Source organism: Triplophysa rosa, unplaced genomic scaffold, assembly GCF_024868665.1.
Source record: "Triplophysa rosa unplaced genomic scaffold, Trosa_1v2 scaffold218_ERROPOS846334, whole genome shotgun sequence".
NCBI lineage: Eukaryota > Metazoa > Chordata > Actinopteri > Cypriniformes > Nemacheilidae > Triplophysa > Triplophysa rosa.
This window is the reverse complement of record NW_026634232.1, coordinates 44,043-101,354: the sequence shown is the minus strand read 5'-3', so window position 1 is coordinate 101,354 and position 57,312 is coordinate 44,043. Positions and strand designations below refer to the sequence as shown.

The 57,312-nt window shown below is 41.4% G+C and overlaps 1 protein-coding gene and 1 pseudogene across 1 annotated transcript; both read right to left on the bottom strand.

Moving 5' to 3' along the window:
- Window positions 1–13,172: 13,172 nt before the first annotated feature.
- On the bottom strand, window positions 13,173–26,335 carry LOC130550012 (protein NLRC3-like; annotated as a pseudogene).
- A 429-nt stretch (window positions 26,336–26,764) lies between these two features.
- On the bottom strand, window positions 26,765–43,456 carry LOC130550014 (ribonuclease inhibitor-like). Its single transcript, XM_057327349.1, has 5 exons — window positions 42,546–43,456; window positions 41,560–41,733; window positions 37,132–37,305; window positions 29,695–29,750; window positions 26,765–28,675 (listed from the first exon to the last, which is right to left on the bottom strand). The coding sequence occupies exons 1-5, from the start codon at window positions 42,848–42,850 to the stop codon at window positions 28,605–28,607; spliced, it is 780 nt and encodes a 259-aa protein (XP_057183332.1). The 5' UTR covers window positions 42,851–43,456; the 3' UTR covers window positions 26,765–28,604.
- Between the last annotated feature and the right edge of the window lie 13,856 nt (window positions 43,457–57,312).

Sequence of the window (57,312 nt, the reverse complement as noted above, 5' to 3'; positions counted from 1 at the left end):
GTAACAACGCATCAACTCAACGCGGACCGCAAGCGCTGTGATTGGTCGGTTTGGCAGCATCGTACTTCCTTCTACGCATTTCTGGCGTCTATTTAGGCAAGTTCAGAGTCCACAAAAGAACAACATGGCGAGCATCGACATTGACCAAGTACTGAGCGTCTGATTGAAGAGGTTCGGAAATGCACGCATCTGTATGACTCCTCTTCGGCGGACTATAAAGACTGTCAGATGGCGGCGAATTCTTGTAGAGAGATTTCCTCTAACGTCGTTTTGGAAGAGTGTCAGCAAAAGACATGAAGAACTTCACACTTTATAAACACTGTGCACGACCTTTTGCACTTTATTGGCTTTATAGTTTTATTTTTTGTTTACCCTTTTATTGTTACTAGTTTTTTGAAAGTTTTATATTTGTGTTAATATTGCATTGTATACTCATCTATACATAGTTTGCACTTTTAAATATTCTGTCCTTTGTCTCTTTTGCAAATAAAGAACAAAATTGTGACACTTCCAGATCTTGGTTGCATTTCGTTTCATTTTTAACTAAACAATTAATAGGGTGAGTTGTCCATGACAAAATATGATATTATATCAGGGTATCATTTCAATACACAGTTTTGACATCTATGTATGTGCTCTGCGGAGTACACCCCTTTGAAAAGTATACTTTTTTTCAACAATATCTAAATGAACACACATAAAAATCCAAAATGTGGACAAGACTAAGTTTAATATAACATCTGTTTAACTTCTAACATGAAAGTAAGGTTAATAATATAACGGATTACACATTTTTCTGTTTCGATCAGCTCCAACTCCATTAAGATGCGATCAGCCTCCATTGACATTTGCATACACTAGCATACACACAAAACATCGGCGAAGAAGAGCAAACCCGTGAAAACACAAAGAGCCAACTAGCGTTTCGGCGGTGTAACTGCAGTACGACGCATAGTCTCAAGGCAGAACCATAAATGTTCACGACGGCGTCGTCTACGTACGTAGGCTACGCCATAGGTTACGGCGTAGGTCCTACGCAGAATCATAAATTGGCCTTAAGGTTTGTCACATGTGGTGACATCACAAGCCGCGACATTGGATCTCCATTTGCGGTATGCTGTACGTTCTACTCGTCTTTGTGTCTCTTTATCATTACAGTCCATTGCTTGATCATTTCTTTCACACATGCACATTTACAAACGCAAGTGCAAACACACACACTTGGATGCGTAACGTTATGACTGCACGGAAAAATAAGTATACGAGCGCGGAGGATTTGGAGCTACTACTCGCGTCCGACGAAGATGAACTTTCCGACTGCTCATCTGCTCCAGTTTCAATCAATTTCCATTCATGTGCGAGGCCTGCCAAGTGCCCCTCTGTGTAATTCTGTACAGGAACTGCCACAAGTCTCATCACAGCTAGGCTGTGTATATGTAGCGGTCTCTTTCAGTATGTTTAGGTTTGTTTTGGGTTATTTATTTTTTATTTTTTTATTTATCTTTTTGACCCCACAAATTCAAATCCTCTCCATTTACGTGTGAAACATGTCAAGAGCCCCTCTGCGTAATTCTGGTCAGGAACTGTCACAAGTGTCATCACAGCCTTTTTGCATCTATAGTTCTTATAAAGTACAGATATTAGGGTAATTTATTATTTTACATGGTCTGTTTTAGCCGTTCAATCAACATTGCTCTCAAAAGCAGTATTTTATCTGTTTTACTTCACAACGCACTGTTTACAAAAATTATTATATCTCACAAACTATTTTATGTAAACAGTCCAAATAAATTGTATGTGTTTTTGAAGTGTTTGAGGCAAGTTTTTTTACATTGACAAGTTTGAGGTTGATATTTGTGATAATTATGTATTTAGTCAAATATATTGTGGAAAAAAATCCTTTTTTGGGGGGGTTTATTGCACTTTTGACCTGTTTACCTAGTTACTATGGATCAATTACATACATAGCCTTCAAATTGTGGGTGTAAGGATTGTATTGATGTATGGAATGTGAAAATACTCAAAAGCATGACAGCACAGCATGTAAAAATACAAAAATGTACTCTAGCGGAATTGTTCAATGGCAGGTCATAAAGAGTTAAACTCTAAGAACCTACTTGTGTTGGTTTTGAAAGTCAGCAGTGCAAGTTTGAGACAAGCAGGGACTTTCTATCTCATGGAAAACAGGTGGAACAGTGTGTGACAGGAGAATTCTCAGCTGTGAGAGACAGTTCCCCTGCAATAGCTGGCAAATACAGTATACCCTTGATGAGCCTCACTTTCAGGTGGAGTATTACAGCAGTCCAACTGGTGTGGCGTTTAGTGCTTTGGGTTTGACATTGGCAGGATGGTGGTTTGATGCCCCGGTCCTCTTTGACTTTGTTTCTCATTGAACATACGGGAAACTCCCCTGACAGCAACATTCTTAGTTGTCACGGATGCACATATAGCCAGAAACAATTAGTTTGATCCCTGCTCACAAGCAACACTGTTTGTCTCATCGAGCATTTATTTATATTCACAGAGACATGCAAAAATGTCAAGGCCAAACACACTACATGTTGCACATGACAGGATACTATTTAAAGGGGGTTGGAGGTCATTTTGGGACAGGGTCTGTTTTTCCTACCTGTCACGTTTCTACCCGCGTAAACTTATGCATGGATGCATATATAGCCAGAAACAATAAGTTTGATTCCTGCTCACAAGCAACACTGTTTGTCTCATCGAGCATTTATTAATATATACAGAGACATGAAAAACAGACAAGGCCACACGCACTACATGTTACACATGACAGGATAATATTTAAAGGGGGTTGGAGGTCATTTTGGGACAGGATCTGTTTTTCCTACCTGTCACGTTTCTACCCTATTAAACTTATGCATGGATGCATACATAGCCAGAAACAATAAGTTTGATGCATGCTCACAAGCAACACTGTATGTCTCATAAAGCAATCATACATAATTACACAGACATGCTAAAGTTCCAAGCCCACACACACTACATGTTACACATGACAGGATTATATTTAAAAGGTGTTGGGGATTATTTTGGGGCTGGATCTGTTTTACTCAACTGCCAGGATTCTACTCCCTTTAAATTTATGCATGGATGTATACATAGTCAGCTACAATTAGTATGATGCATGCACACAAGCAGCACACAGGGCTTAATTTTTGCCGGAACAAGCGGATCGGGATCCGGCACTTCCGAACTCCGATCCGTTACCTCATTTGCCAGATCCCCCTACTCAAGCGCTAGTGGAAAACATTCGTGCTGACCTGTTGCGTGCATATATTCAATTAAAAAACACTCATAGTAATTATAATGGCAATAACTATTTTATATTGATTATCAACAGGCTGTCATGTTGCTGCAAGATGAAATATTGTTTGTGCACCAGCGCAATCGCTTGAGCTTTTACTTATAACGGCAGGAACAACAACAACAACAAAAAACTCCAGGAATATTTAATGTCAAACAGATAAGACTGTGTATGTATGTCATTCGATAGGAATGCTGCACACTTGGACTAAAAACAAAACTTTGCACGTTTGCAAAATAGAGAAAATGTGCAGCACGCGCTCTGTTATATCCTTTCCTTGATCCCATTTGTGGAGCGCTGCGCCTCACAACCTGAACCAATTTTAGCAGCACATTGTCACCATTTTTTCGGTAACACTTTACAATAACAGTACATGAATAATCATGTACTAATACCTAAATTAAAAATCACTTTAATATGAATTAATGATGAGTTAAGCCATGTACTAATCAAGAACCAAGCATGACTATGTCATGAGTCATATGAATTCCTGCATGAATAACAGCCGCCTTAATTACACGTTAGTACATGTTTGTTAATTAATGTAATAATTAACATTTTGGGATGAAATCAGACATGCTCTAAAGATAAAACGAATTAAAAGGGCACAGTGTTTTGTTTGTTTGTGATGTACTGTAAAACGGTTTATACATTTACAACCTGCAGCTTTGGCACAAACATCAGCCAATGGCACTGGATTTCTTGCCATTGTTTTTTAATCTATAATGATGCATTGGTAATTAGAAGCTATACATTTATCTCATTCTCTTTTGAGTGATTCCACTGCTATTGTTAAAAGTGAATTATCTACAACAAGGTGTTCATTAAACCAGTGGTTTTCAATCCTAATCATTTGAGACCCACCACTCTGCACTCACTCATTTTCTGTCTCACTTATCTAACATACTTCTCTCTGTTCTGGAGCTCTTATTTAATGAACTGATAATCTGAATCAGGTGTGGTAAACAAGGGAGACATACAACATGTGCAGAACAGCGGGTCCCAATGACCAGGACTAAAAACCACTGCATTTAACAGACAAAACTTTCCAAATTAAAACCAGTTTAAGCCTACAGATGATGATTATTGGCGTGGTTGTTTTGTGGACTGGTCTACTGTCTTTTTATCAGAATGCACAGACGGACGTTTCCGTCATGTGTTTTTGCTCTCCTTTTCGGCCATTACTGTCCCCTCAAAATGTCTGCTTATTTACCTCTGCAGTCTGCACCTCTTCTCTCACTCGTTCACTAACCACCAAAAAGCATCAAATAATATGATTAAGATGACCTGAATATTTACGTAACGTTTAACTGCATGTTTTAATGATGTCACCTAGTCATGACATAAATTCATATTAATCTACGAGTAGTTACTGATGAGTTAGTTATAATGTGCCCCTCCAAGTATAGTCATGACATAAATTCATATTAATCTATGAGTAGTTACTGATGAGTTAGTTATAATGTGCCCCTCCAAGTAAAGTCATGACATAAATTCATATTAATCTATGAGTAGTTACTGATGAGTTAGTTATAATGTGCCCCTTCAAGTAGTCGTGACATAAATTCATATTAATCTATGAGTAGTTACTTATGAGTTAGTTATAATGTGCCCCTTCCAGTAAAGTCATGACATAAATTCATATTAATCTATGAGTAGTTACTGATGAGTTAGTTATAATGTGCCCCTCCAAGTAAAGTCATGACTTACTGGTGAGTTAGTATTTGTGTCATTATGAAAAATGCACTTAATGCACTTAAATCTTTAAATCTAAAACACCAATTTAAATCCAACAGTGTTTTTTTTTTTGCAACAACAGAATACTTTTGATAATTATTACTTAATTATTAAGATTTATCAGCACAAAATTTAGAAGGTAAAATCACATTGTAAACAGCAAAATCGCCAGTGTTAAAAAAGGTCAAATGAACTCTCAAAGTGTGGATTATACTGTATATACACTGCGAGTGTTAATTAGACCTTTTTTAACACTGGCGATTTTACTGTGTATTTAAAGTAAGGCATCAGTACACCTTAAATCAAGATGCTGAATCTGTAATTTACTTAACATAAAACAAAATAGATTTTAATACATTACCGAACAATGCGGAAATAAAACCACTATTTAAAACTGTGCTGAAGAACACTGGAGTGATGCTTACAAACACTTAAAACATTCTTTAACCTTATAAGCTTTTTCAACAAACATTTTCAGACTTGTGACAATAATTTCTCACTTCTTTGATATATCAAGAAGGGCACTGCTCTCTTAAATATCATAACACCTTAAATCAATTGCTAAAGTAAATCTGTATTTTACTTAACATAAAACGCAACAGATTCAAATATAATACCATACAATGTGAAAATAAAATCAAGATGTAAAAATGTGTTCGTACAGTGCACAGTGAACACTGTAGTGATGTTAACAAACACTTAAACATTTATTAACCTTATAAACTTCTTAAAATGAATATTTCACCCATGAATGGTCCCCTTTGACTTTCCATGGTAGGAGTAATAATTACTATTTTCAAGTCAATGGGGACCATTTTGGGTGAACTATTCCTTTTACAAACATTTCAGACTTGTAACTAGAATATCTCACTTCTTTGATATATCCAGTAGGGCACTGCTTTCTTTTAAACTCTTAATTACACCCACATTTTGCTGAACCAGGCACCTTGCAAGACAAAGATCCGAAAACTTTTGAATGCTTTCTCCCTTTTTAAAGGTTGCTCTCAAACCTTTGTACTCCTCAGGATTAGCAGTTGCCAATTCTGCAATTGGAGCTTGGATGACAATTGTATTTCGGTCCACTTTCATTTTGTTGTAAGCTTCAGCTTTGCTGAAGCCTCCTTTTACGAGCTGTAAAACACTGTGGTACCGCTTGATGGAGTCTTCGGGGGTTCTTACTGGGAGGAAAGAAGAAAAGTGTGATACAGCATGAAAGTAAGTAAAATATATTAACAGAGGTGGACAATAACGAAGTAAATTTACCTGAGTACTGTACTTAAGTACACTTTTTGAGTATCTGTACTTTACTTGAGTATTATTTTTTCTGAGTACTTGTACTTTAACTTCACTACATTTGAAAGACAAATATCATACTTTTTACTCCACTACATTTATAAAAAGGCCAAAAGTAGAAAGTGTTTCTGCTAGCGGGTTTTCCTGTGTGCGCAATTTTATCTGGCTTGCGATCTACCGGACCTTTTACTGTTGCCAGTATTCAGTTTTTCTAAGTGCGTTTTCCGTCGCATTTTCTAGCTAATTGTTACTCGTTTATGCGGAGTTAGAGGGTGTTTGTCTTAAAAAGCCGTTCGCAACTAGCTTTAATGGCAGGCAAGCTTTGAATGCTATGCGTTTTTTCGAAATCTGCAACTGGATCTTCCCCGCTAAACTTTAATCGTGTAACAGAAGATCTAGGCTAACTGCTGGGTATCATCTCATCTCAGATCTGCACTTGAAACAAAACTATGAGGCTCCGAAACTTAAATAAGAACAATTAAAAGATAGGATAAAAGGCACATGTTATGTGTATTGACTGATGTAATCATTTAGAAATGTCATGAAAGTGATAACTTGCATAAATCTGTAAATAAATCAAGACATGTACTACACTGTTGATTATTTAATGCTATGATATTAGTGAGTAACTATAATCATTTGTATACTTAAAAAAAACGCCACAACAAAAGATATTTAAAAATTGTAATAATTCTTGTATTTTTGAGGATGATATTAATAAAACCCAACACATAAAGAAATTATCAATTTTCAAATAATGGATAGCATATTCAGTAAAACCACAGATCACAATTTACCATTTTCTATATATAGGAACCATATCCAAAATAATCTTTAGTAAAACACAGCAACTAAAAATACCTAGTTCATTATACTAGCTATAGTTTATGTTTGTAGTTAAATTATGGTAAACAAATGGTAATAAATCCAACAAACACATGGCTTCTACACTTACTATTTACAAGAACCTTACTACTTACTGGTAAATTGCTGCTAAAACTGGTAAAGGGAATATACAAAATAAAAGAACACTGCTCATAAATACATATAGGCCTAGGGGGCTAATGAGGATAATTAGGCTAAATGATCATACAGGATTATATCTAAACTAAACATATATGTGCTAAACATATAAAGCTCTTAAAGGAGTTGCTCACTGCAAAATTTCCCCCATTGACTTTCCATAGTAGGAATAAAAACTACTATGGAAAGTCAATGGGGGCAAATTTTGAAGTGAATACTCCTTTAATACAACTGATACTGTGAGCTACTCGTGTTTCAGTAGGTTGCTTCAGAGGCATAAGGTATACGACAATAAAACAATGCACAACTGACATAAAGGAAATTTACTTTTAATACTTGAGTACTTTTAAAAGCACGTACTTCTGTACTTTTACTTAAGTAAGAATCTGTCTTTACAACTTTTACTTGTAGTGGAGTAATATTTGACCAGTAGTATCTGTACTTTCACTCAAGTAAGGAAGTTGTGTACTTCGTCCACCTCTGAATATTACTAATGAGATTTTTGGTAGGTTGTTCTAAAGCTGATAATAGAGTGATCAGACAAACAATTTATGACTATATATATTTATATATATATATATATTATATATACACACTCACCTAAAGGATTATTAGGAACACCATACTAATACGGTGTTTGACCCCCTTTCGCCTTCAGAACTGCCTTAATTCTACGTGGCATTGATTCAACAAGGTGCTGAAAGCATTCTTTAGAAATGTTGGCCCATATTGATAGGATAGCATCTTGCAGTTGATGGAGATTTGTGGGATGCACATCCAGGGCACGAAGCTCCCGTTCCACCACATCCCAAAGATGTTCTATCGGGTTGAGATCTGGTGACTGTGGGGGCCATTCTAGTACAGTGAACTCATTGTCATGTTCAAGAAACCAATTTGAAATGATTCGAGCTTTGTGACATGGTGCATTATCCTGCTGGAAGTAGCCATTAGAGGATGGGTACATGGTGGTCATAAAGGGATGGACATGGTCAGAAACAATGCTCAGGTAGGCCGTGGCATTTAAACGATGCCCAATTGGCACTAAGGGGCCTAAAGTGTGCCAAGAAAACATCCCCCACACCATTACACCACCACCACCAGCCTGCACAGTGGTAACAAGGCATGATGGATCCATGTTCTCATTCTGTTTACGCCAAATTCTGACTCTACCATTTGAATGTCTCAACAGAAATCGAGACTCATCAGACCAGGCAACATTTTTCCAGTCTTCAACTGTCCAATTTTGGTGAGCTCGTGCAAATTGTAGCCTCTTTTTCCTATTTGTAGTGGAGATGAGTGGTACCCGGTGGGGTCTTCTGCTGTTGTAGCCCATCTGCCTCAAGGTTGTGCGTGTTGTGGCTTCACAAATGCTTTGCTGCATACCTCGGTTGTAACGAGTGGTTATTTCAGTCAAAGTTGCTCTTCTATCAGCTTGAATCAGTCGGCCCATTCTCCTCTGACCTCTAGCATCAACAAGGCATTTTCGCCCACAGGACTGCCGCATACTGGATGTTTTTCCCTTTTCACACCATTCTTTGTAAACCCTAGAAATGGTTGTGCGTGAAAATCCCAGTAACTGAGCAGATTGTGAAATACTCAGACCGGCCCGTCTGGCACCAACAACCATGCCACGCTCAAAATTGCTTAAATCACCTTTCTTTCCCATTCTGACATTCAGTTTGGAGTTCAGGAGATTGTCTTGACCAGGACCACACCCCTAAATGCATTGATGCAACTGCCATGTGATTGGTTGATTAGATAATTGCATTAATGAGAAATTGAACAGGTGTTCCTAATAATCCTTTAGGTGAGTGTATATACAGTATATACTGTATATAATATGAATACCAGAATTATGTGATATTTGGGTTATATGCAATGCAACAAACATAATTCTGTTAACATGTTAAACAGGTTGCATAGCTTCCAGTTTGTTACATAATTGTTTGGTTTTCAGATATTCTTCAATAGGGATGTAACAATATTATGGATATCGTGTTATAGCAATAGTAAAATTGTATAAATATTATCGTTGTCCCATGACTGTATGAAACAATAGGTCTTCCGGGCTTAACATAAAGAAAGTTAGAAAAAATAATAAATGTTAACTTTGTCAAGGTCCATCTGGTGCAGTTATTTTATTTTATAAAAATAATTTTTTTAGGTCATTTGACCCATCTATTATGTTGTCACGATACCAAATTTCGGTACCAGTCGGTACTATATGTGACGATACTTGCATTTCCCGCTATCATTTTGAGCGCTGTTGAACAGATTATGAAAACCTCTGATTGGCTATTGTGCTTCTAAGGTCATCGGATATGTCTTTGAATGGCTCCTTACCGAGCGCTTGCGCAATCAAACCCGGAAGCGCGTGAAATGATCATTGCATTGCACTCTCTACAGAGCGCTTACACAGATACACACGGAAGCGTTTGAAGTCTATCAAAGTAAAAATCTAACGCTTCTGTGTGTATCTGTGTAAGCGCTTTTGTCACGTAACCATTAAATTGAGATATAAAAGACGGACTAAAATATAATGGAAGCAAACAAGAAGGGGAAGGATTAACGCAAATAATGATATCATGTGGTTTCTGATTGGTGAATGATGTGACAAACGGCTTGGTATTACTGTACAAATGTTGGAGTCAGATGGAGAATTGTTAGACATCTTCAGATGAACTCTGTGTGTCTCACTTTGTTTGCTCGAGCAAATAAAGATTGAATTCTTGAAACCTGGATCCCTGTCTCCAAGATGTTTTTATGCATTGGAAGGTCGATTTGCCACAACAGTATTCCAATTAAGCGAAGAGAAAGTCTCATGAATTGACAATTGAATATAAAACATAGCAGCCTGTCACATGAGTCGCAGAAACCCTTCGTCTTCAAAATATACTGTATAGTGGCTGATGATCAAATGCAATTGTACTGTATTCCAGGTCCTGTTTACGGTGCACAACAAAAAAGGGTTTTGTGTGCACTGTTGCCGAATAACTTGACAGTTTATTGTGTATTTTTTCCATTAAAAAACGGACTTAGTAATAATTTGAATGAATTTATTAATAATAATACTTTGGAAGTGTGTGTGAATTGTGTGTGTCGTTCACAGCTCTATTTGATTACTTACCTACTGATGAGTTTGCTGCATTTTCAGTCTGAACCTTTTTCCGTGCAGATAGAACTATAGGGAGAAGAACGCAGGGTACATCATAACCTAGGCCTATATATAAAAAAACTGTTGCCAAAAATGATACATCTGGCTTTGTCTCTCTGCCGTGTTTACTTTGACACTTGCAGTTCCCACTAATCAGAATTTCCGGCAACTTGCAATATTTTTTGATTACTTTGTCTGCAGATTTTCCGCATAATTTGGCCGAAGACGCGGCACATCAACACATGGCGCATTCGGTCAAAACCTGCTCAAGTCACTTCACAGACGTGTGTTACGTTCTAAAACAATATGCCTGGAGACAACAAAGCTATCTAATCTATGAAGAAAGCTGCTATGCTTAATTTATATCGGTGACATGCTGCGAGGTGAAATTATTGTGCGTGCACCAGCGCAATCGCTTGAGCTGTTATTTATAATGGCAGGAACAACTCAAAAAAACTCCAGGGATATTCATGGTCAAACAGATATGACTGTGTATGTATGTCATCCGATAGGAATGCTGCACACTTGGACTAAAAACAAAACTTTTTTGCTTTTGCATAATAGAGAAAATTTACAGGATGCGCTCTGTCATCTCCTTGCCTTGATCTCATTTGTGGAGCGCTGCGCCTCACAAACTGAACCAATTTCAGCAGCTTATTGTCACCCTTTTTTCCCTTTCGTTTAGTTAATCTGTTAATTGTCAAATATTCGGAGTATTCAACGAATACATAGCCTATAAACGTTGATGTACTTCTGAAATGTGGGAAGTCTTCTGACGCATAGACATGCACATCGCATGCTTGCATCATATATTGAATGGGACTTGTCGTGATGGACACTTCAGAGAGATATATTTGTGTTGTTGGACAAGTTTTATTAAATGCTGCGAAGAGACGGAGAAGAACTGATGAAATACAGTTAACGGATGATTAGATGCCTAATATGCCTCATTTAATATACACATTAGCCTCCACCAACAAAATGCCTGTGTAATTTAAGTGTGACGTTAAACTTCTGAATTGTACACAAAAATTGAAGGCTGTGTTTTTGGTGTTTTACAAGCACAACATTTATTTATAATAAATTAAATATGACAATTAACTGTTTCCATCATCTTAACTGGCATTTGAACTAAGGTAAACTCGAGATCAAATCTGCGTCTAGCAAGTACGATTTCTTTGGTAATTCTGAGATTATTTTCGCATTTCCGTTTACATTTAGGCTTTCTTATGCGCATTTTCAAAACGTAAATAGTTGGATAGAAAGCCCCACAAAAATTGCCCATCCCGTTACTGCTCCACACCCCGCTAACTTGCCAGATCTGCAACGCCCCCTTGTTCCGGCACCTCAGAATTTACAAATTAAGCACAGGCAACACGGTGTGTCTCAAGAAGCATTTATTCATATTTACATAGACATTCTAAAATTTCATGGCCACACACACTAAATGTTAAATGTGACAGAATATTTTTTCAGGGAGGAGCGTAAATCGGCCAACTGCTGTAGTGATTAGTGCTTTGGGCTTGCGATAGGCAGGTTGGTGGTTTGAAGTCCCGGCCACCATCTTTTTCTTTTCTATTTGAGCACAGGGGATCCTCATCTGACAGCATCGCTCTTAGTCATCATAATACGTTTCCCTGCTTTGAAAGATTAAATGAAATGAGCCTTAAACTCTAAGAACCTACTTGTATTGGTTTTGAAAGTCAGCGGTGCAAGTGTAAGACAAGTAGGGACTTTCTATCTCATGGAACACAGCTGGAACAGTATGTGACAGGAAAATTCTCAGCTTTGAGATACCGTTCCCCCTTTAAAGCTGGCATATTTTAACCTTGACTGTTTTCCCTTTCAAGCGGGTCCGTACAATAGGCCAACTAGTGTAGTGGTCAGTGCTTTGGGTTAGACATGGGCAGGTTTGGGGACGGAAGCCCCGGTCCCCTTTCTTTTTTCCTCATTGTACACGGGAACCTCACTTGACAGCAACATTCATAGTTGTCACGAGTGCACATATCGTCAAAAAACATTTACTTTGATGACTGCACACAAGCAACACTGATTGTCTCATCAAGCATTTATTCATATTTACATAGACATGCTAAAATGTCAAGGCCACACAAACTACATGTTACACATGACAGGATAATATTTGAAAGGGTTTGGGAACATTTGGGGGCAGGATCTGCCACGTTTCTACCTTGCCTTCCTTCACTTTGCTATGGGTTTGGGATAGGCAGGTGGGTGGGTTGAAGCCCGGTCCCCCTTCTCATTTCTAATTGAACATAGGGGAACCCCTATGTGACAGCATAATTCTCAAACTGGTGTAGTAGTTAGTGCTGTGGGCTTGAGATGGGCAGGTTGATGGTTTGAAGCTCTGGTCCCCTTCGTTTTTTTCTCATTGAACAATGGGGAACCCTATCTGACAGCAACGTTGTTAGTTGTCATAATACGTTTTCGTGCTTTGAAAGATTAAATGATATGAACCTTAAACTCTAAGAACCTACTTGTGTTGGATTTGAAAGTCAGCAGAGCAAATTTGAGACAAGTAGGGACTTTCTATCTCATGGAACACAGGTGGAACAGTATGTGACAGTATAATTCTCAGCTGTGAGAGACAGTTCCCCTGCAATAGATGGCAAATATTACCCTTGATGAGCTTCACTTTCAGGCAAAATCTTACAGCAGTACAACTGGTGTAGTGGTTAGTGCTTTGTGTTTGACATTGGCAGATTGGTGGTGTGAAGCCCCGGTCCTCTTTGACTTCGTTTCTCATTGAACATAGAGAAACCTCCCGTGACAGCAACATTCTTAGTTGTCATGGATGCACATATAGTGAAAAACAATTAGTCTGATCCCTGCTCACAAGCAACGCTGTTTGTCTCATCGAGCACTTATTCCTATTTACAGAGACATGCAAAAATGTCAAGGCAACACACACTGCATGTTACACGTGACAGGATAATATTTAAAAGGGGATGGAGGTAATTTTGGGACAGGATCTGTTTTTACTACCCGTCACGTTTCTACCCCCGTACACTTATGCATGGATGCCTATATAGCCAGACACAATAAGGTTGATGCATGCTCACAAGCAACACTGTTTATCTCATCAAAAATTTATTCCTATTTACAGAGACATGCAAAAATGTCAAGGCCACACACACTACTTATTACACATGAAAGGATAATATTTAAAGGGGGTTGGAGGTCATTCTGGGACAGCATCTGTTTTTCTTACCTGTCACGTTTCTACCCTCGTAAACTTAGGCATGGATGCATATATAGCCAGAAACAATAAGTTTGATGCATGCTCACAAGCAAGACTGTATTTCTCATAAAGCAATAATTCATTTCTACACAGGCATGTTAAAATTCCAAGCCCACACACACTACATGTTACACATGACAGGATTATTTTTAAAAGGTGTTGGGGCTTGTTCTGTTTTACTCAACTGCCAGGATTCTATTCCCTTTAAACTTATGCATGGATGCATATATAGTCCAGTACAATTAGTAGGATGCGTGCACACAAACAACACTCAGGGCTTAATTTTTGCCGGAACAGGCGGATCCGGCACTTCCGAACTCCGATCCGGTACCTCATTTGGCAGATCCATCTCCTCAAGCGCTAGTGGAAAACGTTCGTGCTGACCTGTTGCGTGCATATATTCAATTAAAAAGCACTTATAATAATTATAATGGCAATAACTATTTTATTTTGATAATGAACAGGCTGTCAAGTTGCTGCGAGGTGAAATTATTGTGCGTGCACCAGCGCAATCGCTTGAGCTGTTATTTATAACGGCAGGAACAATTCAAAAAAACTCCAGGGATATTCATGGTCAAACAGATATGACTGTGTATGTAGGTCATTCGATAGGAATGCTGCACACTTGGACTAAAAACAAAACTTTGTGCTTTTGCAAAATAGAAAAAATTTACAGGATGCGCTCTGTCATCTCCTTTCCTTGATCTCATTTGTGGTTTCAACTATGAAGACAAAACAACAATATATGTTAAGAATGACATGTTAGTTTCTGCTTTTGTTTTCTTACCCAAGTTCTTGCAGTTTACAGTGGCGATTCTCAAGTAGAGAAGACAAATGTTTCATTCCAAGGTCACCTAATTTATTTTGAGAGACGTCCAGTGCTCTCAGATGCGAGGGGTTTGATCTCAGAGCTGAAGCCAAAACAGCACAACCTTCATCTGTTATATCACATCCCCTTAAACTGTAGAGAACAATGACATGCTCTTTACAATCTCATAGTCCTTATAGACATTTCTTGCTTGTGTCAGTGTGTATTTATAGATAACCCTCACATGTATTTTGACTTTTAAGTTAAAATAAAAAGTAAATCACGAGCACAGCATGATGATTCAGTTACATGGGTTCTGTACAATGACAGACACAGTATCATGGTGAACTGTCACTATGTAAGTATTACATATTTCTATATATGTATTTTTCACTGACCATATCCAGTTTTAATAATAGATTTTACTACAGAATGTTCAGGTTACAGTGAGGATCCTCCAGTCCAGCAGAGAGCAGCTTCACTCCTGAGTTTCCCACGTTATTTCTAGGAAGATTCAGTTTCTTCAGGTGTGAGGGGTTTGATTTTAGAGTTGAAGCCAAAGCAGCACAACTTTTACCAGTGACATGGCAATCCTCAAGTCTGCAGAGGAATGAAAAACATTTACATGTACGCATTCAGCAGACATTATTATGAAGGCCTTAATCGAATCAAATCAAATCAAATATGTAATTTTTTTGGTCATAAATCATTATTATCAGATTTCGAAAATCTAACCGATTAAAACGTAAACAGTGCTTGTAAACTTTGAAAACACAATACCTAATAATTTAAAAAGTAGCCTACAGTGTTTTTTTTCCATTTCCAATGCGTTTCCATTTTTCTTTAAATATAAAGGGTAAATTATACCTTGACTAGTTTTGTTTGTTTGTTACACATTCCAAGGTATGATATTCCCCCAAACTAAAACCGTTAACAGGTCCATCCAGGTACTGTGAGTCATCTTGACCGATGCAGTTTATTAGGTAAAATAAATCAAATATAAATATGCCTAAATATTAAAATATATGGCATTACATTTACAAATGATTAAACCAATTGGCATGTTCGTCTTCAGAATATATAAATCTAGTTTTTTTCTTTTATGTTAAAAGGGAGACGGTTTAAAACACATTTTTGAGAAGAAATGTGCTATATTACTTACAGAACTGATGTACATGTTTTAACCACGGGCATCAGCTTCAGAAGAACTTCATCCGAGCGATTTTTTCCATGAACAAATTCATGTAATTCAAACACATCCATTTTCTTCTCAGAGGTCAGCAGCACAAAAACTAAACCAGACCACTGAGATGAGGAAAGTTTGGTCTTTCTTACTGCTCCAGATTTCAGAAATTGTTGGATCTCCTCCAGTAGTGAATGGTCAGTTCATTCAGACAGTAGAACAGGTTGATGGATTTCTCAGAAGAATGATTCTTTCTGATCTTCTCTTTGATGTATTGAACTGTTTCTGTATTGCTGTGGCAGTATTTTCCTGTCTGTGTGATAAGGCATTGTAAGAGAGTCTGATTTGACTCCACCGACAGGCCAAGAAGAAAACGAAGGAAAAGGTCCAGATGTCCGCTCTTACTCTGTAAAGCCTGATCCACAGCTCTCTGATGCAGGTCACAAATGGAAACCTCTTTAGAGGAGTTATTTCTCATTATGTCCCAAAACATAGACAGCATACCTGGTTTTGTCATTTGGCCAAACACATTTATGCCTTCATGTATAAAGGAGAGATGCACATATAGTGCTGCGAGATGTTCCTGAATGCTCAGATGAAAGAAGCAGAAAACTTTCCCGTGATACAAGCCAAACTCCTCTCTGAAGATCTGAGTGCACAATCCTGAGTACACTGATGCTTCTGCTACATCAATGCCACACTCTCAGGTCTTCGTTATAGAAGATCACATTGCCTTTTACAAGCTGCTCAAAAGCCAGTTTGCCCAGTTTGAAGATCATGTCTTCATCATTCTTCTCATAGTCCTTCTCATGTTTGATGTTTGTCTGAATGATCAGGAAGTGTGTGTACATTTGAGTGAGAGTCTTGGGCATCTCCCCTTCACTCTCTGCTTCACTCAACATTCTCTCTAGAACAGTGGCTGAAATCCAGTAGAACACTGGGATGTGACACATGGTGTAGAGGCTCACGGATGACTTCAGGTGTGAGATGATTCTGTTGGCCAGACTCTCATCACTGATTCTCTTACTGAAGTATTCCTCCTTCTGTGGATCATTGAAGCCTCGCACCTCTGTGACTCGATCGATACATTTAGAGGGGATGAGATCGGCTGCTGCCGGTCTGGAGGTGATCCAGATGAGAGCAGAGGGAAGCAGATTCCCTGCGATGAGGTTTGTCAACATCACGTCCACCGATGCTGATTCATTTACATCACACAACTTTACACTGCTGTGAAAATCCAGAGAAACACGACACTCATCCAAACCATCAAAGATGAACAACACCTTATATTGATCACTGAATATTTCCATTTCTTTTGTTTCTGGGAAAAAAGCATGAAGAAGATCTGAAAGACGGAGTTGTTTGTCCTTCATCAAATTGATCTCTCTGAAAGGAAGTGGAAATATGAGGTCGACATCCTGATTTGCTGTTTCTTCAGCCCAGTCCAGAATGAACTTCTGCACAGAGACTGTTTTTCCAATACCAGCGACTCCTTTAGTCAGGACACTTCTGCTGGGTTTGTCTTGTTCGGGTAAAGCTTTAAAGATGTCATTGCACTTGATTGGTGTCTCCACTGTTACTGCCCTCCTGGACGCTGCTTCGATCTGTCTCACCTCATGCTCATTACTCATTTCTCCTTTTTCACCCTCTGTGATGTAAAGCTCAGTGTAGATCTTCTTCAGTAGTGTTGGATTTTCCTGCTTTGCTATGCCCTCAAACAAGCGCAGAAATGTCCTCATCATATTTGATCTAAATGCTTTTAGGACCAGTTGAGAATCATTGCTGTAAGAAAAACCAACAGCATGAAATTACACATTTCAGAAATAATTTCGCGATAACAGCCGGCTGCTTGTACATTATCCCGCTTATTACACGGCTACTTGCCACATGAGAAAAAAACTGGACATAAAATGTGAATTTGAAATATTTGATTAGCTAATTTTTACAGAATGCAGACCTTCCGCGAGGAAAAGCCGTTTAGTTTTGGTTTTAAAGTAAGAAACGACATTCAAACGTCACGTACAGGCAAATTGGTTTAATCATTTGTAAATATAATGTCATATATGTTATTAAAGGACATATTTATAATTAATTTTTGTGTAATATTAAACTGCCCCTCTCAAAATGATTTGCAGCATCCGGGTTACAGGGTGTTATTAGTTTTGAGCTGTTTTTATTTGAAAATAGCAACCCTTGGAATGTCGCGACTGGCCAATCAAAATCAAGCATTCAAATGAGCCGTGTAATAAATAACTTATAACGTAATATAACATTTTTGATAATCAGTTCTGTGCTGTGGTTTATCTTCAAGGGGTATGCTCAACAAACTGTATACAGACCAGCTGGTACTGGTTTGAGACCTCTCTCATAATGTCTGAAAATACAGGGTAATCCATAGCATGACAGATAGACAGATGGGAATTGTACATAAAAAATAGTACAATTCATGTTGCCAATTATTTAGCTAATCTAAATAATTAAATACATTTCTTGCATACAATAAATATAAAAACAACAGATTGTTCACCTGTGCTCAGAAGTGTCTTTTAAGTTGAATGGTTGTGCCATTGACCGGTTACTCCTCATGGACACACAGCTGGGCTCTGGTGAGCCTGATCTCTCTGGTTGGATTCCACTTCAACAGAGCATGAACACAACTTAGGCTATGTTCACATTTGACTTCTTTTTTGAGAAGACAATGGGGATTTTTTAGTAAAAAAGGCTTGCAGCATTGTTAGCAGCTGGAAAAGACGTCGGAGGCAGCGTTTGTGCACAAAGGCAGCTCGGAGAAACAGATTCAGACAGGCTTCATAGGCAGCGTAATGTAAGTCTTTTGAATTATAAACAGAGAGCGTCTTTGCAATAACTAATCACATTTAAAAACTGCAATACTAATTTCTCGCTAGAAATCAGAGTTATTATAGTTTTGATTCTAGTTTTATTTAGTTTTATTAATATTATAAATTGTTGTATGGATGTGAGACATGGACCCTCACAGAAGCTCTCTACGAAGACCTGGATATCTTTGCAAGAAAATGATATCGGATCATATAAACCAATCTGAGAGTCACATGACAAATGAGGAGCTATACAGGAGAACAGGGCAATAGACAATTAGAAGCACCATCAGGGAGCGGCAACTCAGATTTGCATGGACGTCGAAGAACCAGCAAGGATTTACATTCTCTACAAGTCGAGCGTAAGGGACAAAAATCGAAGAGGAGCACCACAGTCGATATATCTCGATCAGATAACAAAATATCTTAGGAAATGTGAGGACTACGAGGAGAATGATCTTTCTATCGATGGAATAACCGATCTTGCAGCTTCGAAAGACAAGTGGGAATTTCGAGTTGATCCGACCAAAGTTGCCTTGCCCGATGATGATGATGAATATTTTAAATTAGCTTTTATTTTTAGATTTTTAGATTTCATGTTAATTTTAGTTAAAGTTTTAGCCATTTTGGTATATGCTTTTGTCATTTTATTATTTATTTGTTTGTTTTTTATGTTGCTATATAATATTAATTCATTTCTATTTTAGTTTTATTTTAGTTTTGGTTTATTATTATAATTTGAGTGTTTTAAACTTATTTCAGTTTATGTTTGAGGCAACATTTAAATTTTTGTTTCAATTTCAAGTTTTTCCCATAATTTTTTTGGTCAATATTTGATTTGATTTCAATGAACAGAAACGTTTTCAAAGTTTTATTTTACCGTGCTATAAATGCAATCAAAAGTTATTGAAAGTGAAAATTAAACTTACATTTATACAAAACTATGCTCCAACCGGCATTTTGGCGGCCATTTTGTTTTTTCAACCTTGGTCCTGTTCGACCAATCACCTTCCTCGCATGTTGGTATGGAAACGACAGGTCTCGCTACCTGCTTGTCATTAGTTAGCTGTGAAAAAGGTGCTTGACATAGACCTAGGGCATTTTTTTTCATGAAAAGTTGAACTTTTTTCAACATCAAAAGACGCTGTGAGCTGCATGAAAAATGCCGGCATTTTTGAAAACACTGTTTACACCATAGGATTCTAATGTAAAACAGACGCTAGCAGCTTCAAAAAGAAGTCAAATGTGAACACAGCCTTAAAGTTGATTTATGAGATAATTGCTACATCTTTGTGTTTCTCGTCTCTTATTTGTTAATGCGCTTATTTAGAAATGATATTTTGCTTCAGTTGTTTCCCCTTTTCCTGGTGTACCCATGTCTTGATTAGTTTGTATCTGTATTTGCCATGTTCTTTGTTTAGTAATGAATGTATCTACACACACTAAAAAAGTGCTTCAAACGTTTCTTTACAGAATGTCATAGAAGACCCATTTTTGGTTCCCCCAAAAAATCATTCAGTCGAAGATTCTTATAAGAATAATTTATTTCGTCCTTTTCTGGTCCACACACCAAAAAAATGCTGAGTGTCAACCCATGGTTGGGTAAAAAAGGGACAAACCCAACCGTTTGGTTAAATTAACCTATGGCTGTTCATATTTGACCCAACCATGGGTTGAAAATAACCCATTTTTAGAGTGTGAAGAACCTTTTTTCCACCACATAGAACCTTTTGTAAAACAGATCACTCAGATAAAAAGGTCCTTTTATGGCATCGGGAAGCACCATTGATATTAAGGGTGTGGTGTTGGTGGGATTGGATCATGTCTGGACTATATTTAATGCAATTAATGCATTTGTATCCTTTTGTTGTCTTTTACTTTACCACCACACGTGATTACAAGTTTGTGCATTTACAATTATTTTCTCTGATAATTCATTTTTAATTTGTGATGTTTTTTTAAACCTGCTGTATTTGATGGATGTTGTATGGCTAGATGCAAACACGAAAAAAGTTTACCTGTGTTCAGTGTTGCCATCTTGCAGATTTACTGGTTGTACTATTGATTGGTTACTCCTCATAGAAACAGATAAGTCTGATCTAGAGATAAAAGTTTAAATGTTATTGAGTGAGTTTCAATTGAAAATTAATGTTTAATAATCAAATGTGTAATTGATGTCATATGAATACAACAAATAAATATAATATGAAACATGACTGACCCGGGTCTTCACCTGTAGTTACTGGTCTCTTTCAGGTTTACTGGTTGTTCTATTGACTGGTTACTCCACATTGACACAAAACTGGGCTTAGGTGAGTCTGATCTCTTCTGTTGCATCCTGTTGTAACAATTCAAAGAAATGTATTTTTTTATATGAATCTAACCCTAAGCCATATTAATAACATAATCGATAACATAATCCTCATTGCAAACCTGCATGACTTTCATCTGCAAAACACAAAAGAAGATATTTTGAAGAATGTTGGTAAACAATCAACATTGGCCCTATTGACTTACATTGTATAAACACAAAACCAGAGACATCTCAAAATATATTGTTTTGTGTTTAACAGTACAGGTTTTGAAAGACATGGTGACATAATTTTTGTTCAGTTCTTTATATGAATGAATTTTCAATTTGTGATTTACAGCAGGGGTCTTCAACCGGGGGTCCGCGGCCCATAGGGGAACTGCAAGGGGTCCGCTAAGTACTGTTTACTCACAGGCAACTTTTTGTTAAAAATGTAAAGCATGGGTACAGAAATATTACAACATGTTCTCCTTAAGCTGCGCACGTGCGCGGCCGCATTGAAGCTCCCGCACATTGCAATTGTAACCTGCGTGCGTGCAGACAAAAACATCCATTCAGGCAGCAGAAGCAAGCAATGGAAGAAACAGATGCGAAATCTGCATCATGCGTAGTTTTATCGGAAGGGAGACAGACAATCGAATCACCGGTAGGGTTAGAATCAGTGCATTGTCTGTCTCCCTTCCGATAAAACTACGCATGTTGATGAACTTCTGTTCAAACTTGTTAAAGCTGTAAAGCGCTATAATTTGACAGCCAAACGACACCACACCGCTTCTGCGTTGTAAACTCTGACAGAACTATCGTACGTGTTTAAAATCAATGAAACACGCACCGTGTAGTGCTGATGGTGCACGTCAAACAAGTCACCCCGAAAATAACGCGGAATTGTTGCATCATGTTGCTCTCCCTTAGTCTGATATGATGCTCTGCACTTGTGTTAATTTTCGTGTAACAGCCGCAACAATGCTGATCCACGAGAAAGACAATGGAGCTCAGAATGATAAAATAGCGGTGTGTTCTGCAACACACAGAGAAGCGGAAGAAGAAAAAAAGAATGACACTTAATAAAACGGCCTGATTTTACAACAGAATGCATAAAATCTGCACGAATTTCTTTCGCATCCAGAGACAACCCATACCTCCACGAGAATAGTCTTTGTGCCATTAATCAGGGTCAGTCATCTCATTGAATCCTTAATAAAAACTAAGGTTCAAATAAATGTTTAATTGTCCATTCTCACAGTAAAATGAAAATGTTTGATGCTGCAAATCCCTTAAAATAATCAAGCAATCTATAATAAAAACAAAAATAATACACAGAAAAGTATTTATATATGTGCAACTGTCATGAATTACGCTGGAAGAACCCAATTGCAGGCAGCCGTGGTGAGGTTTTAACAAAAAAGGGTTTATTTACAGATAACAAAACAAAAACCCACAATGGGGAGACAAAACACTATAACAAAAGAGAGATTTCAAAAGATAAACAAAAAACTTCCCACAAGGGGCAAAACTAGAACTACAAATCATAAACAAAACCAAACTTACAAAACAGGCAAGGTAGGGCAAGACAGGGCATGAAAACAAGAACTACACGAACGAACAGCATACAGGAAACAGGAAACAATGAACCGACACAGGACTAGGAATGCACAGGGTTTATAAAGGGGAAAACAAACGAGGGATGATAACACAGGGAGGGTGACGGGCAGGTGACAGGGATCAAACACTAAGGAGAAGCTAACGAGGTAACGAGAGGGCGGGGCTAGAAGACGAGACACCGGAGAGAACGCATATTATGTTGTGACAGACAATAATATGCTTCTCTCCACACATAACCAAAGGCTTTGTCATGACTCTGCTACAGGACCAAGAAAACATGACTAAATGAAGCAGAGCCATGACAGAAGCCCCCCCCCCCCCTTTAATGAGCACCTCCAGATGCTCACCAAGGGGTAGACGGACGAAACAAGACTGACTGAGACAGTGACAAAAACCAGACAAACATGGTGAACATGACAAGGGGCAGACAGGACAACAAGACTACAGGATTGGGGTGGGATAACAAAAATAACAAACATGGGAGGGGGGGAGGTGAAAAAGTTTACCCAGAAGGTCGTTACCCAGAAGTGGTCAAGCTGTATGTGATTCTAGACGTCCAGAGCAATACCCCACTCACTAGAACCAAATTCTTCGACTTGCAGCATGTCAAAGGAGAAAGCTCTACATACACCCTATGTACCTGCACAGGTGTGACAGAGACGGAAGGAAGGAGAGCCACAGGGTTTGTCATAGAATCTTTAGATGGAGCAACAAAGGTGAAATTGCAACTTTGATTGAGTGCAACAATATGCCGGAAGACAGAGCCGAAATACCGACTCCCGAAGCAGCGCGCTGGCACGCTCACTTAAAGCCCATCGCACATTGCATCCATTCTTTGGATCCAGAAGCCCAAATTCTTCTTCTTTTGGGTCGTGATGTTCTTCAGGTTCACAAAGTAGGACGCAGCTGCAACCGGACTGGACGCCGGCTGGACCACCGGGACTGGACGCCGGCTGGACGCACGGGGACCGGACGCCGCTACACCGGACTGGACGCCGGCTGGACCACCGGACTGGACGCCGGCTGCACCGGACTGGACAAGGACTGGACACAAGACTGGACCCGGACTGGACACCGGACTGGACGCCGGCTGCACTGGACTGGTTGTCAGCTGCACCGACTGGAGCCGGCATGGACCACCGGCTGGACCACCGGACTGGACGCCGGCTGCACCACCGGACTGGACACCGGCTGCACCGGACTGAACACAAGACTGGACACAAGACTGGACACAAGACTGGACACCGGACTGGACGCCGGCTGCACTGGACTGGACGTCGGCTGCACCGGACTGGACGCCGGCTGGATCACCAGCTGGGACGCCGGCTGCACCGGACTGGAAACCGGCTGCACCGGCGTGGATGCTCCTCCTCGACGCTTCTCCCTCCTTCTCCGCACCACTGGGTCCGTAGCCAACTTAGGCGGAACCATGGGGACCGGAGGGAGTTCTGCGTCGGTGAAGACCGCAGACGTCATCCCCGGGTCACTCCTCACCCACTCGCCACAGGCGCCGCCAGGAGAACCGGGGACCGTGGAGCTCAAGCCAGAGGGTACTAAGTCCCCCCGGGTAACGGCAGCCAGGACGAGTTCTTCCGGTACACTCAACCGCGGGGCGGAAGTTCCAACTGGGACCTTACCCCCGCGAGCGTCCCGGTTGACCACGTACCTGACCATATCCGCAAACCCTAGGGGACCCAGCAGCCTCTTCTCTGACGGCGTGAGGTGCCGAGTGAGGCAGCAGTCAAAAATCACTTTTAACTCTGCCTCACTAAACTCGGTTTCCTCTGCCATCTCCGAGAATGCTCTGGCGAACTCCCGGTTCCCGTAACTCCCCTGACAGAACCCAAGCAGCAAGTGGGCTTGGCGAGAACGTAGGGACGACGCTGCATAGTCCATGTTTGCTGCCTGCTGGGTTCGGCTTGGTCGGTTCATTCTGCTCTGCTACAGGACCAAGAAAAACATGACTAAATGAAGCAGAGCCATGACATGCAACAATAACATTATAGTGCTAATGTAATGTCTTAACATAATATTGCTGAGACAATAGGGTTGTTTCTATTTAAATAGCTCCGTTTACACATTTAGTATAAGGGGGTCCCTGCTCCATGCATCTCTAATTTAAGGGGTCCTTGCCCTGAAAAACGTTGAAGACCCCTGATTTACAGTATACAGTAAATGTTTAATATATCAGTTAATGACTATTTTAACATGTGTTGTATATTGTTAATACCGTATGAATACAACAAAAAAATGTTTGAAATGTGTCAGGGATTTACCTGTGATCACAAGTGCCTTCTTTTTTTAAGTTTACTGGTTGTTCTATTGACTGGTTACTCCTCATTGACACACAACTGGGCTCAGGTCTTTCCTGCACTGTTGGATAAAAATCGGTATCATTCAGTAAAAAGATGATGCATTAAATATAGAATGCAGATCCTTTATTTATTTATTTGCAATGTCATTTTAATGAAGCTTTAATTCAAACACCTACAAATGAGAAGTCTCACAAGTAAACATACAATCCTATTCAGTGCGACAGGTTGATTACTAACAATAAATCCCTTCAGGTGATCAGTGTTTCAATGACCTTCAGGGGTTTATTTTGCAATATAACCAGTTAACTGTACTGTACATGACTTAAACGTTATTTTTAAGTGCATTACCGTAACAAGTGGTAGGCTAAATATGTTACGTTGTTTCAAGCATGTAATTTCATAGTTAAACCAGGTAAATTACAAAAAAGTTCATTGATGGACCATAAAGAACAAATGGATTAGATATTTAAATGATATATTTACTGTAAATTAATGAAAATTGAAGCAAATGAAGATGAAAATGTGAATTATATTGTTAAATATACTATAAATGAAAGATATTTCTAGATGGAACACTACTTAAATGTTATTTGATCTTGTGATTTTTTGTCAATTGAAAATGTGCTTAAATTTTAAAATGTGCCACTCTCTATTTCTACTGTAATGTATATGCTGTGGTTTTTGAGAAATAGCAGACTGCTGGGTGGTGCAGTCAAATAACACAACAAAGTTATAGTCGTGTTTTGTTGGTTCTCATTCATCCTAGGTTTTCCACTTAGGCCTGGACGTGTTATGCTTTTTAATAAAATGAATATTTAACATTTTATTTAAATAATTCGGCTGGATGCATGTAAATTAAACCAAAATTGACAAACTTTGATGAAACTCTAGGCGCATATGAGTAGGCTGAAAAGAAACTAAAAGAACACATTTTAGTTTTGTCGAGAGAGCTGCAGCTGGTTGGACTTGCTGATCGAGTTCAGCCACTCCATAAACACAATCATGTACTGTAACACCATGACCAGAACATCTTGTCAATATTTTCACATTGACATATTTTTTAATCATTGCAAAATAAACAATTCAAACTTACATGTGAATTTATTCACTTGTGCATATGCGGTATTACTTTTCATCACAAGTAAAACAATTAGAGGCTGTTTAGCTAATCAAAATGATATTATGTTAACACCTACAGTAATGCCTGCCATGAAATAAACTTACAATGACAAGTAACTTGGTTTACATTTCACATAACACTATGAGATCCCAAATTTAAACTGCTCACACTGTGTTCATGTTTTACACCATGCAAATATCATTCTAATGCTGTGTTTTAAGAGACCTCAGTACAACTACTAGCTTATTTATACAAACACATTAATGCAAAATTTAATAATAGACTTACAGTACATCTTCAGTGGAAGTTGTATCTGCCATTGTTACTCAGTGGAACTGGAAAGAGTTATGCCTTTTTTCCCAAAGCAGGAAGTGTTTTCTATAATCAACTACTGCCCCCTTTCAAGAAATGTAGTTTTACTAACTAGAATAGTAGCATTATGATGGTTTCCAAGCAAAAGCTCAATGGACTTTAGAATAAATGAATCACAAAAACTAGGGCTGTCGAACGCTTCTAGAAAGCAAGTTTGTGTTTACATATAATATACGTCTGTGTACTGTATCTATTTTGTATGTATAAAAACATACACATAAATACGTATATTTAATATAAATATTAATAAACATTTATATGTAATTTAAATTATAGGTAAATGCATGTGAAAAAAATTGTACACATGTATGTGTGTGTTTATGGTACAAAATGAATATGCACAGTACACAGACATATATTATGTAAACACAAACTTTTATTCTGGATACGATTAATCATGATTAATCGTTCGACAGCCCTAACAAAAACAAAACTGATTATAAAGGCTACAATAAAAATAATAATTATATTAATAAAAAATGTGTCAGTCAATTTATTACAGTTACCCCATAAAACCCAAACGTTATTTTTTGTAAAACTTGTTGGGTACACTAAGCATAAACATGCACAGAGTAAAATGAATAGAAAACAAATCCTAGTCAACGCACATGTAGTAAGTAATTTTTGGCCCTAAAATAATAAATGGCACCTTGAACTTATTTTGCATAAAGTTTTAAAACTGGAATATTGTCTGTGACCGCTATGAAATCTGCTAAAAACATCTCTTCCTTCGAAAACATATTCATTCATGCTTGTAACTGTATGCTTATTTAGACGATGTATTTAACTGTTGTCCCCTTTGTGTCCAAAAAAATATGAAAAATCATTAAAAACAGACAAATCGTATTTGATCAATTTCCACAGTGAGTGCACATGTCAAATTTTAAACCATAGGATCCAATAGGAACATTATGTTGGGTGTGACGTAATTTCGGGAAGCGCATGAGAGCGGGTTGTTGCTAGAAAGGATACAGCTACGGCCGGAAGTGGTGCAAAATCTCGCCATATAATTACAATAAATTACATTAGCTAATGCCTACACTACCCCAACCCTAAACCGAACCTTATAATAATAAAAAAACAATTAATAAACTGTTTTCAGCATGACAAAAATGATGTGGTATTGAATAGCGCATGCCCAGTGGAGGTAACTGTATCCCTTCTAGTCAAAACAATGAGAGTGTGAATGTCAAATTGTTTGTGCTTTGTGGATGCGATTTAACATTTTCACAAATAACGCTATGTAAGATGCGAGCCGTACTGCTGAAAGCTAAAAAGCCATCTGTATCAGAACATTGAGTAAATCTCTTCATCCCGCATCTCACAGCTCAACTTTTTTCTCAGCTTTAATGATACTGGGCGGTTTTGTCGATTGGGTGAATCAGTGTTTCAGCAACAATGCGCTCATGATCTCCATGAAAACGAGGACATGTGACATACTCGAAAGCACAGATGTTAGCGTACAGGTGAGACATCTCAACACTTTCAAATCAAACATTTGTGATCTTTATTCAAGGTTCACATGCATGCTTCTCCTGCAGGGATGGGTCCGCGGATCCAGCCTCCTATAGAAAGACGACACCAGCCAATGCAAGACTTCAGAGGATGAATGCTCTTAATTAACTATTTAAAATTTATTTTTTGTTTCATGTATATTCTACATTGTGTCTTCTGTAAAGCTGCGTTGCAACAGTGTAAACTATGAAAAGCGCTAAACAAATAAACTTGTAATTGAACTGAATCATTACTTCATTATACACATTTACATTTATGCCGTTTATAAAGAAATGCCACAGACAAGACCTTGAGGATTACTTCTCAGCTATTTTGTTACATTGCCATCAAAGCTGTCTGTTGAGTCTGATACCTTTCTAGTATCAATGCCAGCTGCTACAGACAAGTATGGTATATCATCTAAAACTGTTGGTATTAACAGTTCAGAAAAAAATCACATTTTGCACGAATACAACTTAAAATCACAATAAAATATAAAAACATTACAAATGAAAATGAGATATTTCAGGGTTCCATTGGTGGTTGCTAAATTTCATAGTTCTTCACCACTATCAAAATGGCGAGATAGGGGACTATGCTCACTTATTCTGGGAATGTCCCAAAATACAGGTGTATTGGCACGGAATTAAAAGTGAGATAAGTAAAATGTTAGGAAGAGACATGACAATGCACGCAGTGTTCTTTTTACTTGATGGTTTCCCCTCCCCTCCCCTTAATTATACTACATATATTGTTAATGGTTTAGCCAGAAAGGCAATCCCAGTGAATTGATGAAGGTGCCCACGGTGGTATAATGGATGGAGAGACGAAACCTGAAACAGATAAATACATGTGAGTAAATGATAGCAGATTTGGCGTTGAAATACAGTTACAACACTGCCATAGACCCCCATAGTAAGACTGGAATGCGGAAGTAACTCGCGTCATGGAGCATCCAATAGTTCCAAAACTGCACTGAAGACCGTTTATTTCTGTGTCTCGCAAACTCATTTGTTGTACCGTGGGTAAAATAACGGCATGTTTATACATTTTAACAAGTTGGCAAACATATCTTACATTCATAGAACTTATATTCATATAACTACCCGGACAAATGCTGCTATAAATGTAGTCAATGTAGTAATCATTGTACACAATGTGCTAATATATTTAGCAAATATATAGGCAAATATAGTTGCTGTTGTCTGTTCCGCTAAAATCCATTCAAATAGGTTGACAGCACGGATTTGTTTGGAACTATTGAGCGCTCCATGGACCACGTGACCACACGGCGACGAGATCGAGTGTCGTAACTCTGTATTTCAATGGCTCTGGTTGAATCAGCCTTTTTTCAACAAAAACGAGCACTAATTGAAACACATCTGTCTAAAAGAAAATAACCTACGTAGATTCTACAAGGATTCTACATTCTGTCAAGTGCTACTGTTTAACTTTCTTTGGATAAGATTGTCAGGGATTGTTTATTTATTTTATTCATTTTGTTACATTTTTTATGTTTTATTACGTTTATTATTATTATTGTATTTTTGTTTTTACTGTAACAGTGTGTTGTTCACAAAAATGTTAAATAAAATAAAATGTTCCAAAAATATATGTAAAAACATTGAAACAATAAAATAATCAATCACAACCTAATGAAGATTGTTTGACATTTTGTAGTTTTCAAGTGTGGATATGGAAACAAATAGAAAATGTTATGTTACGTCTACATTTACGTTTTTTTTAAATGTTCCACTCACTATGTAAACTATGTTTTGGTACATCTGTGGGCTGATTTAACCTAAAACCGTTTAACAAAATAACAGATTCTTTATTAGTATTGTTTACTTACATGGGTTTGTCAGTGATCGGGAAACTATACGTCGTGACATCCGTTGACCAAGCATACTGCAAAAAAATTATGTTGTATAGTTTTACGTGTGGATAAAACTTACCATTAGTGTAATGTCTGTCATGTTATGCCAGATATAAGGGCAGTGCAGTGGTTCTCAAACTGTGTTACGCGACCCCTGGTGGTGCGTGACACGACAGAAAATTATAAACTCTATATATTAATTTACATTTCATGTTTTAAATACAATTTCAAATGTTTAATTCATGATAGATAAATATGAATACACCTCAGCCTATGTGCAATTTTAATATAGTTGTATGAATTGTCTTTTATTTATCATTGGTCGATGTAACTCAGCCAGCGCGTGACAGGCAGCTCAAACACAGAGCGGGAGCAGACAGACGCTTGTGAGTCTCTCACTCTCTCCGATGAGCTGCGTGTAAGTTTCTCATGTTAAAAGCTGTTGTTATTGCTGTAAAGCGTTAATTCAACACGCATCTGCATCTACTCGAGGTTTAAATCAATGAAGCGCGCCGATAGCTTTGACAAACGCCGCTGCAGTAAAGTGTGAGTCTATGTTTGTTATACAGCTGTTCTCTTGATGTTTAAGTATACTTATATTTATTTATCTTCCATGTTAAATATTCTTTCCACATTGTTTGTCTTTAATATAGCTTTGTAGATTTTCTGTAAGTCCCCACAAAGTTAATAAATCCCCCATATACGAGGCTAGACACACTAGTCCTAGGTCAGTCTGCACAGGCACTAAAACATGCAACGGTCAGACACACGACAAGAGAAACAGATGGGTAATAAAGGGAAATAAATGAGCGGGGAATGGGCTACAGGTGCGGTGGCAATAATAGGAATGAGAACGCTAAATGAGTAGACAATAAAACAGACGTGCGAGTGCTGAGTGGAAAATCACCCGTGCAGAGAGATCCTATCGAAGACACAAGGGCTGGGAAAGTGACGCAGACACTGAGCACGTGGCTAGCCGGCGACTCCCCAAGTGCTCAACAACAACACCACAACCCAAGAGCAAATCGAAACCCCGACCAGGACCATGACAGTAAGTGTCAGAACTGAAAATGCCCTTGTTACTGAGATTACATTGAACACCGCCTCCACAGAAAGAATATCAATGACTACTTCTCTAGCCCCGCCCACTGATTCGCGCATGACAATTCTGAAGTAACACAAGTGGCGCGGAACCAGATAGAGAGAGCAAGCAATAAACAAACATGCCGTTAAAGATAGCTAAATATTGTGCCATCCCTGGGTGTGGAAGAATACAGTCGCTGCATTCCTTCGGATTCCGATATTAGGAATGCTTGGTTAAAATTTATTTTTAAAGACGTTCCGGCTCATGTGGGAAAAACATGGAGCGTTTGTCCGATAGGAATGGCGCAGCAATCTTATGTGAGTAAAACATTTTTGTACTATGCGTCACTATTGCTTTGTTAGAGATCGCTTGATATGCCCTGAGCTCTATTCGCATGAGATTAGTGTTACCTGGGGACCTCTAGTCATTTGTATTAATTGCAGAGGTTGTCTGTGATCTTAAGCCCGTGCGAATCGGGATTTCTGTGATTTGGCGGGCTCATATATCATTTTTCAAGGTTTTATCCACCGTTTGCAAATAATGGAGGTTGTGCTGGGTCATATCCATAAGTTACCGGGAGTCTCCCGTTTGTTTATTTATCTATCGTGGAAACTCTCTTAACATTCGAGACCTGCGATCGCGTGATCTTTTGTCCAGTTCGCGATCACGGGTCTCAAATGCTGACAGGTATGGTCATATATCATTAAACGCAATACAACTATAGGCTATACAAACTATACGCAAAACCTTGCCATCACATCCGGGAGTCAGTAAATTTGAGTAAAATCATCCCATGCGAATGCGTCACATGAAATACTGATGTGGGGAGGTCATTTATAAATCACATGAGGTCTCCAGATAATACTAATGCCGTGCAAAAACTGTGAATGTTGCAAATGTGTAACCTAACGTTACGTCTCTAACCAAATTCACAGAAGGCTCCAACTACGCAAACTGCTATTGTTGTGGAAAAATATCAGTCTTGTAGTTCAAATAATCTCTCAGACAAAGAAGGGTCCAGGTGTCAAGGAGTTAACTTTATTTGATCGAGCCAAACAAAGTGAGATGTTCCAAGTCATCTAAAAACCAAGTGTTTTCCAGTCTACAGTTATAGTGAAACTTCTGAAAGGTGGTCCTTTCTAAAACCAATCAGGTAGATTCCCGTTATCTCTTATTTTTATTAACCAATTGTTGATTTTCTGCCACCAATATATCCCAGGCAACAAGGTACGTATCTAATGGTGGTACGCTGGCTATTACCTAATTTTTAAAATATATTTTTATATATCCTCGCCCACCACAATTATGTCATGGTCATCATGACCTGTTTCCCCTTCTTCACCTCCTACTCTTGTCTTTATCTGTGGCAAAACTGTGGCCTTGCTCAATGTAGATTGTAGTCATAGTAACGGGGCGGAACCTGCCCAGATTTGGTCATACTGTAGGGTTGGGGCCGGAAAAAGTCCCCAGATTTCATAAACACTGCCAGACATCAAAAACACAGCTGTGCAGGGTGCTTTTCAGAATCTCATACACATGTGTTTAAAACGAAGAGCAATAGTGAATAATGATCAAAAACATAAAGACATATCATGAAATTCCTCCATACTATCCAATCAAAGCAGTGGGCGTTTACTTATAAAGTCTTCAGTGCGGCACACCCATTAAAACTGAGCGTTTGTAGAGCTGGCCTCAAAACCCGGGTAGAAAATAGCCTATTACTTATTGATTTTTATGTTTTTGAATGTAAACATCAGGTGAACGTCATAAGTAGACCTCATACAACAGTATAAAACAATAAACAAGCCCAGTTCATCACACCTTTAAGGTTTTTGATGAAAACATTCCAGGATTTTTCTCCATATAGTGGACTTCAATGGACTCCAAACGGTTGAAGGTCAAAATGACAGTTTCAGTGCAGCTTCAAAGGGCTTTAAACGATACCAGATGATGAATAACCGTTTGGAGTCCATTGAAGTCCACTATATGGAGAAAAATCCTGGAATGTCTTCATCAAAAACCTTAATTTCTTTTCGACTAAAGAAAAAAATACATAAACATCTTGGATGACAACAGGCGTGAGTAAATTATCATGAAAATGTATGTTGAAAGTGGGCGATTCCTTTGACGGCCACAATTAGCCACGATCCTTGCCATTCAGGTCCCGTGTCACACACAGTCGCGCACATACCGGTGACAATTTAGTGACTTTGGCACTATATTTAGCGAATTTCAGACCCCTTTTGTCCACAAAAGGTGCACAGCTTTCATTCAGTTGGAAAAGCTCGTTTTCTCAGCATCTATTTTGCGCGGTGTGTGCACGGCGGATAAGATAAACATTCAGTTGACTGAAACTCGACGATTCGTCAACGAGTACAACACAGAATTTAAGCATCTGTCACTGTTACTGACGGTTTGGTTACACGAACATGAACATAGTACAGCTATGCACATAGTTTGTTGGCGGAGGAAGTGCACTACATGGGAAAATAGCCACCACTCTTTAATGTAGATGTATGGTGACTTAAGTATGTTGCAGTATAAATAAGGATCAAATTTAAAAAGTGTTTAAGTGTTTAAAAAGTGACTCATTGTTAACATGTAGTATCATGGGTAGTGTGTTTTTATACTTGTTTCCTGTCTTGACAAAAGAGACAAAAAAATGGAAACAGCTGTAATCGGCTTACACCGTTCTTGTGTCAATTTCCAGGCCTGGGAAAATAACAAACAAACACTCTTTCCAAAACAAATAAAACAAAAAGAAATAACAGGAACACTAAATCATTTACCAAACAAGTTCAACTTTATCACAGCAAAACAACAAATAAACCCAATTCATGTAATGCACTGAACCAAAGTGAAAACTACAAAAGCTCTCACCACCATTGCTCTCCTCCAGTAGCGGTTTTTGGCACGGGCAGACGCCCGGCGAGGCATTTTTCATGATACATGAGGGGCGGCACGAGCAGTTAAAAAAAAGTAAGAATCCTCTGCGCCGCCACTGCGAAGCGGTTTTCTATTATCTATCATTTCACTGTGTGGGGAATTGGTGCCCCTGCTTGCTGAGAAGGTGCCGTGCACAGAAGCTGTGTGAAATGGCTAATAAAAATAGGTAATACAAAACGATTATGTGGTCACTTACTGTGCATTCAGACTGCCGCCGTCGAGAGCGTCAAAAATCTCTCTGGCCGCCCTGCCAACAACGCTGTAGAAAGAGTCTTGGGCGCGCTGACGCTCTGACGTAGATTGAAATCTTATCTTGTATTTAAAGGGGCCGCAAAGCAAACAAGCTTGTTGATCTTGTGCAGACTGACCACAAGAAATTGATCGGTGGAAAAAACTTTATTGTAGTTACACGTTTGCTAACGAAATAATATTCTGCAGCAGTAACACTGTTTTGCATGTTCTGGCGCTCAAGTTAGCATGAAATTCCCGCTTATTTACAGAAAATGTATAACGTTAATGCACATCATCAGCAACTCACCAGGAACACAAACAATCTCAGACACCTTGGTCCACGCATATTTTTTTTTTATTTATGTCCCTGTACGCAAACAGGGACGCGTCGTATAGGATTGGGAACCCGCCACAGCAATTATCAACTTCTCCTCCATTTTGCTTGGGAACTAATGTGGTCAGAACCAAAATTTACAGGGCTGCTTTCTCTGGAATCATCTCAAGAGATGGACTTCTACGTTCCGATTGGTTGCCGCCGAACCGCGTCATAGCTCATTACCATAAAGTTGACCTGATTTCAACTCTCCTTGACGCCCTCAACGGCACCTTGCCGCCGGCTCACATTGAAAATTAATGACTTCCGGCCACTTTGACGCTCTCGACGGCGGTGGTCTGAACGCACAGTTAGTAGGCTTGTTCGACTTGATGCGGCGCTGCAAGATCCGACAGGCGGTTGACATCAAAGTACCGCGAGAGCGATTCGAAACTAAACATTTTATGTTTTTTCAAATGGCTCTCGCTGTACTTTGATGTCATCCGCCTGTCGGATCTTGCGGCGCCGTATCAAGTCGAACAAGCCTAGTGTGTTTTCACGACGCGTCATCAATCAATACTGCTGACTCGTGAGTTAAGTTCAGAGTAGAAAATAATTAATTATACTCAGGGGCGGACTTACCATTAGGCAAAGGTAGGCAATCGCCTGGGGCCCCGAGCTACCAGGGGCCACCAAAAGGAAGGGGTGGACTTAACCAATAAGCCATGTCAGCAGCCACGTAGAGCCCAAAGTAATCATCAAAATAGTCGGGATATCCCTGTTAACGTTTTACGTTATTACATCTGTACGAAGGCACTTCGTAACTGCAGTTACGAAACAATGGAGGCGCTGTTTCGTTACCAGCAGTGAGACGCTGAAGAGTTCAGTAAAAGAGCTATATTAGTATGGAGCCAGAAATATGACAAAACAATCTGAATTTGAATTTCGTAAATCTGAATTATTGACAAGTGTTTTTTAACAAAACTGAATATTATATGGGAGTTAAAATAGTTTTGAATTAGATTTTGATTTCGAATTTGAATTTTTTTTACTTGAATATTGAACATTTGAAATTTAACACAATTGCTTTTTTTAAGGCAGAGTTTTATAGGCATGCATTTTCAAACAACATAATTTTTGCTCTGAATTCTTAGATTGCAAATATCCAGTTTTTTTTTTAATACAGCCTCACGTTTTCAAGATGAAGAAGAAATTCGGAACATCAAATTCAATTTTCTAAAATTCAAAACGCAGAAATTCAGATCGTACAGAAAGTAGGTCAGAGGTCGTCCACAGGGAAGAGTAGAAGATCTCGGAAAAGTCAAACGGAGCGCTTTGGCCACAATGGCCAGTTATTTGTATATCACCCAGGGTGTAATTCAATGTAGAACCGCCACTGCTCTCATCTCACGCAACTCCCCAGTAATACACACTTCGCCAGAGGGTCACAAGACTGAAACGTACACAACCGCACATGTAAACCCAAACGTGCATACCTACGCCACTCGGCACAAAGCGGAAGAGAGAGAAAGAGAGAGAGAACGAACGACAAAGGCCGATTCCCTTAAATAATTTAAACAGCGCCCCCACCAGCCTTAACAGGGAAATGACGCTAATGCCTGCTCATAATTTTGTTAGGCTCGATTCACATTTCGCGTCTAAAACCGCGCACAAAACGCGAGACGTGCTGCTTTCTCCTTTTTTAGGCTCGATTCACATTTCGCGTCTAAAACCGCGCGCAAAACGCGAGACGTGCTGCTTTCTCCTTTTTTATAAAGCGCTCCGGCAGTTGCGCACGCAGAGCATCTGCCGTTGCTAAGCAACCATGGGCCACGATAGCTGTTGAGACGAGGAGGTATAAACAAAGGATATATGGATTATATGCACTGGAAATACCTTGCAATAACTCTGCTATTAGATTTAGTTATGCTGTGATCATCTGTCTCCATCTTCATTGAGCTTGTCTATATCGGCTGGTTGGTTGTTGTCACATGACCTGCGGTGCGCTTGCGCCTTTCTGAAAAGTTGAGATTTTTTCATCTCGATGCGGCGCCGACGTGCCTGAAAAAAAGAGCACGTCGCACCGCATGCGCATCGCGACCGCGTCGCCCCCTATTTCCGCGCTGCTGCCGCGCATCTACATTTAAAATAACAAATATGCGGGCGGAAAAGACGCGAAATGTGAATCCGGCCTTACAGAGTCATTTACAGAGCCCTGTTTACAGTGCACTACAGAAAAATGTTTTGTGTCCACTATTACTGGCTGGTAAATAAAACAGTGTTTGTATTATTAATAGCCTAATACGTTAGAATTGGAGGACGAGGTGTAAAGATAAAGATTCACAGCTCTACTATTAATTTGAGTGTTTATTCATATGATTTTATATGGCTGTCATGGTACCTGGAACAACTAATTTTATTAAAGGTACTTGATCTGAAAAGTTTGAGAACCACTGTCTAAGGGAGTTAACCTGCTCACTAACTCTCTGAAACTCTTGGTATTTTTTTTATTTTCAATCAAGTTTTAAGTTTTTGTTCTTCATTTGTTACCCTCACATGCATTCTGGCAAAAGGTGACTAAATTGTAATGTGTGTCTTTAATGTGACGTTTTCTTTGTTGTGGTTCACAACAAACAAAGAATTAATTTATAGTCAACCTCTAAGCTCTCAAGGTGCAGAATAGACAGGGCAGAGAAAAATATTTTTTACAATAAATTATGTAAATATAAAGCAATTAACTTGTTAAGAGCACAGACTCTTTAAAATAAGTCTACATAATGTATGTATGAATAAACTAAAATGAAATGATTAATTTTTGCGTTGAATTATTAGTACTTACATTACTCTGTCCAGTTTATAATCTGGACTATCCTTTAGTTCATCGAGTAAATTCTTTCCAGGCATTGCTATTCTATTGCCTGACAGATCCAGTTCTGTCAGGTGTGAGGGGTTGAATTTCAGAGCTGAACCCAGAGCAGCACAGCTTTCATCTGTAATACAACATTCTCTCAAACTGCAAAAAAGAAAACTTTTTTATTTTAGTTTAGTTCACATACTTTCCTTATGCCATTTGTCGTAATATCAGTGTCGTGTAAACTCTCTGTTTAATCTGTTTTTGAAGGTTACAACTTTGGTGTTCCACAAGACAAGTTATTTCAGAAATGCAAAGTGAAAGATATTGCAAGTTAAAGATATTTTAATGTAAAGTTTATTTTTGTTAAGAAGTTCCTTGTATAAACGACCTATAGACGGTTTCAGCGGCAACAACTAAAACATCTTGGTTACGGATGTAACCTCAGTTACCTGATGGAGGGTACCGACAGATGGGGGTTTGTCTTGAGAACCTATCAACTTCGACTAGACTTAGAAAAGGCCAATGAAATTGGCGAATGAAATTTGCATGCCAGAATCCGCCCCCGGATATCGGGTTTAAAAGGGAGACGGCGTGCTGCATTCATTCACCTTTGGGCTGAGGAGCCTGAGAGCCTCTCACGACTGCTGCAGCGGGCGGCACGCGTTGTGGCATGAAGGACACAATGTCTCGTTCCCTCCATCAGGGAACTGAGGTTACATCCATAACCAAGATCTTCCTTTTCTGTCGGTCTCTCGACGTTGTGTCGAACCAACATATGGGGTTCCTATGGAAAACGCCACGGCGCTGTGCCACATCACAATCTCTAGCGAAGTGACGGTGACTGGCCTGGGCATGTCAGACGTGAGCGCTAGCGCGAAATTGTAACCTTCCAGTGGATAGGTATGGGGTCCCAGAGCTTTTGGAAAAGGTGGGAAGCCCCTGCCTTCGGCCGTCACAGCCGGTGGCCTTGTTTCTCTAACAGCGAGAAGCCGCTCGGTACCGTAAGGGCCACTGGGTAAGCACTATTTCCTCAATGAGGGGAGGCGCTACAGAGACCACTTCCTACCGTAGGGAGGAGTTTAGTGGAGACACCAACATGGTCTCGCCGGTACGGGAGAACTCATGGGAGGAATGTGCGGACTGAAGGTGTTTACCACAAGGTGGAGGTCCACCTAGGGAAGGTCATGGGTTGCCAAGGTGGGAACCAATCATGAGGATACATCAGACGGAACCGCCCTGCTGGGGGGTTACTACGTCTGGAGCACTAGGTCCGGTTAGAGCTATGCGGTAAATAACTCAGCTGGTACCCAGCCTAAAGGGGCAGGGCTGCTCTGCCCAGCCCGCCCGCAGGAGGTGCTTAGTGATGGATGGAATGCCTGTTCTTCACCCGGTGGGGGAAGAAGGGAGGCGAAAATAGCACGCTGACCCACCTAGGAGGGGGGAAGGTGCTTTCGCAGGCGTACGCCCTACCGGCCGCCGGTCTTACCTGTTGCCATGCAAGACTCGAGCTGACACCGGTTTTACGCGGAGGCTGTAGAACCTCCCGAAGGTGTTGGGCATAGCCCAACTCGCAGCTCTGCAGATGTCTGCCAGAGAGATGCCCTGAGCCAGTGCCCACGAGGAGGCTATACTCCAGGTGGAGTGAGCTCTCACTGCCAGTGGGCACGGGCAATCTTGGGACCGGTACGCCGTATTGACGGCGTCCATTATCTAGTGCGCTAACCTCTGTTTTGAGACAGCCCTCCCCTTCTGCTGACCTCCAAAACAGACAAAGAGCTGCTCAGAGCTCCTGAAGCTCTGTGTGCGGTCCAAGTAGAGGCGCAATGCGCGTACTGGACACAACACTGATGGGGATGGGTCTTCCTCCCAGGTGGTGAGCGCCTGCAAGTTCACCACCTGGTCTCGAGGGGGAGTGGTGGAAACTTTGGGCACGTAGCCGGGCCGGGATCTCAGGATAACGTGAGAATCACCGGGCCCGAGTTCTAGGCAATCTGTGGACACGAAGAATGCTTGTAGGTCCCCTACCCTCTTGATGGAGGCGAGCGCCATCAGGAGAGCCATCTTCATCGTGAGGTGAGAAAGAGCGGCATCTCTGAGGGCTCAAAGGGGGGGGGCTCTTGAGGCCCGCCAGGAGCACATCAAGGTCCCAAGAGGGTACGGAGCGCGGACGAGGCAGATTCAGCCTTCTCGCGCCCCTTAGGAACCTAATGATCAGGTTGTGCTGTCCTAGAGACTTGCTACAACTGGGTCGTGGCTCGAGAGGATGTAGCCTCTTCAGTGCAAGTAGCACAGCCAACAACTCTAGGCAGTTGATCTGCCATCGCAGGTGGGGGCCCGTCCATCGCCCTGACACTGCGTGCCCATTGCACCCAGCACCCCAACCCTGCAGGGAGGCTTCTGTCATCACCACAACGTGCCTTGTAACCTGACCAGGGGGTTAGGGTGCGTTGGCACAGAAGTGTAATCACCATACGCCTGCTGCCCATGTGCCACACTCTCCAGGGAACTTGACTCTGTAGCCAGTGTTGCAGCAGTCCCATGTGCATCAACCCGAGGGGTATCACCCCCGCCGAGGATGCCATGTGTCCCAGGAGCCTCTGAAATTGTTTCAGGGGGACCGCTGGCTGCTTGAAAAGGTTCAAGCCGTTCAACACTGACTGGGCGCGCTAGGTAGTCAGTCGCGCTGTCATGGAGACAGAGTCGAGTTCCATACCGAAAAAAAGATGCTCTGTACAAGGGAGAGCTTGCTCTTTTCCCGGTTGACCTGTAGTCCCAAGCAATCTGGGTGCCGGAGCACCAGGTCCCTGTGTGTACACAACAGATCTTGTGAGTGTGCCAAGATAAGCCAGTCGACGAGATAGTTTAATACCTGCACGCCCTTCTCCCTGGGGGGAGCGAGGGCGGCTTCCACGGCCTTCGTGAAGAGTCTTGTGGACAGGAACAGACCGAAAGGGAGGACTCTGTACTGATATTCCCGCCCCTCGAAAGCGAACCGTAGGAAGGGGCGATGACGAGGGAGAAATGAGACATGAAAGTACGTATCCTTCAGGTCGATTGCCATGATGCTCACGCTTCTGCGTGAGCATCCTGAACGGCAGCTTGAACATGTCGGCTAGAGGGACGAGCACGATCGCTTCCTTCACAGGAAGGGTGGCGACCTCAGCCCGAAGCACGGGAGCATCCTTGCCTCTGACTGAGGTTGTGAGGATGCCCCAAAACTTGAGCGGGTGTCTGACAAGTTGGATCGTGTAGCCGCGACCGATCGTATCCCGTAGCCACCGTGACGGTTTGGGAAGCTCTTGTCAGGCTCCCAGGGAACGAGACAGGGGGGCTAGGGGTACGATCTGCATCATCGACCTCCCGGGGGGTGGTTCGATGGCTGGCAGTGCGGATCCCTTGCCGTGGGGAGGCTCCCGGGGAGGAGATCGGCTCTGCTGACTTACCTGCCCGGCGATGCAGCTCAACGCACCGTCGATTTGAGAGTGCTGAGGGCTGCAGAGTATGCTCAACATTGCGTCTCGCCGTGACGCAACGTCGGGTTGCCGAACACCGTCGTGCAGTGGGTGAGAGCGGATGTAAAAAAAAACACCCAGAGAGATAGGAAACTTTTTTTGTGAGTGGGCACAGGGGCCTAGCAGATGTTGGGACGGGTCAGGGACCGTCCCGGATCGACTGACCAGCGATGTAGTGGCTGGGGTCGGGCCCGATGGTGGTAATCTCCCTGGGGTCTTCCCGTTAGGGCCGCTTCTGCTTCCGCGACGGCTGTGACGGGGCGGTGGTCTCCTCCTCGACGTCCTCTTCCAGGGGGCCACCTGGTTTGGGGGCGCCAGAGCCGGGGCTGCCGGTTGGCGGCCGAGTCGCGGCGGGGTAGGATGTGGCTGATTGCCTCCGTCTGCTTCCTCGCTGCCGAGAACTGCTGGGAGAAGTGCTCGACAGTGTCACCAAACAGCCCACCCTGCGCGATGGGTGCGTCGAGAAAGCGAACTTTCTCGGCGTCATGCGTCTTCGCAAGGTTGAGCCAGAGGTGCCTCTCCTGGACGTGAACGAGCCAAAAAGGGGCCGTTCCAGGTCTTACTCAGTTCCCCATGTCGGGGGGGTTTGGACAGTCTCAACCTTCTCCGAATGTGATGATCCAAAACATTCTAGGAGGGGGGCCCGAGGACCAGGGTATGGAACCACTGCTGTAGACATTGCCTTACCCAACTGGATTTAGATGTATCCTTCTACTTTACTGCTGACTACCAAAACAACAGTCACTCAAGATGGTTTTGCTCCAGAATAAAGTAACTTAAAAAACTTTTAAGGTTGCCACTGACTCAGTACAGTATGTGTAAACTTCAGCAATGATCATCATTTTGTTGTATTGTTGTATTAAAAAGAGAACAGGGGTGTATCTTAGAAAAATGATCTTACCTCAGTATCTCCAGTATACAGTTTGTATTCTCCAATCCAGCACAGAGCTGGCTTACTCCTGAATCTCCAAGCACATTGTGTGACAGACCCAATTCTCTCAGGTGTGAGGTGTTTGATTTCAAAGCTAAAGCTAGAGCAGCACAACCTTGGTTTGTAATACCACAGCGATGTAACCTGCAGAGAACAATACCAAATGATATGATCACTAAGCTTCAGTCCAAAGATGATGGAGGAGAATTCGGTTCTCCTCACTACCCAGCAAACACAATACTGTACGTTCTGAAGAGGTCTCTCTTCGTTTGGTCATTGTGATATTACAGTATTCTGTGACCACGTTCTGACGACGTCTTGGTAAAATTCCATGTATTGGATCTTGGCCAAAGTCCAAGAAACATTGTGGCTACATCCTCAAATAACTTTGTGAATTAATCCCAAGGGGAACATTGTAGCAATGTGGTATACTGGTCTCCAGATAATGTGGACACTGCTACATAGTGTCATTTTATTAACATATCTGGTCGTTTCTATTTATTATGGTGTTATATGTGAAATTTATTAGAGTAAAATCCTTTCATAATGTCAGGACAAATGCTAAATGCTAATTTTTTCAGGTGCTCACATCATTGAAACATTAGGGGTCATTTTGTTTTACGTCACTGGCTGACATATTGTGTATTGTGTTGTTTAATTTATTTATTTTATTTTCTTATACCGTACAGATGTGAGAGCAAACATATATATTTTTTTCCATCAATTTGGCATGTTTCAATGAACAGTGAACATTATACAATGAACAAATGTAATGTTAAGCTTAAAGCTTAAATGTACAGTATATACATCTCTAAATGAATATCTCCTCACAATCCTCTATATTTTGTTTAATTCTTTGATCATCATTTACTGAGACATTTACTGTATGGATATGGCAAAATGTAAATCAGGAATCAGCAATGATGCCACCAATTTTGTTTAGAAAAATGCCTCACCTGAGTATTTCTAGTTTATTTTGTGAATTCTCCAGTGAAGTACAGAGCAGATATACACCTGAGTGTCCTAGTTTATTGGAAGCCAGATTCAGTTGTGTCAGGTGTGAGCACCGGGTTGATCTCGGAACTGAAGCCAGAGCACCACAAAAATTATCTACAAAACCACGTCTGCCCCACCTGCAAAGAAAACAATAAAGTCGGAAATGATCATGATGGAGAATAGTGTGTGTGCGTGTCTGTGTCTGTGTGTGCGTGTGCGCGTGCGCGTGCGCGTGTGCGTGTGTCCAACCCACTTTTGAGGACATTTTACTGGTCGTCACTAAATAAAAAGGCTCATAATTCGGTCAAATAGTGTTTTTCTTTAAATCTAATGTCTTGCACATGTTTGTGTGATTATTGGGTTTAGGGGTAGGGTTAGGGGATACAATATATCACAAGACTGATATAAGATATGGAAGTGGATATGGAAAATGAAAGTCTATGGAATGTCCCCACTAGTTTAGCAATACAAACCTGCATGTGTGCGTGTGTGTGTTTAACCAGTGACAGAGACCTGTCATTTCCATAACAACATGCGAAGAACGTGATTGGTCGAGAAGGCTCAAGCTCGAAAAAATTAAATGGCGACCTAAACGCCCATTGAAGCATAGTTTTGTATAAATAAATGTAAGTTTAATTATCACTTTCAACAATGAGAAATTAGTATTGTAGTTTTTAAATATGTGATTAGATATTGCAAAGACAATCTCTGTTTATAGTTCAAATAGACTTCCGTTACCCTATCTGTTTCTCGGGGTTATTTTAGTTTACTAAAATTAAAACTTTGAAAACGTCTCTGTTCATTGAAATCAAATAAAATATTGACCTAAAAATTATGGGGAAAAACTTAACTAAAGGAAAAATTGAAATGTTGCCTCAAAAATAAATTGAGATAAGTTTAAAAACTTATTTTAAAGCACTAAAATTATAATAATAAACAAAAACTGAAATAAAACTAAACTAGAAATTAATTAATATTATATAGCAACATAAAAAATTATAAAATGACAAAAGCATATACCAAAATTGCTATAACTTTTACTAAAATTAACATAAAAACTAAAGATCTAAAAATAAAAGCTAATTAAAAAATAATAATAAAACTAAAATGAAAACTATAATAACTCTGGTGCCCTCCACTAATATTGAGCAAAGAAGGCTGTGAAAAAAACTCTTTTAATCTTTTGCTCAAACAATTAAGAAAAAGACTCTCCTCTCATTGAAAACAAAGAATTGCAAATACAACACATTACTTTGTTAAATATACAGTATCTGTTCACAGGGATATAAATAGTAAGTAATACACAGGCCAAACTCCCTTAGTCATTCATCACAATGGATAAGACCAAATAACATAGCTGTGATGTGCAGCAAAAGGTTGCTTCACAAATAGGAACTGGCTATAAAAGACACTGAAAATGCCCATTTCCACCATCAGAGCGATAATTAAGAAAATCCAATCAACTGGAAGTGTTCTGAATTAGAAGGGGACGTGTGTCTATCTTGTACCAGTGTAGTTTCAGCCAGGGGTGTAAAGTACTTGAGTCATTTTACTTGATTACTACACTGTAAACATTTTCAGACCTCTACAACTCAAAATTTTCTAGTGACTGGTAACATTGAAAATGTTCAATTCTCCCAACTGAATTTCTGTGAATTTAATTTGATCAATTGTGTCAATAGTCTGTTAACATTGGGCTCAATGAGAAATAATATGTTGAGACAATGGAAAAAAGCAAAACAAGTAATTGGCCCAATTATGTATTTCAAATTGCAGTAGCACTCTTTTTTTTTGTTTTACCTATAATCTAAAAATATATATTGGTTAAATTATTTGGTAAAGCAACCTCACTAAATTGTTTATTTTCCATTGTCCTAAAAGAAAAACATATTAAATCAGTATGCACTAAACTCTCAATCTATTATGTCACATTTCATTAAAACATTATTTAAATATACAACAATATTGTGAAAATACAAATCATAAATACATTCTTGTTTTGTGAACAGTATTCTTTTAGGTAAAATTATCATTGAAAGAAAATGAGAAAAACAGGTAAAAAAAACAGAAAAGATATTGTGAGACATCAAATACAGCATCATATACAAGCTTATATTCATTTTTAAAAAACACAATACTGGGGTTTGTACATGTATTTAAGTTAATAAATGAATATTTTGTGGAATAACCCTTATTTTCAATCACAGTTTTCATGCACCTTGTCATGCTTTCAGTCTTTCACATTGCTGTTGGGTGACTTTATGTCACTTCTCTCCCTGTACTACATGTTGAGTGTGTATCATAGCAACTTTCGGTAACCGAGATCAGTATGGGTTAAACTAGGATATAAAATCCAAAAACGAACCCACTCGGTTTAACTTACATTACTTAATAAATATAGAGTTAAAAACTCACCATAACTTGGAAAGGATGGAAAATGTCTAAAAATGTCGCCCTTCAGCATCATCAACTTCTCTCTTCCTCCCGCAAACAAGCATTTGAATCCACTGACTAAACGAACAGTTTTTATCCAGCGCATGCGTAAAGGCAGCCAGGCTTGTTTGCCCAACATAGATTTTTCACTTCTGCTGATAGATTGGCTGAGCACAATTTATTATGTTTTGTGAATATATATATTTCATTTTAACTTCAGACCTTACGTTATTATTACCACAATGCATACTTTCGTTTTGGAATCATTATTTGGTAGCTGTTTGTTGAGCCAATATTTTATTTTCAGTTTCTACAATTTTTCAAAATATTTTTTTTTACAGTGTATACTTAAGTATCATTTTGGGGGATCTGTACTTCCCTTTCTGTCGGTCTCTCGACGTTGTGTCGAGCCGACAGATGGGGTTCGCTCTTGAGAACCTATCAACTTCTGACTTCTGACATTCATTCACCTTTTGTTCTTCGGAGCCTTCACACTGATCGACTTCGAGACTTCAAACCTTACGCCGGATTACTGCTGGAATCTTACGACGTGGTGCAGTGGACTGTCCTTTCCTGCAGCGACATCCCCTGGGCGTCTCGGCAGTTCCAGAAGTGTTTGAGTTTTTTTCTCTAATAGAGCAAATTTCTCCAGCGTGGCATGTCCCGCTGTTCTCATGGGTGCAACACACTCATCGAGGAGGGGGACGGACACAATGTCTGTTTCCAGTACGCTGGGGCAGACGTTGTGGATACGTCCTGCCCGCACTGCGGGCGGTTGACGATTCAGACGTTGCGTCACGGGCGGTCCTGCCGTCCGCTACGGCAAGCAGCGAGGGTGATATGAGGATTACTGTGAGCGTTAATCCGCCAGACACTGGCTCACGGACCGTTCGCACCTCGTCTCACCTCGTGTTTACCGGAAGTGCATGAGGAACTTAGTGAGACCTGGAACTCCCCCTTTTCAGCGCGTCCACGCCAAACAAGTTCTGTCACCCTCTCTACCCTCGAGGGTGAGGCAGCTAGAGGACACATCGATGTCCCCCAGGTGGAGTGTGCCGCCGTGGTGCACTCGTGCCCGCAGGTGGCGGCCACCTGGGGGGCTCGACCTAGACTCCCGTCCAAAGCATGTAGGGTCTCGGCATCTCTGGTGTCGAGAGCTTACATTGCTGTGGGCCAAGCTGCCTCCTCTCTCCACGCTATGGCTCCTGCCAGGCCAAGGCATTGAGAGAGCTCCACGAGGGTAAGGCCGACCCAGCGCTTATGCAGGAACTCCGCGCCACACCGACTTCGCTCTGTGGGCGACCAAGGTACGGGCGGGCGATGTCCACACTTGTGGTCCATGAGCGACACCTCTGGCAGAACCTTGCGCAGATGAGTAACGCCGAGAAGGTCCGCTTTCTCGACGCACCCATCTCGCAAGGGGGGGACTATTTGGTGATACTGTCGAGCCGCAGTTCTCGACAGTAAAGAAGCAGACAGAGGATATCAAGCATATCAAGCATATCCTCCCCCACTGCGACTCGGCCGCCCTCATCCGTCGAGTCCCGTCCACCGTCTGCTTCCCAGCAGCCATGGTCCTCTTCGACGCCCTCCGGCTCCGGCGACCCCCATTCAGGCGGCCCCCCGGAAGAGACATCGAAGACGAGACCATCGCCCCGTCAGCAGCCACGGCGAAAGCAGAAGCGGAAGTCTCATGGGAAGACCCCAGGGAGATCGCGAATACCATCGGGCCCGACCCCAGCCATTCCATCGCTAGGTGGTCGATCCGGGACGGTTCCTGCCCCGTCCCAACAACCCACTCTCTCTCTGGGTGTTTATCACAGCCGCTCTCCCCCACTACACGACGGTGTTCGGCAACTCGACGTTGCATCACGGCAAGACCCAATGTCGAGGATAATCAGCAGCCCTCAGCACTCTCAATCGACAGTGCGTTGTGCTACATCATCGCCAGGCAGGTAAGCAGCAGAGCCGATCTCCTCCCCGGGGGCTTCCCCACGGCAAGGGATCCGCACTGCTCGCCATCAAACCACCCCCTGGGAGGTCGATGAAGCAGATCGTACCCCTGTCTCGGTCCCTGGGAGCCTGACTAGAGCCCCCAAACCGTCACGGTGGCAACAGGATACGATCCGTCTCGGCTACGCGATCCAATTCGCCAGATGACTGCTCAAGTTCAGGGCATCCTCTCAACCTCAGTCAGAGGCTAGGATGCTGCCGTGCTTCGGGCCAGGGTCACCACCCCTCTGGCAAACGATCGTGCTCGTCCCTCTAGCCGAGATGTTCAACGGGTTTTGCAGCCCGTACTTCATCGTCCCCAAAGGGGGGGTTGCTAGATCTGCATACCCTGAACAGGCACATATTCAAGCTGCCGTTCAGGATGCTCACTCAGAAGCGCATCCTGGCATCTACCAGATGTCAAGATTGGTTCATGGCAATCGACCTGAAGGACGCTTACTTTCATGTCTCGCTTTCGAGGGCGGGCATATTAGTACAGAGTCCTCTGTTTCGGTCTGTCCCTGTCCCCATGAGTCTTCACGAAGATCGTGGAAGCTGCCTGGCTCATTTGACACACGTGCGAGATCTGTTATGTACACACAGGGACCTAGTGCTCCGGCAACTAGATCGAGCATCCTCTTTCTCGGTATGGAACTCGACTCTGTCTCCATGACAGCGTGACTGACTCAGAGCGTGCTCAGTCAGTGTTGAACTGCCTGAAACAGAACTGCCAGGCAGTCAGCGGTCCCCCTGAAACAATTCCATAGGCTCCTGGTCACATGGCATCCTCGGTGGGGGTGGTCCCCCTCGGGTTGATGCACATGCGACCGCTCCATCACTGGCTACAGAGTCGGGTTCCCTGGAGAGCGTGGCACACCGGCAGCAGGCGTATGGTCATCACGCCTCTCTGCCGATGCACCCTAACCCCCTGGTCTTCAATGACCTTTTTGGCGGACAGGGTCCCCCTAGAGCAGGTCTCAAGGTACGTTGTGGGACAACGGATGCCTCCCTGCAGGGTTGGGGTGCCGTGTGCAATGGGCACGCAGTGTCGGGGCGGTGGACGGGCACCCGCCTGCGTTGGCATATCAACTGCCTAGAGTTGTTGGCTGTGCTATTTGCACTGAAGAGGCTACAGCCTCTCGTGCAGGGCAAGCACGTGCTGGTCCAGTCGGACAGCACAACTGCCGTGGCGTATATCAATCGACAGGGTGGCATTCACTCACGGCAGTTAACACGACTCGCCCGAAGCCTCCTCCTGTGGAGTCAGCAGGTGATCAGCTCCCTGCGAGCCACACATATCCCAGGCGACCTGAACCAGACAGCCGACGCGCTCTCTCGGCAGTTGATGCCTCGCGGAGAGTGGCGACTCCATCCCCGCACAGTCCGGCTCATATGGGAGCAGTTCGGCCAGGCGCAGGTGGACCTGCTGCCTCCCCGGACTCCTCCCATTGCCCGCTTTGGTACTCCTGACCGAGGAACCCCTCGGCACGGATACCCTAGCGCACAGCTGGCCGCGGGGCAAGCGGAAGTACGCCTTCCCACCAGTGTGCCTCATTGCACAGGTCTGAAGAAGAGCATCAGGTGGTACTAGTTGTGCCCTATTGGCCCAACCGGACTTGGTTCTTGGAGCTAATGCTCTTGACAACAACTCCCCCCTGGCCGATCCGTCCTAGCGAAGGACCTGCTTTTCCAGGGGAATGGCACGTTACGGCATCCCAGGCAGACCCCTGAAACTTCCATGTCTGGACGGGACGAGGAGATCCTGAGTGGCCCACCCCGTGCGGTGGTTGGGACATCACTCAGGCTAGGGCCTCGGCCACTAGGCGGCTATACGCCCATAAGTGGCGCCTCTTCTTGTAATGGTGCTCTTCTCGAAGAGAAGACCCGCGGAGTTGCTTGATCGGGAACATGCTGTCCTTTCCTTAAGAGAGACTGGAGAGTAACCTCTCCCCCTCCACACTGGAAGTGTATGTAGCTGCTGTAGTTGCTGGGAAGCCTCTGGGACAGCACGACCTGGTCATTAGGTTCCTAAGGGGCGCGAGAAGGCTGCCGCCTCATCTGCGCTCCGTACCCTCTTGCGACCTAGGTGGCGGGCCTCAAGAGGCCCCCCCTTCGAGCCCCTCAGAGATGCCGCTCTTTCTCACCTCACGATAAAGACGGCTCACCTGATGGCACTCACCTCCAAGAGGGTAGGGGACCTACAAGCACCATCCGTGTCCACAGATTGCCTAGAACAATGATTCTCACGTTATCCTGAGACCCCGGCCTGGCTATGTGCCCAAAGTTCCCACCACTCCCCCTAGAGATCAGGTGGTGAACCTGCAGGTGCTCCCCACTGGGGAGGAAGACCCAACCCCATCCGTGTTGTGGCCAGTACCCACACTGCGCCTCTACTTGGACCACACGCAGAGCTTCAGAAGCTCTGAGCAGCTCTTTGTCTGTTTTGGAGGTCAGCAGAAGGGGAGGGCTGTCTTCAAACAGAGGCTGGCGCACTGGATCGTGGATGCCGTCGCTACGGCATACCAATCTCAATATCGCCCCTGCCCGTTAGGAGGGAGGGCACACTCCACTCGGGGTGTAGCCTCCTCATGGGCACTGGCTCAGGGCGCCTCTCTGGCAGACATCTGCAGAGCTGCGGGTTGGGCTACGCCCAGCACCTTCGCGAGGTTCTACAACCTACGCGTGGAACCGGTGTCGGCCCGCGTCCTGCAGGGCAACATGTAGGACCGGCAGCCGGTAGGGCGTACGCCTGCAAAAGCCCTTCCCCCTTCCTCTAGGGGGATCAGCGGCTATTTACACCTCCCTTCTTTCCCCACTGGGTAAAGAACAGGCATTCCATCCATCACTAAACACCTTAGGCCGGGGAACAGTTGAGTTATCTACCACATAGCTCTAACCGGACCTAGTGCTCTGGCCGTGGTAACCCCCCCATCGGGCGGTTCCGTCTGATGTATCCTCATGAATGGTTCCCACTTGGTAACCCATGACCTCCCTAGGTGGACTTCCACCTTGCGGTTAACTCCTTCAGTCTGCACATTTTCCCATGAGTTCTCCCCTGATGGTGAGACCATGTTGGTATCTCAACTAATTCCTCCCTACGGTAGGTAGTGGTCTCTGTAGCGTTTTTCCCCCAAGGGGGAATAATGCTTACCCAGTGGCCCTTACGGTGCCGGGTGGCTTCTCGCTGTTAGAGAAACAAGGCCTCCGCCCATGACGGCTGGTGGCAGGGGCTTCCCACCTTTTCTTCAAAAGCTCTGGGACCCCCTACCTCTCCACTGGATGGTTACAATTTCGCGCTGGCGCTCACGTCTGACTCACCCAGGCCAGTCAGCATCGCTCTTGCTAGAGATTGTGATGCGGCACAGCGCTGTGGCGTTTTCCATAGGAACCCCATCTGCCACAGCAGAGCAGTGCAGTGTTGGCTTGCTCACTGGGAGACTGCATTTATTTATTTATTTATTCATTTATTTATTAGATATTATTTATTATAATGATCTTGCTTGGTCTATAAACACCATGCACTGTGCTGTGTTTTACCTTTCTGTGTTTTTCTTATTTGCTCCTGTAAAGCTGCTTTGGAACAATGCACATTGTGAAAAGCGCTATATAAATAAAATTGAATTGAAATCTGTCGGCTCGACACAACGTCGAGAGACCGACAGAAAGGGAACGTCTTGGTTACGGATGTAACCTCAGTTCCCTGATGGAGGGAAGAGACGTTGTGTCCTCTTGCCACAACGCTGGCCGCCCGCCGCAGCGGTCGAGGATGCTAGGCTCCTCAGACCAAAAGGTGAATGAATGAGCACGCCGTCTCCCTTTATACCCGAATCCGGGGGCGGAGTCCGGCATGCAAATTTATTCGCCAATTTCATTGGCCTTTTCTAAACTAGTCAGAAGTGATAGGTTCTCAAGAGCAACCCCATTCTGTCGGTCGACACAACGTCTCGTTCCCTCCATCAGGGAATCTGAGGTTACATCCGTAACCAAGAGTTTTCCTGATTGAGAAGATCTTAGAATTAGAGTCTCGCATCCAATCCTTATCTGAGGATAGTAAGAGTTTAACGACGATAGAAAACACTTTGGATGCGAGCAACATTAGCGCACACAGCTCGGTTCCGGTTGAAAATCCTCCGCAGCTGGGAAACTTCGTGACTGTGAGACGGCGTAGTCGCAGGACAAAACATCACTCGACCGTTCCGATTACAGTCTCGAACAGGTTTGCCCCGCTCAGTGACGCACCGACTGAGAAACCTGCTGAAAGTGCCCTAGTTATCGGTGATTCTATTGTTCGGAACGTTAACATAGAGGCCCAGCCACCATAGTCAAATGTTTACCGGGAGCCAGAGCGCCTGACATCAAGTCAAATTTAAATGTGCTGGCTAAGGCTAATCGTAAATTCAGTAAGATTGTCATTCACGTCGGCACAAATGATGTTCGACTCCGTCAATCGGAGATCACAAAAGATAACATTAAAGAGGTGTGTGAGCTCGCAAGCATGATGTCAGACACTGTAATATTCTCTGGCCCCCTCAATGCTTATCGTGGTGATGAGATTTATAGCAGATTATCATCACTAAATGGCTGGTTGTCTGAGTGGTGCCTGCAGAATGATATAGTTTTTATAAATAACTGGAAGAGTTTTGAGGGCAGACCTGACCTGTTGAAACGAGATGGTCTCCATCCCTCCTGGGCTGGGACTTCCATCCTGTCTAGAAATATGGCAAAAAGTCTTAATGCTAATGCTAAAACTTGACTCGCTGGGGCCCAGGTCAGGGAGCAGACAGTATGGCTTAACCAACTGTCTGCTTGCCGTCTCACGTCGCAGAATACACAAAATGTACAACATGTAGTAATCCGTTCTCCCAAACATCACAAAATAGAGACTGTGTCTGTCCCCCGGATTAGCAAACATAAAATAATGCGTAAACCTCTTGAAAGTAATTTAATAAACGTTAAACAAACTAAACATGAACAAAATACAGATAATCAACTGTTACGACTCGGATTGCTAAATATTAGATCTCTCTCTAATAAAGCACTTTTTGTTAACGATATGATAACAGATCATAAAATAGACATGCTCTGTTTGACAGAAACATGGCTAAAACCAGATGATTATATTGCTTTAAATGAATCTGTCCCCCAAGATTATTATTATAAACACGAGCCTCGTCTAAAAGGCAGAGGGGGAGGTGTCGCAGCACTTTACAATAACTCTCTTAGCATTTCCCAGAAGTCGAACTCTAAATATAATTCTTTTGAAGTCATGGTTCTTCATGTTTCAACACCTAATACTAAAGATAAAACTCTTTTTAAATTGATTCTAGCTATTGTATATAGGCCTCCAGGGCACCACACAGATTTTATTAAAGAATTTGGTGGGTTCTTATCAGAACTAGTACTGGCCGCAGATAGACTCCTTGTCGTTGGTGACTTTAACATCCACGTAGATAACGTTACAGATGCCTTAGGAATGGCTTTCAAAGACACTCTTAACTCCATGGGCATTAGTCAACATGTGTCAGGACCCACTCACCTTCGTAATCATACTTTAGATTTAATACTGTCTTACGGTATAAATGTGGACGACGTTAAAATCCTTCAGCAGAGTGAAGACATTTCGGATCATTATCTGGTATTATGTTTGCTTCACTGGCCTACGGCTGCAAATAAAACTCATTGTTACAAATATGGTAGAACAATAACTTCAACTACCAAAGATGCGTTTCTCGATAATCTGCCCGAATTGTCTCAAATCATGAGAAATAACGTTGAAGATCTTGACATTACCACTGAAAATTTTAATTCCACCCTCTCGGTAACCCTAGACAAAGTTGCTCCACTACGTTTAAAGAAGATTAAAAATGGCAGCCCCACACCGTGGTATAATGAACACACTCAGGCTCTAAAGAAAGCGGCCCGAAAAATGGAGCGCAACTTTAAGAAAACTAAATTAGAGGTATTTCGTACAGCATGGAAGGATAGTATTCGAAAATACAGGAAAGCCCTAATAACTTCTAGATCCGCCTACTTTTCATCACTAATAGAAGAAAACCAGCACAACCCTAGGTTTTTATTTAACACGGTGGCTAAATTAACAAAAAATAAATCGTCAGTGACTTCTGATCCTGTATATCAGCATAGCAGTGATGAATTTATGAACTACTTCACATATAAAATCCAAGATATTAGAGAAAAAATTATAACAATGCAATCAGAAGTGAAACCCGCTGAACAAACTAACTACAGCGCCCTTAAGGAGAAAATGCAATTATTTTATACCGTAGATCAAGATGAGCTGTCTAAAATTATTAGATCATCTAAATCAACAACATGCATACTAGACCCTATACCTACAAATCTACTGAAAGAGATGCTCCCAGAAATTATAGATCCTCTTCTTGGTATTATTAACTCATCTCTGACATTAGGACATGTGCCTAAAGCATATAAGGTGGCTGTTATAAGGCCCCTTGTCAAAAAACCCCAACTCGACCCTAGAGAACTAAGGAACTACAGGCCTATATCGAATCTACCTTTCATATTCTAAAGTTCTGGAAAAAGTAGTTTCAACTCAATTATGCTCCTTCCTCCAAAGGAATGACATCAATGAAGAATTCCAGTCTGGATTTAGAGCATGTCACAGTACAGAGACTGCTTTGATCAGAGTTACAAATGATCTGCTTATTGGCGTCTGACCGAGGTTGTATCTCGTTATTGGTGCTGCTAGACCTTAGTGCTGCATTCGAACCATTGACCACAGCACACTCCTACATAGACTCGAAAATTATGTCGGCATTAAGGGAATAGCTTTGAAATGGTTTAAATCTTATTTATCCGACCGTTTTCAATTTGTAGCAATAAATAATGAGGTGTCACGCAAATCGCAAGTCCAGTACGGTGTACCACAGGGCTCAGTCTTAGGGCCTCTGCTCTTCGCATTATACATGCTACCTCTAGGAGATATAATAAAGCGACACGGAGTTAGCTTTCACTGTTATGCTGATGATACTCAACTTTATATTTCCTCGAAGCCTCATGAAACACAGCAGTTCCATCGAATAATGGAATGCATAGTCGATATAAAAAACTGGATGAGTAACAACTTTTTATTACTGAACTCGGACAAAACGGAAGTGTTACTTATTGGACCGAAAACTGCTATAAGTAACAACCAAGAATACTGTTTAACTATTGACGGATGTTCCATAAAACCCTCGTCGTCAGCAAAGAATCTTGGCGTTCTATTCGATAGTAATCTGTCATTTGAGAGCCACGTCGCCAACACCTGTAAAATTGCGTTTTTCCATCTTAAGAATATATCTAAACTACGTCATATGCTGTCAATCTCAGATGCAGAGAAGTTAATTCATGCATTCATGACATCAAGACTAGATTACTGTAATGCACTGTTAGGTGGTTGCCCTGCAGGCTTATTACAAAAACTCCAATTGGTCCAAAACGCGGCAGCTCGAGTTCTTACACGTACAAAAAAGTATGAACATATTAGCCCGGTTCTGTCAACCTTGCACTGGTTACCTATAAAGCATCGCGTTAACTTTAAAATCTTGCTTATTACCTATAAAGCCTTACATGGTTTAGCTCCTCAGTACTTGAATGAACTCCTTTTGTATTACAGTCCTTCACGTGCATTACGCTCTCAGGCGTCCTGTCAGTTGGTAATACCTAGAATTTCAAAATCAAGTGCAGGTGGTAGATCCTTTTCCTATCTAGCGCCTAAACTTTGGAATAGTCTTCCCTGCACTGTCCGGGAGGCAGACACACTCTGTCAGTTTAAATCTAGACTAAAGACGCATCTTTTTAATCTTGCATACACTACTCTTCCATAATATAAATCTTCAGAGGGTTTAGGCTGCATTAGTTAGATCAACCGGAACCAAAAACACAACTGATGTACTTGTTGCATCAAAGAGTACAGAACAGTACTCTACTCTCAGCCAGTCTTGTCTCATTGTTCCAAGGTTACCACAGCGAGCAGGATGCAGTTCATGGCCTGACCTGATGGTAGAGCGGAGAATGGGAAGTGGGGACCTGACAAGAGCTGAGATGATAGAGCTGGATAAAGAAGGACGCGGTCTCTTGACATGTCTTCACCACAAAATTTCAAATGCTATTAGATTATTAATGATAATCTTAAACTATAATTTATTTTATTATTAAGTTTATTTATTTTATTTAGCCTTGTTGTGCAAGTTCTCTGGAGCTTGTGCAGAGGCAGCAGCTTTTGCCAGAGGGGAACTGGAATCCCCTGGTTGGGCCTGGGTTCTCCTGAGGTTTTTTTTCTCGATTAGAGTTTTGGGTTCCTCGCCACCGTTTGCATACTGTTTTTGCACTATCTGCCTGACCGGGGGGGCTGCTTTAGAATTTTAAAGTTTTACTTAATTAATATTGCATATAGGAATTTATTATCTGTTATATTTGACCTGTGCTTCTCTCTCCTTTATCCTAAATATCCTAAATGTGTGCTCTCACTGAGCGTGTGTGTGTGTGCGTACTTATCTGTGTACGTACGTGTGTGTGTGTGTGTTGTGTGTGTGTGCGTGCGCATCCGTGTGTGTGTGTGTCTCTGTGTCTGTGTGTGTTGGTGCGTGTGCGTGTTCTGTGTGTGGAGTGTTTTGTGTGTTGGGTGTGTCTGTCTTCTGTGTTTTCAACCTTTTCTTGTTTTTGCAGGTACAACTTTGATTGTTTTGCTTGTAGTCAATGTGTCTCATGTGCAGCTGCTTTGTAACAATGAAAATTGTAAAAGCGCTATATAAATAAAGTTGAGTTGAGTTGAGTTGAGATTGCTGTTTAGTTATGTTATGCCACGTTAAGCTGTTTCCTTATAATGGACTTCTATGGGGGAGAAAACGCTTAACGTGATATTATTCACTTTATCCGCGGACCAAGAGCTCGTTCTTTTGACAGCAGCAAGTGTTTAATACAAGGAAGGTTTGACAGAAATTTGGTTTTCCTTACACTTAGCGAAGGGTCAATTTAATGCACTACTTTTTACTTTCACTTCAGTATATTTTTGACTAGATACTTTGACTTTAAAGTTAAATTGAGTAAAATTTCCCTCAGCATCTGTACTTTCAATTAAGTAGGATTTTTGACTACCTTTTTTTGCAATTGTTTGTTTTCAATGAGAAGAGAGTTTTTTTCTTAATATTTTGAGCAACAAATCAAAAGGATAAACAATAAAGACATTTTTTCACAGCTTTCTTTATTCATATTTACCAAGGGTGCTAATATTAGTGTAAACTTTGCATAGTTTTTTATAAAAGTTTTGGTTTTAGAGTGATTGACAAGTTATAAACACTTCTGAATTACAAACGTTCTGTGACAACATCCGAATTTCAAGTTCACGTTTAACTCCCACAGAGGCACGAGCAGGCAGGCGGTCATGAAGCAGGCGGTAATGGGAGAGTCTTCATGATAAAAAGCCTTGAAGTATAGTTAATGTTTAAAACGCCAGTTAATTAAAGGAATCGTGCACTTTCAACATACATTTTCATGGTAATTTACTCACCCCTGTTGTCATCCAAGATGTTTATGTATTTTTTTCTTTAGTCGAAAAGAAATTAAGGTTTTTGATGAAAACATTCCAGGATTTTTCTCCATACACAGTAAAAAGAAAAAGTGCCTCAAATATCCTGTTGTGTACTCAAAGAACCTTAAACTGTATTTTAAGTTCTCCAAAGCTCTTTTTCTCAATAAAAGGGTTATGGTGGAACCATCTATAGTCTTTGTGGTTCTTCCAGGAACCTAGAAGATTCTTGAATAACCCCATATTCAGTTGTGAAGTTCTGGAGTCACCTTTTCACTACACTGGGACCTCAAAGTGCTTTGCGGGATATTGAAGGAACTCAAATTCTAAAAAATGGTTCTGAAAGATCTGTAAACTTGTAAGTGGTTCCTGGAGAATCTCTCTTGTACAAGACAGTATGTAGAGGAACCCCAAAAAATTCTGCATGAAATAGGGATTTTTAGTGTCTGATCATTTTGATGTTTTATGAGAATAAGAATAGTCCAAAGTTTGTTTTTTGGCCCCTGCTAAGTGAACACACATTTTAAAATCATGCACATGATTAGAAAAGGCTAAATTTTATTTAGAAAAATTTCAGCAAGCGTTTTAATTATTTTATATTTCTTACTATTTGTATTATACAATTAATTTTTATTCTATAAGTAGATCCTAAGTCACTGAAATCTTTTGAAAATGTAAACGTTGTTGTGCTTTCCATCCAAACAAACTGCAGCTGCTCTGTGTTTATTGTGCAGTCTCGCCCTCCACAGTAC

Coding starts and splice junctions, on each gene's coding strand:
- LOC130550014 (XM_057327349.1), bottom strand. CDS start 42,850: ATGTCCTCAAAAGTGGGTTGGACACACGCACACGCGCACGCGCACGCG. Junction 37,306..41,559: donor TGTATACTGGAGATACTGAG/GTAAGATCATTT, acceptor TCTTTTTTGCAG/TTTGAGAGAATGTTGTATTA. Junction 29,751..37,131: donor TATAAACTGGACAGAGTAAT/GTAAGTACTAAT, acceptor ATTTTTTTGCAG/TATGCTTGGTCAACGGATGT.